This window comes from Brachionichthys hirsutus, unplaced genomic scaffold (assembly GCF_040956055.1).
Source record: "Brachionichthys hirsutus isolate HB-005 unplaced genomic scaffold, CSIRO-AGI_Bhir_v1 contig_388, whole genome shotgun sequence".
NCBI classification, from domain to species: Eukaryota; Metazoa; Chordata; class Actinopteri; order Lophiiformes; family Brachionichthyidae; genus Brachionichthys; species Brachionichthys hirsutus.
The window spans coordinates 64,499-132,415 of NW_027180385.1; the positions used below are offsets into that span (position 1 = coordinate 64,499).

Genomic DNA, 67,917 nt, shown 5'->3' on the forward strand with positions numbered 1-67,917 from the left:
TCATATTATCTGTACCTGAAGGGAAAAACAGTATCGCAAAAGAATCAGTTAATGTGTGCAACAAATGGAAGAGTTGTGGAGCCGACTGTCCCCATACAGATATCACAAGGGACTTAAAACTGCCTAACAAACAGCCGATACATGATAGCCCTGTATTTTTAGATACTCCTAATCATGAAGTTCCCCTGAAAGCCAGACAGAACATCAGCGAGGCTTCAGAACCAAACAGAGCCCTGCCACAGAATAAAAGCATTTAATGAGATGACTCTTTACCTTCAGCTGATTCAGTCATAGTCTCAACGTAGAATTCTAGTCCAAAACTAAATCCCTTGTGCAGATAATGTTACCATGAAAACAAATATATGTGGCAGATCCTCAATTCCTCTGTGTGATTTAATCCTTGTGTTCGATTCCGGTCCGGCAAAGTCTTGTAAATGTCTGGTTGCGAGGATGCAATGGAAACCTCCTGGTCAGTGCTGGTAACGCAGCACCGTCTCATCACCGAAATCTGGATTTCACTTTCTCATTCCGACGCGCAAAAATGATTATTGGGTCTAGAAGATTGCTCGGTGGTCCAGAGTTGAGTCCTGTCTCGGATGAGCCTGGGGAGACAGGCACAGACCAAACTAAGGTGGCCAGTGTCATGGACGGAATTAGATCGTCCACTGGGAATGACATGCAGTGAAAGGAAGGAGTGAAGACGGATTCAAAGTAACTTAATATGTCCAGCACATGTTGCTGCAGGAGTTGCATGATTACAACGTGAATCTTACGTCCACACTGAACATTTATTAGATCTGGAATAAAGTCAAAATATTCTAATTTTGAAAATGCACATAAAACTCTAAATCCAAATTGGTAACGCTGTAGTCAAGACATGTCTGAACCTCAGGCCCGAGTTATTCTTAGAGCAGCTTGATGCCACTGGTATTCTGCTTTGCCTTTTTAGGCGAGAGGTGTGACCAGGGCAACCCATCCATGTAGCCCGACCCCCCCGTGTTAACTGATCCCTCTGCTGCAAATGTCCATTGCTGTCATTGGCGGAGAGGGAAAGCGAAAGAGAGGTGATCAGGATGGAAAAAGTGAAATCAAATGTAATCTTCATGTAAACAGCAGGCCTGTACTCTAGAAGTAACGGTCATATCAGGATCCCACATGATCGGGGTCACAATCACAATCACTGTAGCCGAGGGTTAGAAGCACAGGATCAAAAGGACTGCACTTACATAGTGCTTTACACTAGGCCTCACATTCACACTCCAGTGGGCGATTGCTGCCATGCAGGGTGCTGCCAGACCAACTGTCTTGCCGAAGGACACTTTGACATGCGGACAGTCAGAGCTGGGATTTGAACCACTGACTTACTTATCACTAGACGACCCACTCTACCAACTGAGCCACAGCTGGCCCAAATGTGTCCAATGTCTACAACTGTTGAAATAGCCTTTGTAACAACTCTTGGAGAATCCGTCCTCCGTCCTTTTCCCTTCCGACACACCAGCTTCCAATGCTTGTCCAGATTGCCCCTCATGCATATGTCACAAATCACTGCTCTGGATAGGTCAACATGATAAAAGTGTACCCTTTATTGTCACTGCGGCTGACTAGTCCTGTCCAAATGTTTCTATTTTCAAGCATTGGATCTCTTGTCGCTGCAGATCTATTTCCGCCCATGCCATCAGCTCTTTTCCATCACCTGTTTCGCCGTGACCACCTGTCTTCCTTCTCCTTCACTAACCATCACCTCAAATATCCAGCTCTGACATCACAACGTTTTGCCAGATGTTTGTTGACTCTGTTCATCTATTAATACCGATGCTGTCTTTGTGTACGACCTTGCCCGTGACCAGGATTCTGCCCTCTTGCCTGTTCGTCTGGTTTTATCTGCCTGAGCAGCCGGTTACCAGATTTTGCCTGTTGTATTAAATTACATTTGAACGTTCTTTCTGTGTAGAGCTTTTGGGTTCTCACCTTCTGTGGATCGTAATAATTTATGGTACAGTTTCTGAATTAAAGGCTCAGGATGCTGAACAAATAAACCTTTATTTCTGCTGACAATCCCTCGTTCACTTTCCTCTTTCCTCTCAAACTCTGGAAAATGCCATCAATGGTTTCAATGGACTGACGTCCTTGGAATTGCTGTGATGATGATGATGATGATGATGATGATGAATATATTTATTAGATAGAATGTTAGAGTACAAGTACAGTCAAACAGTAGCATGTATTACAGTACAAGTACAGTCAAACATCCTGTCTAAGAGGAGCATTTCAAAAAAGCCCTTGCGGTCAAAGTCAGAGAAGCACCACTCAAACGCAGCCTTTAACCGGCTCAGTTTGGTGGCCAACTGAACACATGAAAAAGTCCCAGGAAATGAGGTTGGCATGCTCTGACAGACAGAAAAGTGGGCAAGATTGTCCTGTTTCACTTGGCCCATCCACAGGTCCAGTTTACGCAGGAAAGCTGTGATCGTGTCGGACATCTGTGTGATGAGTTGTTTGCGTCCCTGCAGCATCTGATTCAGTTGAGCGAGATGCTCGGTTATATCACACAGCACAGCAAAGTCACACAGCCACTTTGGATCTGACAGTTCAGACAAGGGTTTTCCTTTCCTCTGCATAAAAAGTGCTATCTCTTCCCTGAGCTCAAAAAATCATTGGAGGACTTTGCTCCTACTCAACCACCGCACTTCTTGTGGGTACGGCACATCCGCGTGCTCCAAATTCATCTCCTCCAAAAACAGCTGGAACTGACGGTGATTCAGCCCATTCGCCAGAAGGAAGTTCACCGTTTTCAAGACTGTGGTCACTATATCATTCATCCCCAGCACCTTCCCACACAAAGCTTCTTGGTGGATAATGCAATGGTATGTTATCAGAGGCGTGTGACAGTTCATTTTTTGCATTTCTCCTTCATTAGTCCAACCAAGCACACTTTTCCTCCACGAATTGCCAGTGCACCGTCTGTTGTTAATCCCACCAAGTTTTCCCTGGGCAATGCATTTTTAATTATGGACTTCTCCAACGCAAATGTCCCGTCCCATCGTGGTACCATGTATTGCAGGTACATCCAATTTCAATTCAATTCAATTGAGTTTTATTTATATAGCGCCAGATCACAACATAAAGTCATCTCAAGGCACTTTACAGGATTAGCAGGGAAAGACCTGCAGGGAAACACAGAACCCAACTTGACCCAAAAGAGCAACGGAGGCAAGGAAAAACTTCCCTTTAACAGGCAGAAACCTTGGACAGAACCTAGGCTCATGGTGGACAGTCATCTGTCTGACCGGCTGGGTTGAGAGAGAGAGAAAGAGAGAGAGAGAGAGAATGGCAGGTCGGAGACAAGTCAAAAACAAAGAGATGGATAGGGAAGTGATAGTGAGACAGAGCAGGAGCAGACAAAAACAAGATTAATAGGAATGGAAATGCTAATGCCGGCGACGTGGACATCAGCGGTGAGGGCCACGGGTTCAGGTTCTGCAGCACCACGGACAGAAGGACCTGAAAGAGAAAGAGGGACAAACAGAGGGAGAGAGAGATCATGACTACGGGGAAGAGAGAGAGATTACCGTATTGGCCCGGATATAACACGACCCCCTCTTTTTCAAGACTCAAGTTTGAGAAAATACTTTTTGAACACCAATTTAAATTTTTATACAGAAAATAATTACAGTACATCTGAAACAAATGATTATAACAATAAATTCGAGAGAAAAAGCATGTTATTTTGCCTTATTCAAATCATGCAAAAACTGTCTCACAGTATCTGAACATTTAAATATGTGAACTAAAGTGCAATCACATTTGTAAATGAATGGCTTCTGGTTTTTAAAATGTAAATAAACCAATCTACTGTGATAAAACAACAAAATTGCAATAACTGCATTAACCATCAAAGTGAAGTCTAACTGGGGGGATCGTTGTTCTCCAGCGCCTCCGGGGTTAACTTCCAGACCACGCTGGGGACGAAGGCTGAAGCGCAGCAACACAAGATGGACGCCGGCCAGACGTGCTGAATCACTGAAGCTGCTTTATTTTACTTGCACTGTTAAACAAAACTCAGTTTCCTCCTATTGCTCGCATATCTCTGTCTCCTAGTTGCGCTCTCTCTCTCTTTCTCTCTCACACACACACACACACATACACATCCACACAGACACATCTCACAACATATAAATAAGGAAAAACATTGCAATAAAATAATGATAGGATAGGCGTTTGCTTTAGCCTGGGGAGTTCAGTTCACCATTCGTTGTAACGATATCTGGCGCCATCTAGCGTTCAGAATGGGTATAATGTCTAGACCCCGAATATAACACGACCCGACTTTTTCAGCCTAATTTCAATGCAAAAAACATCGTGTTATATTCGGGCCAATACGGTACTGACATATATTTATAACATGAATAACCAGATAAAGAGGGAGGAGCTCAGTGTGTCATGATGTTAAGCCACCAGTGCTGGCCCATGACAGCATATTGATTATATCGATTACTGCATCATCCAACAGCTCCTCAGTGACAGAGAGATCCGATTTCACGCCTCTAATAAAAATGGATAACTGCGCTGTATCTGTATTAACTGTGCTTTCATCCACAGCTAATAAAAAAGCTGTATAGCTGCGTATCTCCTCGGCCAGCTGTGTTGCAAGGTTTTCTGCGAGTTCCATAATTCCGATAGTGTTTCTTGATAAACTGACATTTTTTAAAGTCTGTATCTGTTTGGGACATACCTGCACATAGACCATCAGCATGCACTGGTTCAAAAACACGCCCTCTGAAAAACACTTGGAAGCGTGGGGGATTTCTTCAGCCACAATAAAGCTAGCTTTCACTGCCACATTGTTTTTGGATGTGGATTTTGTGAACACACTCTGCTGTGACCGCAGTTTGCCTTTTAATTCTTGGGCAATTTGTTGCATTTCTTGAAAGCTAGCTTTGGCGTACTTGGCTCTGTGTTTTGTGTCAAAATGCTGGTGTAGATTGTACTCTTTGACAACCGACATCACCTCACAACACACAAGACATACCGGTGTAGGGAATTTCCGTATTTCGATGGGATTCCACAACGTAATTACATGCCGACACCACTAGGAAAGCGCCACATTTAGTTTGTTATTGTAATGACTGATTTCAATTGAACGCATCACAACAGTGACGTCACACAACACAGATAAACATGGGCTTAGATTGGCTGGGGTGGAACCCCCACCTTGAGGGGGACGGACTCATGGACATTGAAAGACACGGGCGCGGAGAGCGGCCCTTTGTTCGGACCTGAGACAGACACACGAAACAGGATCGAACCTCAGCGCTGATATCCGAACTAATTGTACTGATCTGTTAATTATATAAATGTCTTAATCTTAACCCACATTCTCCTCATTGAATACGCACCCACTACGGAGAACAAGAACCGGAAGAGGGTTTGTTCAAACCCTACACCGGTCTTTCTCCTTGAAGCACAAACAAGTATTGTTTTAGACTGCTCCTGCTCTGTCTTGCTGTCGCTTCCCTATCCATCACCTTGTTTTTGACTCTCCTCCGAGCTGCCATTCTCTCTCTCTCTCTCTCTCTCTCAACCCAGCCGGTCAGATAGATGGCTGTCCACCATGAGCCGAGGTTCTGTCCAAGGTTTCTGCCTGTCAAAGGGAAGTTTTTCCTTGCCTCAGTCTCCAAAGTGCTTGCTTTTGTGGGTCAAGTTGGGTTCTGTCTTTCACGGCAGGTCTTTCCCTGCTAATCCTGTAAAATGCCTTGAGATGACTTCCTGATCTGGCGCTATAGAAATAAAACTGAATTGAATTGAATTGAATTTGCCTTCCCATCTTCTCACCCATTGTTGCAGCCCTAGGCGTCGAAATAAGTGCAGGGAGTCACCAACGGGTGTAGTTGCTTTGCGTACTTTATTGAAGCACCTTCAAGCACCTTCAAACACCGTGAAACTAAATCATTAAACAAAAACCATAACCACTCGTCAGTGTATACTGCGTTTCAACATAACGAACAGATTGCAGGGTACAGCACATTGTCTTGGACGTACCTCGCTCTGCATAACAAAGGGAGCAAACTCGTAAGATCTTGTTTGGCGCTCTTCTCTGGCGTCGGGTTATTAGCGCAATATTTTCCTTTCTCGGCGTTTGCCGAGAACAGCTGTTCGTCATGCCCCCGCTGGCCGAACTCTTCCGGCTTTATATGCGGTGCCATACATGTTCCGGGGCATGCAGCGTCGCCCCAGTCACGTGACACGTCGCGCACCATTAAAGGTGGACAATGGATGAATGAATACCTTCCCATTTTTCTTGAAAACGTTTTTTTTTCCTGGACATTTTGGGATTGTTTTTTAATTATCAATTCCACCTGTTGGCATTGATGTGGAAACAACGCCGTGTAGAATCTGACTTGAGGCCTTTCTGTGAGAAGTTTGCATGTTCTCCCCATGTCTGCGTGGGTGCTCTCCGGGTTGTCCCGCTTCATCCCATCACCAAACACATGCAGCCTAGGCTGATTGGTGACACTAAATTGGCCGTAGGTGTGAGTGTGTGTGTGGCTGGTTGTATGTCTCTGTGTTGCCCTGCGATGAACTGGCGGCTTGTCCAGGGTGTCCCCTGCCTCTCGCCCATTGATTGCTGGGATTGGCTCCAGCTTGGCCCGCGAGCCGATAGCGGAATAAGCGGTTAGGAAATGATGATGAACAAATGGAAAAGGGCATTGTGTCTAATTTGCCGAGGATTGGTGTCGAGGTGGACAGCACGGTGGGGCAGTAATTTACGCTGTTGCCTCACAACAAGAAGGTAACAGGTTGGAATCTGACTTGAGGCCTTTCTGTGCGGAGTTTGCATGTTCTTCCCATGTCTGCGTGGTTGCTCTCCGAGTTGTCCCGCTTCATCCCGTCACCAAAAACATGCAAATTGGGTGAATTGGTTACACTAAATAGGCCATAGTTGTGAGTGTGCGTGACTGATTCTCTATGTGTGGCCCTGCGATGAACTGGCAGTTTGTCGATGGTGTACTCCGCCTCTTGCCCAGACTGCTGGGATAGGTCCAGCATGACATGGTTACAGATAAAGCGGTTCAGAAGATGAGTGACTGAATGGTCAAGAGGTATGATTCTTGCTTTGGGTGTGAGAGGTCAAGTGGAAGAGCCCTCTATCTTTTGTAATTGTTTCACAGTAACAAAATAGGTACCAAGACTAAAATAGCATTGCCCTGAAACTGTGCGAAAGTCCAATGTTTCTTCAGTTCAAGTCAAAATCTAAAAATTTCAAGGGCAAAAAAACAACTTTCAGCAAGAAACGCAGCATTTCTTTCATGGGTAAATAGACTTTTATCCTTTTCCTGTCGAAAAATACAAGGATCACATCGCAATGCAGCTAAGAACCAAGGAATTGAATTCCATCTTTGGCAAGGACATGAAAACAAAAAATACCATTAATTGACCCATAAACAAGATGGTTGGCAGCAGCAAGTTGTGGCTCGTTGGTCTAGGAGTATGATCCTCGCTTAGGGTGCGAGAGGTCCCGGGTTCAGTTCCCGGACGAGCCCTTACGTTACAACCAAGATGCCATTTGAGAGCAGCTTTTAGCACTCTTGTCTGCATGGGGCACAGTCACAAGTATTTTTAACACATACTTCATTCGTTCATTTTCTTAATTGCTTTGATCAGAAATCTGAGTTGCTGGATCTGCTGGCGCCTGTCCCAGCAGTCTATGGGTGAGAGGTGGGGTACAGCTTCCACAAGCCGCATGTTCACCGCAGGTTCACCTCAGGGCAACACATACAGACAATTTAGCATAACCAAATCACCCCAGTAGCATGTTTTCAGAGGTGCGAGGAAGCCGGGGAGAATCCTCATAAACAATGAGGGAATATGCAAAGCCCTTACACAAAGGGCCCAAGTTTCATTTGAACCTGTGATATTCTTGCTTGCATTCCTGCAAATTGTGGCTCGTTGGTCTAGAGGCATGATTCTCGCTTTGGGTGTGAGAGGTCCTGGGTTCAATTCCCGGACGAGCCCTTCAGTTTGCTTCTTAACTCCATCTGAATTGAAAGTTTAGCAAATGGAAAAGGGCATTGTGTCTAATTTGCCGAGGATTGGTCTCGAGGTGGACAGCATGGTGGGGCTGTTGCCTCACAGCAAGAAGGTCACAGGTTGGAATCTGACTTGAGGCCTTTCTGTGAGGACTTTGCATGTTCTCCCCATGTCTGCGTGGGTGCTCTCCGGGTTGTCCCGCTTCATCCCATCACCAAAAACATGCAAATTGGGTGAATTGGTTACACTAAATAGGCCATAGTTGTGAGTGTGCGTGACTGATTCTCTATGTGTGGCCCTGCGATGAACTGGCAGTTTGTCGATGGTGTACTCCGCCTCTTGCCCATAGACTGCTGGGATAGGTCCAGCATGACATGGTTACAGATAAAGCGGTTCAGAAGATGAGTGACTGAATGGTCAAGAGGTATGATTCTTGCTTTGGGTGTGAGAGGTCAAGTGGAAGAGCCCTCTATCTTTTGTAATTGTTTCACAGTAACAAAATAGGTACCAAGACTAAAATAGCATTGCCCTGAAACTGTGCGAAAGTCCAATGTTTCTTCAGTTCAAGTCAAAATCTAAAAATTTCAAGGGCAAAAAAACAACTTTCAGCAAGAAACGCAGCATTTCTTTCGTGGGTAAATAGACTTTTATCCTTTTCCTGTCGAAAAATACAAGGATCACATCGCAATGCAGCTAAGAACCAAGGAATTGAATTCCATCTTTGGCAAGGACATGAAAACAAAAAATACCATTAATTGACCCATAAACAAGCTGGTCGAGAGTGGCAAGTTGTGGCTCGTTGGTCTAGGAGTATGATTCTCGCTTAGGGTGCGGGAGGTCCCGGGTTCAATTCCCGGACGAGCCCTCACATTACAACCAAGACGCCGTTTGAGAGCGGCTTTTAGCACTCTTGTCTGCATGGGGCACAGTCACAAGTATTTTTAACACATACTTCATTCGTTCATTTTCTCAATTGCTTTGATCAGAAATCTGAGTTGCTGGATCTGCTGGTGCCTGTCCCAGCAGTCTATGGGCGAGAGGTGGGGTACAGCTTGCACAAGCCGCATGTTCACCGCAGGTTCACCTCAGGGCAACACATACAGACAATTTAGCATAACCAAATCACCCCAGTAGCATGTTTTCAGAGGTGGGAGGAAGCCGGGGAGAATCCACATAGACAATGAGGGAATATGCAAAGCCCTTACACAAAGGGCCCAAGTTTCATTTGAACCTGTGATATTCTTGCTTGCATTCCTGCAAATTGTGGCTCGTTGGTCTAGAGGCATGATTCTTGCTTTGGGTGTGAGAGGTCCTGGGTTCAATTCCCGGACGAGCCCTTCAGTTTGCTTCTTAACTCCATCTGAATTGAAAGTTTAGCAAATGGAAAAGGGCATTGTGTCTAATTTGCCGAGGATTGGTCTCGAGGTGGACAGCATGGTGGGGCTGTTGCCTCACAGCAAGAAGGTCACAGGTTGGAATCTGACTTGAGGACTTTCTGTGAGGACCTTGCATGTTCTCCCCATGTCTGCGTGGTTGCTTTCCGAGTTGTCCCGCTTCATCCCGTCACCAAAAACATGCAAATTGGGTGAATTGGTTACACTAAATAGGCCATAGTTGTGAGTGTGCGTGACTGATTCTCTATGTGTGGCCCTGCGATGAACTGGCAGTTTGTCGATGGTGTACTCCGCCTCTTGCCCAGACTGCTGGGATAGGTCCAGCATGACATGGTTACAGATAAAGCGGTTCAGAAGATGAGTGACTGAATGGTCAAGAGGTATGATTCTTGCTTTGGGTGTGAGAGGTCAAGTGGAAGAGCTCTCTATCTTTTGTAATTGTTTCACAGTAACAAAATAGGTACCAAGACTAAAATAGCATTGCCCTGAAACTGTGCGAAAGTCCAATGTTTCTTCAGTTCAAGTCAAAATCTAAAAATTTCAAGGGCAAAAAAACAACTTTCAGCAAGAAACGCAGCATTTCTTTCATGGGTAAATAGACTTTTATCCTTTTCCTGTCGAAAAATACAAGGATCACATCGCAATGCAGCTAAGAACCAAGGAATTGAATTCCATCTTTGGCAAGGACATGAAAACAAAAAATACCATTAATTGACCCATAAACAAGATGGTTGGCAGCGGCAAGTTGTGGCTCGTTGGTCTAGGAGTATGATTCTCGCTTTGGGCGTGGGAGGTCCTGGGTTCAATTCCCAGACGAGCCCTTCAGTTTGCTTCTTAACTCCATCTGAATTGAAAGTTTAGCAAATGGAAAAGGGCATTGTGTCTCATTTGCCGAGGATTGGTCTCGAGGTGGACAGCATGGTGGGGCTGTTGCCTCACAGCAAGAAGGTCACAGGTTGGAATCTGACTTGAGGCCTTTCTGTGAGGACTTTGCATGTTCTCCCCATGTCTGCGTGGGTGCTCTCCGGGTTGTCCCGCTTCATCCCATCACCAAAAACATGCAAATTGGGTGAATTGGTTACACTAAATAGGCCATAGTTGTGAGTGTGCGTGACTGATTCTCTATGTGTGGCCCTGCGATGAACTGGCAGTTTGTCGATGGTGTACTCCGCCTCTTGCCCATAGACTGCTGGGATAGGTCCAGCATGACATGGTTACAGATAAAGCGGTTCAGAAGATGAGTGACTGAATGGTCAAGAGGTATGATTCTTGCTTTGGGTGTGAGAGGTCAAGTGGAAGAGCCCTCTATCTTTTGTAATTGTTTCACAGTAACAAAATAGGTACCAAGACTAAAATAGCATTGCCCTGAAACTGTGCGAAAGTCCAATGTTTCTTCAGTTCAAGTCAAAATCTAAAAATTTCAAGGGCAAAAAAACAACTTTCAGCAAGAAACGCAGCATTTCTTTCGTGGGTAAATAGACTTTTATCCTTTTCCTGTCGAAAAATACAAGGATCACATCGCAATGCAGCTAAGAACCAAGGAATTGAATTCCATCTTTGGCAAGGACATGAAAACAAAAAATACCATTAATTGACCCATAAACAAGCTGGTCGAGAGTGGCAAGTTGTGGCTCGTTGGTCTAGGAGTATGATTCTCGCTTAGGGTGCGAGAGGTCCCGGGTTCAATTCCCGGACGAGCCCTCACATTGCAACCAAGACGCCGTTTGAGAGCAGCTTTTAGCACTCTTGTCTGCATGGGGCACAGTCACAAGTATTTTTAACACATACTTCATTCGTTCATTTTCTCAATTGCTTTGATCAGAAATCTGAGTTGCTGGATCTGCTGGTGCCTGTCCCAGCAGTCTATGGGCGAGAGGTGGGGTACAGCTTGCACAAGCCGCATGTTCACCGCAGGTTCACCTCAGGGCAACACATACAGACAATTTAGCATAACCAAATCACCCCAGTAGCATGTTTTCAGAGGTGGGAGGAAGCCGGGGAGAATCCACATAGACAATGAGGGAATATGCAAAGCCCTTACACAAAGGGCCCAAGTTTCATTTGAACCTGTGATATTCTTGCTTGCATTCCTGCAAATTGTGGCTTGTCGGTCTAGAGGCGTGATTCTCGCTTTGGGTGTGAGAGGTCCTGGGTTCAATTCCCGGACGAGCCCTTCAGTTTGCTTCTTAACTCCATCTGAATTGAAAGTTTAGCAAATGGAAAAGGGCATTGTGTCTAATTTGCCGAGGATTGTTCTCGAGGTGGACAGCATGGTGGGGCTGTTGCCTCACAGCAAGAAGGTCACAGGTTGGAATCTGACTTGAGGACTTTCTGTGAGGACCTTGCATGTTCTCCCCATGTCTGCGTGGTTGCTCTCCGAGTTGTCCCGCTTCATCCCGTCACCAAAAACATGCAAATTGGGTGAATTGGTTACACTAAATAGGCCATAGTTGTGAGTGTGCGTGACTGATTCTCTATGTGTGGCCCTGCGATGAACTGGCAGTTTGTCGATGGTGTACTCCGCCTCTTGCCCAGACTGCTGGGATAGGTCCAGCATGACATGGTTACAGATAAAGCGGTTCAGAAGATGAGTGACTGAATGGTCAAGAGGTATGATTCTTGCTTTGGGTGTGAGAGGTCAAGTGGAAGAGCCCTCTATCTTTTGTAATTGTTTCACAGTAACAAAATAGGTACCAAGACTAAAATAGCATTGCCCTGAAACTGTGCGAAAGTCCAATGTTTCTTCAGTTCAAGTCAAAATCTAAAAATTTCAAGGGCAAAAAAACAACTTTCAGCAAGAAACGCAGCATTTCTTTTGTGGGTAAATAGACTTTTATCCTTTTCCTGTCAAAAAATACAAGGATCACATCGCAATGCAGCTAAGAACCAAGGAATTGAATTCCATCTTTGGCAAGGACATGAAAACGAAAAATACCATTAATTGACCCATAAACAAGGTGGTCGAGAGTGGCAAGTTGTGGCTCATTGGTCTAGGAGTATGATTCTCGCTTAGGGTGCGAGAGGTCCCGGGTTCAATTCCCGGATGAGCCCTCACATTACAACCAAGGCGCCATTTGAGAGCAGCTTTTAGCACTCTTGTCTGCATGGGGCACAGTCACAAGTATTTTTAACACATACTTCATTCGTTCATTTTCTCAATTGCTTTGATCAGAAATCTGAGTTGCTGGATCTGCTGGCGCCTGTCCCAGCAGTCTATGGGCGAGAGGTGGGGTACAGCTTGCACAAGCCGCATGTTCACCGCAGGTTCACCTCAAGGCAACACATACAGACAATTTAGCATAACCAAATCACCCCAGTAGCATGTTTTCAGAGGTGCGAGGAAGCCGGGGAGAATCCTCATAGACAATGAGGGAATATGCAAAGCCCTTACACAAAGGGCCCAAGTTTCATTTGAACCTGTGATATTCTTGCTTGCATTCCTGCAAATTGTGGCTCGTTGGTCTAGAGGCATGATTCTCGCTTTGGGTGTGAGAGGTCCTGGGTTCAATTCCCGGACGAGCCCTTCAGTTTGCTTCTCAACTCCATCTGAATTGAAAGTTTAGCAAATGGAAAAGGGCATTGTGTCTAATTTGCCGAGGATTGGTCTCGAGGTGGACAGCATGGTGGGGCTGTTGCCTCACAGCAAGAAGGTCACAGGTTGGAATCTGACTTGAGGCCTTTCTGTGAGGACTTTGCATGTTCTCCCCATGTCTGCGTGGGTGCTCTCCGGGTTGTCCCGCTTCATCCCATCACCAAAAACATGCAAATTGGGTGAATTGGTTACACTAAATAGGCCATAGTTGTGAGTGTGCGTGACTGATTCTCTATGTGTGGCCCTGCGATGAACTGGCAGTTTGTCGATGGTGTACTCCGCCTCTTGCCCATAGACTGCTGGGATAGGTCCAGCATGACATGGTTACAGATAAAGCGGTTCAGAAGATGAGTGACTGAATGGTCAAGAGGTATGATTCTTGCTTTGGGTGTGAGAGGTCAAGTGGAAGAGCCCTCTATCTTTTGTAATTGTTTCACAGTAACAAAATAGGTACCAAGACTAAAATAGCATTGCCCTGAAACTGTGCGAAAGTCCAATGTTTCTTCAGTTCAAGTCAAAATCTAAAAATTTCAAGGGCAAAAAAACAACTTTCAGCAAGAAACGCAGCATTTCTTTCATGGGTAAATAGACTTTTATCCTTTTCCTGTCGAAAAATACAAGGATCACATCGCAATGCAGCTAAGAACCAAGGAATTGAATTCCATCTTTGGCAAGGACATGAAAACAAAAAATACCATTAATTGACCCATAAACAAGATGGTTGGCAGCGGCAAGTTGTGGCTCGTTGGTCTAGGAGTATGATTCTCGCTTTGGGCGTGGGAGGTCCTGGGTTCAATTCCCAGACGAGCCCTTCAGTTTGCTTCTTAACTCCATCTGAATTGAAAGTTTAGCAAATGGAAAAGGGCATTGTGTCTCATTTGCCGAGGATTGGTCTCGAGGTGGACAGCATGGTGGGGCTGTTGCCTCACAGCAAGAAGGTCACAGGTTGGAATCTGACTTGAGGCCTTTCTGTGAGGACTTTGCATGTTCTCCCCATGTCTGCGTGGGTGCTCTCCGGGTTGTCCCGCTTCATCCCATCACCAAAAACATGCAAATTGGGTGAATTGGTTACACTAAATAGGCCATAGTTGTGAGTGTGCGTGACTGATTCTCTATGTGTGGCCCTGCGATGAACTGGCAGTTTGTCGATGGTGTACTCCGCCTCTTGCCCATAGACTGCTGGGATAGGTCCAGCATGACATGGTTACAGATAAAGCGGTTCAGAAGATGAGTGACTGAATGGTCAAGAGGTATGATTCTTGCTTTGGGTGTGAGAGGTCAAGTGGAAGAGCCCTCTATCTTTTGTAATTGTTTCACAGTAACAAAATAGGTACCAAGACTAAAATAGCATTGCCCTGAAACTGTGCGAAAGTCCAATGTTTCTTTAGTTCAAGTCAAAATCTAAAAATTTCAAGGGCAAAAAAACAACTTTCAGCAAGAAACGCAGCATTTCTTTCGTGGGTAAATAGACTTTTATCCTTTTCCTGTCGAAAAATACAAGGATCACATCGCAATGCAGCTAAGAACCAAGGAATTGAATTCCATCTTTGGCAAGGACATGAAAACAAAAAATACCATTAATTGACCCATAAACAAGCTGGTCGAGAGTGGCAAGTTGTGGCTCGTTGGTCTAGGAGTATGATTCTCGCTTAGGGTGCGAGAGGTCCCGGGTTCAATTCCCGGACGAGCCCTCACATTGCAACCAAGACGCCGTTTGAGAGCAGCTTTTAGCACTCTTGTCTGCATGGGGCACAGTCACAAGTATTTTTAACACATACTTCATTCGTTCATTTTCTCAATTGCTTTGATCAGAAATCTGAGTTGCTGGATCTGCTGGTGCCTGTCCCAGCAGTCTATGGGCGAGAGGTGGGGTACAGCTTGCACAAGCCGCATGTTCACCGCAGGTTCACCTCAGGGCAACACATACAGACAATTTAGCATAACCAAATCACCCCAGTAGCATGTTTTCAGAGGTGGGAGGAAGCCGGGGAGAATCCACATAGACAATGAGGGAATATGCAAAGCCCTTACACAAAGGGCCCAAGTTTCATTTGAACCTGTGATATTCTTGCTTGCATTCCTGCAAATTGTGGCTTGTCGGTCTAGAGGCGTGATTCTCGCTTTGGGTGTGAGAGGTCCTGGGTTCAATTCCCGGACGAGCCCTTCAGTTTGCTTCTTAACTCCATCTGAATTGAAAGTTTAGCAAATGGAAAAGGGCATTGTGTCTAATTTGCCGAGGATTGTTCTCGAGGTGGACAGCATGGTGGGGCTGTTGCCTCACAGCAAGAAGGTCACAGGTTGGAATCTGACTTGAGGACTTTCTGTGAGGACCTTGCATGTTCTCCCCATGTCTGCGTGGTTGCTCTCCGAGTTGTCCCGCTTCATCCCGTCACCAAAAACATGCAAATTGGGTGAATTGGTTACACTAAATAGGCCATAGTTGTGAGTGTGCGTGACTGATTCTCTATGTGTGGCCCTGCGATGAACTGGCAGTTTGTCGATGGTGTACTCCGCCTCTTGCCCAGACTGCTGGGATAGGTCCAGCATGACATGGTTACAGATAAAGCGGTTCAGAAGATGAGTGACTGAATGGTCAAGAGGTATGATTCTTGCTTTGGGTGTGAGAGGTCAAGTGGAAGAGCCCTCTATCTTTTGTAATTGTTTCACAGTAACAAAATAGGTACCAAGACTAAAATAGCATTGCCCTGAAACTGTGCGAAAGTCCAATGTTTCTTCAGTTCAAGTCAAAATCTAAAAATTTCAAGGGCAAAAAAACAACTTTCAGCAAGAAACGCAGCATTTCTTTTGTGGGTAAATAGACTTTTATCCTTTTCCTGTCAAAAAATACAAGGATCACATCGCAATGCAGCTAAGAACCAAGGAATTGAATTCCATCTTTGGCAAGGACATGAAAACGAAAAATACCATTAATTGACCCATAAACAAGGTGGTCGAGAGTGGCAAGTTGTGGCTCATTGGTCTAGGAGTATGATTCTCGCTTAGGGTGCGAGAGGTCCCGGGTTCAATTCCCGGACGAGCCCTCACATTACAACCAAGGCGCCATTTGAGAGCAGCTTTTAGCACTCTTGTCTGCATGGGGCACAGTCACAAGTATTTTTAACACATACTTCATTCGTTCATTTTCTCAATTGCTTTGATCAGAAATCTGAGTTGCTGGATCTGCTGGCGCCTGTCCCAGCAGTCTATGGGCGAGAGGTGGGGTACAGCTTGCACAAGCCGCATGTTCACCGCAGGTTCACCTCAAGGCAACACATACAGACAATTTAGCATAACCAAATCACCCCAGTAGCATGTTTTCAGAGGTGCGAGGAAGCCGGGGAGAATCCTCATAGACAATGAGGGAATATGCAAAGCCCTTACACAAAGGGCCCAAGTTTCATTTGAACCTGTGATATTCTTGCTTGCATTCCTGCAAATTGTGGCTCGTTGGTCTAGAGGCATGATTCTCGCTTTGGGTGTGGGAGGTCCTGGGTTCAATTCCCGGACGAGCCCTTCAGTTTGCTTCTCAACTCCATCTGAATTGAAAGTTTAGCAAATGGAAAAGGGCATTGTGTCTAATTTGCCGAGGATTGGTCTCGAGGTGGACAGCATGGTGGGGCTGTTGCCTCACAGCAAGAAGGTCACAGGTTGGAATCTGACTTGAGGCCTTTCTGTGAGGACTTTGCATGTTCTCCCCATGTCTGCGTGGGTGCTCTCCGGGTTGTCCCGCTTCATCCCATCACCAAAAACATGCAAATTGGGTGAATTGGTTACACTAAATAGGCCATAGTTGTGAGTGTGCGTGACTGATTCTCTATGTGTGGCCCTGCGATGAACTGGCAGTTTGTCGATGGTGTACTCCGCCTCTTGCCCATAGACTGCTGGGATAGGTCCAGCATGACATGGTTACAGATAAAGCGGTTCAGAAGATGAGTGACTGAATGGTCAAGAGGTATGATTCTTGCTTTGGGTGTGAGAGGTCAAGTGGAAGAGCCCTCTTTCTTTTGTAATTGTTTCACAGTAACAAAATAGGTACCAAGACTAAAATAGCATTGCCCTGAAACTGTGCGAAAGTCCAATGTTTCTTCAGTTCAAGTCAAAATCTAAAAATTTCAAGGGCAAAAAAACAACTTTCAGCAAGAAACGCAGCATTTCTTTCGTGGGTAAATAGACTTTTATCCTTTTCCTGTCGAAAAATACAAGGATCACATCGCAATGCAGCTAAGAACCAAGGAATTGAATTCCATCTTTGGCAAGGACATGAAAACGAAAAATACCATTAATTGACCCATAAACAAGGTGGTCGAGAGTGGCAAGTTGTGGCTCGTTGGTCTAGGAGTATGATTCTCGCTTAGGGTGCGAGAGGTCCCGGGTTCAATTCCCGGACGAGCCCTCACATTACAACCAAGGCGCCATTTGAGAGCAGCTTTTAGCACTCTTGTCTGCATGGGGCACAGTCACAAGTATTTTTAACACATACTTCATTCGTTCATTTTCTCAATTGCTTTGATCAGAAATCTGAGTTGCTGGATCTGCTGGCGCCTGTCCCAGCAGTCTATGGGCGAGAGGTGGGGTACAGCTTGCACAAGCCGCATGTTCACCGCAGGTTCACCTCAAGGCAACACATACAGACAATTTAGCATAACCAAATCACCCCAGTAGCATGTTTTCAGAGGTGCGAGGAAGCCGGGGAGAATCCTCATAGACAATGAGGGAATATGCAAAGCCCTTACACAAAGGGCCCAAGTTTCATTTGAACCTGTGATATTCTTGCTTGCATTCCTGCAAATTGTGGCTCGTTGGTCTAGAGGCATGATTCTCGCTTTGGGTGTGAGAGGTCCTGGGTTCAATTCCCGGACGAGCCCTTCAGTTTGCTTCTTAACTCCATCTGAATTGAAAGTTTAGCAAATGGAAAAGGGCATTGTGTCTAATTTGCCGAGGATTGGTCTCGAGGTGGACAGCATGGTGGGGCTGTTGCCTCACAGCAAGAAGGTCACAGGTTGGAATCTGACTTGAGGCCTTTCTGTGAGGACTTTGCATGTTCTCCCCATGTCTGCGTGGGTGCTCTCCGGGTTGTCCCGCTTCATCCCATCGCCAAAAACATGCAAATTGGGTGAATTGGTTACACTAAATAGGCCATAGTTGTGAGTGTGCGTGACTGATTCTCTATGTGTGGCCCTGCGATGAACTGGCAGTTTGTCGATGGTGTACTCCGCCTCTTGCCCATAGACTGCTGGGATAGGTCCAGCATGACATGGTTACAGATAAAGCGGTTCAGAAGATGAGTGACTGAATGGTCAAGAGGTATGATTCTTGCTTTGGGTGTGAGAGGTCAAGTGGAAGAGCCCTCTTTCTTTTGTAATTGTTTCACAGTAACAAAATAGGTACCAAGACTAAAATAGCATTGCCCTGAAACTGTGCGAAAGTCCAATGTTTCTTCAGTTCAAGTCAAAATCTAAAAATTTCAAGGGCAAAAAAACAACTTTCAGCAAGAAACGCAGCATTTCTTTCGTGGGTAAATAGACTTTTATCCTTTTCCTGTCGAAAAATACAAGGATCACATCGCAATGCAGCTAAGAACCAAGGAATTGAATTCCATCTTTGGCAAGGACATGAAAACGAAAAATACCATTAATTGACCCATAAACAAGGTGGTCGAGAGTGGCAAGTTGTGGCTCGTTGGTCTAGGAGTATGATTCTCGCTTAGGGTGCGAGAGGTCCCGGGTTCAATTCCCGGACGAGCCCTCACATTACAACCAAGGCGCCATTTGAGAGCAGCTTTTAGCACTCTTGTCTGCATGGGGCACAGTCACAAGTATTTTTAACACATACTTCATTCGTTCATTTTCTCAATTGCTTTGATCAGAAATCTGAGTTGCTGGATCTGCTGGCGCCTGTCCCAGCAGTCTATGGGCGAGAGGTGGGGTACAGCTTGCACAACCCGCATGTTCACCGCAGGTTCACCTCAAGGCAACACATACAGACAATTTAGCATAACCAAATCACCCCAGTAGCATGTTTTCAGAGGTGGGAGGAAGCCGGGGAGAATCCACATAGACAATGAGGGAATATGCAAAGCCCTTACACAAAGGGCCCAAGTTTCATTTGAACCTGTGATATTCTTGCTTGCATTCCTGCAAATTGCGGCTCGTTGGTCTAGAGGCATGATTCTCGCTTTGGGTGTGGGAGGTCCTGGGTTCAATTCCCAGACGAGCCCTTCAGTTTGCTTCTTAACTCCATCTGAATTGAAAGTTTAGCAAATGGAAAAGGGCATTGTGTCTCATTTGCCGAGGATTGGTCTCGAGGTGGACAGCATGGTGGGGCTGTTGCCTCACAGCAAGAAGGTCACAGGTTGGAATCTGACTTGAGGCCTTTCTGTGAGGACTTTGCATGTTCTCCCCATGTCTGCGTGGGTGCTCTCCGGGTTGTCCCGCTTCATCCCATCACCAAAAACATGCAAATTGGGTGAATTGGTTACACTAAATAGGCCATAGTTGTGAGTGTGCGTGACTGATTCTCTATGTGTGGCCCTGCGATGAACTGGCAGTTTGTCGATGGTGTACTCCGCCTCTTGCCCATAGACTGCTGGGATAGGTCCAGCATGACATGGTTACAGATAAAGCGGTTCAGAAGATGAGTGACTGAATGGTCAAGAGGTATGATTCTTGCTTTGGGTGTGAGAGGTCAAGTGGAAGAGCCCTCTTTCTTTTGTAATTGTTTCACAGTAACAAAATAGGTACCAAGACTAAAATAGCATTGCCCTGAAACTGTGCGAAAGTCCAATGTTTCTTCAGTTCAAGTCAAAATCTAAAAATTTCAAGGGCAAAAAAACAACTTTCAGCAAGAAACGCAGCATTTCTTTCGTGGGTAAATAGACTTTTATCCTTTTCCTGTCGAAAAATACAAGGATCACATCGCAATGCAGCTAAGAACCAAGGAATTGAATTCCATCTTTGGCAAGGACATGAAAACGAAAAATACCATTAATTGACCCATAAACAAGGTGGTCGAGAGTGGCAAGTTGTGGCTCGTTGGTCTAGGAGTATGATTCTCGCTTAGGGTGCGAGAGGTCCCGGGTTCAATTCCCGGACGAGCCCTCACATTACAACCAAGGCGCCATTTGAGAGCAGCTTTTAGCACTCTTGTCTGCATGGGGCACAGTCACAAGTATTTTTAACACATACTTCATTCGTTCATTTTCTCAATTGCTTTGATCAGAAATCTGAGTTGCTGGATCTGCTGGCGCCTGTCCCAGCAGTCTATGGGCGAGAGGTGGGGTACAGCTTGCACAAGCCGCATGTTCACCGCAGGTTCACCTCAAGGCAACACATACAGACAATTTAGCATAACCAAATCACCCCAGTAGCATGTTTTCAGAGGTGGGAGGAAGCCGGGGAGAATCCACATAGACAATGAGGGAATATGCAAAGCCCTTACACAAAGGGCCCAAGTTTCATTTGAACCTGTGATATTCTTGCTTGCATTCCTGCAAATTGCGGCTCGTTGGTCTAGAGGCATGATTCTCGCTTTGGGTGTGGGAGGTCCTGGGTTCAATTCCCAGACGAGCCCTTCAGTTTGCTTCTTAACTCCATCTGAATTGAAAGTTTAGCAAATGGAAAAGGGCATTGTGTCTCATTTGCCGAGGATTGGTCTCGAGGTGGACAGCATGGTGGGGCTGTTGCCTCACAGCAAGAAGGTCACAGGTTGGAATCTGACTTGAGGCCTTTCTGTGAGGACTTTGCATGTTCTCCCCATGTCTGCGTGGGTGCTCTCCGGGTTGTCCCGCTTCATCCCATCACCAAAAACATGCAAATTGGGTGAATTGGTTACACTAAATAGGCCATAGTTGTGAGTGTGCGTGACTGATTCTCTATGTGTGGCCCTGCGATGAACTGGCAGTTTGTCGATGGTGTACTCCGCCTCTTGCCCATAGACTGCTGGGATAGGTCCAGCATGACATGGTTACAGATAAAGCGGTTCAGAAGATGAGTGACTGAATGGTCAAGAGGTATGATTCTTGCTTTGGGTGTGAGAGGTCAAGTGGAAGAGCCCTCTATCTTTTGTAATTGTTTCACAGTAACAAAATAGGTACCAAGACTAAAATAGCATTGCCCTGAAACTGTGCGAAAGTCCAATGTTTCTTCAGTTCAAGTCAAAATCTAAAAATTTCAAGGGCAAAAAAACAACTTTCAGCAAGAAACGCAGCATTTCTTTTGTGGGTAAATAGACTTTTATCCTTTTCCTGTCAAAAAATACAAGGATCACATCGCAATGCAGCTAAGAACCAAGGAATTGAATTCCATCTTTGGCAAGGACATGAAAACGAAAAATACCATTAATTGACCCATAAACAAGGGGGTCGAGAGTGGCAAGTTGTGGCTCGTTGGTCTAGGAGTATGATTCTCGCTTAGGGTGCGAGAGGTCCCGGGTTCAATTCCCGGACGAGCCCTCACATTACAACCAAGGCGCCATTTGAGAGCAGCTTTTAGCACTCTTGTCTGCATGGGGCACAGTCACAAGTATTTTTAACACATACTTCATTCGTTCATTTTCTCAATTGCTTTGATCAGAAATCTGAGTTGCTGGATCTGCTGGCGCCTGTCCCAGCAGTCTATGGGCGAGAGGTGGGGTACAGCTTGCACAAGCCGCATGTTCACCGCAGGTTCACCTCAAGGCAACACATACAGACAATTTAGCATAACCAAATCACCCCAGTAGCATGTTTTCAGAGGTGCGAGGAAGCCGGGGAGAATCCTCATAGACAATGAGGGAATATGCAAAGCCCTTACACAAAGGGCCCAAGTTTCATTTGAACCTGTGATATTCTTGCTTGCATTCCTGCAAATTGTGGCTCGTTGGTCTAGAGGCATGATTCTCGCTTTGGGTGTGAGAGGTCCTGGGTTCAATTCCCGGACGAGCCCTTCAGTTTGCTTCTTAACTCCATCTGAATTGAAAGTTTAGCAAATGGAAAAGGGCATTGTGTCTAATTTGCCGAGGATTGGTCTCGAGGTGGACAGCATGGTGGGGCTGTTGCCTCACAGCAAGAAGGTCACAGGTTGGAATCTGACTTGAGGCCTTTCTGTGAGGACTTTGCATGTTCTCCCCATGTCTGCGTGGGTGCTCTCCGGGTTGTCCCGCTTCATCCCATCGCCAAAAACATGCAAATTGGGTGAATTGGTTACACTAAATAGGCCATAGTTGTGAGTGTGCGTGACTGATTCTCTATGTGTGGCCCTGCGATGAACTGGCAGTTTGTCGATGGTGTACTCCGCCTCTTGCCCATAGACTGCTGGGATAGGTCCAGCATGACATGGTTACAGATAAAGCGGTTCAGAAGATGAGTGACTGAATGGTCAAGAGGTATGATTCTTGCTTTGGGTGTGAGAGGTCAAGTGGAAGAGCCCTCTATCTTTTGTAATTGTTTCACAGTAACAAAATAGGTACCAAGACTAAAATAGCATTGCCCTGAAACTGTGCGAAAGTCCAATGTTTCTTCAGTTCAAGTCAAAATCTAAAAATTTCAAGGGCAAAAAAACAACTTTCAGCAAGAAACGCAGCATTTCTTTCGTGGGTAAATAGACTTTTATCCTTTTCCTGTCGAAAAATACAAGGATCACATCGCAATGCAGCTAAGAACCAAGGAATTGAATTCCATCTTTGGCAAGGACATGAAAACGAAAAATACCATTAATTGACCCATAAACAAGGTGGTCGAGAGTGGCAAGTTGTGGCTCGTTGGTCTAGGAGTATGATTCTCGCTTAGGGTGCGAGAGGTCCCGGGTTCAATTCCCGGACGAGCCCTCACATTACAACCAAGGTGCCATTTGAGAGCAGCTTTTAGCACTCTTGTCTGCATGGGGCACAGTCACAAGTATTTTTAACACATACTTCATTCGTTCATTTTCTCAATTGCTTTGATCAGAAATCTGAGTTGCTGGATCTGCTGGCGCCTGTCCCAGCAGTCTATGGGCGAGAGGTGGGGTACAGCTTGCACAAGCCGCATGTTCACCGCAGGTTCACCTCAAGGCAACACATACAGACAATTTAGCATAACCAAATCACCCCAGTAGCATGTTTTCAGAGGTGGGAGGAAGCCGGGGAGAATCCACATAGACAATGAGGGAATATGCAAAGCCCTTACACAAAGGGCCCAAGTTTCATTTGAACCTGTGATATTCTTGCTTGCATTCCTGCAAATTGCAGCTCGTTGGTCTAGAGGCATGATTCTCGCTTTGGGTGTGGGAGGTCCTGGGTTCAATTCCCAGACGAGCCCTTCAGTTTGCTTCTTAACTCCATCTGAATTGAAAGTTTAGCAAATGGAAAAGGGCATTGTGTCTCATTTGCCGAGGATTGGTCTCGAGGTGGACAGCATGGTGGGGCTGTTGCCTCACAGCAAGAAGGTCACAGGTTGGAATCTGACTTGAGGCCTTTCTGTGAGGACTTTGCATGTTCTCCCCATGTCTGCGTGGGTGCTCTCCGGGTTGTCCCGCTTCATCCCATCACCAAAAACATGCAAATTGGGTGAATTGGTTACACTAAATAGGCCATAGTTGTGAGTGTGCGTGACTGATTCTCTATGTGTGGCCCTGCGATGAACTGGCAGTTTGTCGATGGTGTACTCCGCCTCTTGCCCATAGACTGCTGGGATAGGTCCAGCATGACATGGTTACAGATAAAGCGGTTCAGAAGATGAGTGACTGAATGGTCAAGAGGTATGATTCTTGCTTTGGGTGTGAGAGGTCAAGTGGAAGAGCCCTCTATCTTTTGTAATTGTTTCACAGTAACAAAATAGGTACCAAGACTAAAATAGCATTGCCCTGAAACTGTGCGAAAGTCCAATGTTTCTTCAGTTCAAGTCAAAATCTAAAAATTTCAAGGGCAAAAAAACAACTTTCAGCAAGAAACGCAGCATTTCTTTTGTGGGTAAATAGACTTTTATCCTTTTCCTGTCAAAAAATACAAGGATCACATCGCAATGCAGCTAAGAACCAAGGAATTGAATTCCATCTTTGGCAAGGACATGAAAACGAAAAATACCATTAATTGACCCATAAACAAGGGGGTCGAGAGTGGCAAGTTGTGGCTCGTTGGTCTAGGAGTATGATTCTCGCTTAGGGTGCGAGAGGTCCCGGGTTCAATTCCCGGACGAGCCCTCACATTACAACCAAGGCGCCATTTGAGAGCAGCTTTTAGCACTCTTGTCTGCATGGGGCACAGTCACAAGTATTTTTAACACATACTTCATTCGTTCATTTTCTCAATTGCTTTGATCAGAAATCTGAGTTGCTGGATCTGCTGGCGCCTGTCCCAGCAGTCTATGGGCGAGAGGTGGGGTACAGCTTGCACAAGCCGCATGTTCACCGCAGGTTCACCTCAAGGCAACACATACAGACAATTTAGCATAACCAAATCACCCCAGTAGCATGTTTTCAGAGGTGCGAGGAAGCCGGGGAGAATCCTCATAGACAATGAGGGAATATGCAAAGCCCTTACACAAAGGGCCCAAGTTTCATTTGAACCTGTGATATTCTTGCTTGCATTCCTGCAAATTGTGGCTCGTTGGTCTAGAGGCATGATTCTCGCTTTGGGTGTGAGAGGTCCTGGGTTCAATTCCCGGACGAGCCCTTCAGTTTGCTTCTTAACTCCATCTGAATTGAAAGTTTAGCAAATGGAAAAGGGCATTGTGTCTAATTTGCCGAGGATTGGTCTCGAGGTGGACAGCATGGTGGGGCTGTTGCCTCACAGCAAGAAGGTCACAGGTTGGAATCTGACTTGAGGCCTTTCTGTGAGGACTTTGCATGTTCTCCCCATGTCTGCGTGGGTGCTCTCCGGGTTGTCCCGCTTCATCCCATCACCAAAAACATGCAAATTGGGTGAATTGGTTACACTAAATAGGCCATAGTTGTGAGTGTGCGTGACTGATTCTCTATGTGTGGCCCTGCGATGAACTGGCAGTTTGTCGATGGTGTACTCCGCCTCTTGCCCATAGACTGCTGGGATAGGTCCAGCATGACATGGTTACAGATAAAGCGGTTCAGAAGATGAGTGACTGAATGGTCAAGAGGTATGATTCTTGCTTTGGGTGTGAGAGGTCAAGTGGAAGAGCCCTCTATCTTTTGTAATTGTTTCACAGTAACAAAATAGGTACCAAGACTAAAATAGCATTGCCCTGAAACTGTGCGAAAGTCCAATGTTTCTTCAGTTCAAGTCAAAATCTAAAAATTTCAAGGGCAAAAAAACAACTTTCAGCAAGAAACGCAGCATTTCTTTCGTGGGTAAATAGACTTTTATCCTTTTCCTGTCGAAAAATACAAGGATCACATCGCAATGCAGCTAAGAACCAAGGAATTGAATTCCATCTTTGGCAAGGACATGAAAACGAAAAATACCATTAATTGACCCATAAACAAGGTGGTCGAGAGTGGCAAGTTGTGGCTCGTTGGTCTAGGAGTATGATTCTCGCTTAGGGTGCGAGAGGTCCCGGGTTCAATTCCCGGACGAGCCCTCACATTACAACCAAGGCGCCATTTGAGAGCAGCTTTTAGCACTCTTGTCTGCATGGGGCACAGTCACAAGTATTTTTAACACATACTTCATTCGTTCATTTTCTCAATTGCTTTGATCAGAAATCTGAGTTGCTGGATCTGCTGGCGCCTGTCCCAGCAGTCTATGGGCGAGAGGTGGGGTACAGCTTGCACAAGCCGCATGTTCACCGCAGGTTCACCTCAAGGCAACACATACAGACAATTTAGCATAACCAAATCACCCCAGTAGCATGTTTTCAGAGGTGGGAGGAAGCCGGGGAGAATCCACATAGACAATGAGGGAATATGCAAAGCCCTTACACAAAGGGCCCAAGTTTCATTTGAACCTGTGATATTCTTGCTTGCATTCCTGCAAATTGCGGCTCGTTGGTCTAGAGGCATGATTCTCGCTTTGGGTGTGGGAGGTCCTGGGTTCAATTCCCAGACGAGCCCTTCAGTTTGCTTCTTAACTCCATCTGAATTGAAAGTTTAGCAAATGGAAAAGGGCATTGTGTCTCATTTGCCGAGGATTGGTCTCGAGGTGGACAGCATGGTGGGGCTGTTGCCTCACAGCAAGAAGGTCACAGGTTGGAATCTGACTTGAGGCCTTTCTGTGAGGACTTTGCATGTTCTCCCCATGTCTGCGTGGGTGCTCTCCGGGTTGTCCCGCTTCATCCCATCACCAAAAACATGCAAATTGGGTGAATTGGTTACACTAAATAGGCCATAGTTGTGAGTGTGCGTGACTGATTCTCTATGTGTGGCCCTGCGATGAACTGGCAGTTTGTCGATGGTGTACTCCGCCTCTTGCCCATAGACTGCTGGGATAGGTCCAGCATGACATGGTTACAGATAAAGCGGTTCAGAAGATGAGTGACTGAATGGTCAAGAGGTATGATTCTTGCTTTGGGTGTGAGAGGTCAAGTGGAAGAGCCCTCTTTCTTTTGTAATTGTTTCACAGTAACAAAATAGGTACCAAGACTAAAATAGCATTGCCCTGAAACTGTGCGAAAGTCCAATGTTTCTTCAGTTCAAGTCAAAATCTAAAAATTTCAAGGGCAAAAAAACAACTTTCAGCAAGAAACGCAGCATTTCTTTCGTGGGTAAATAGACTTTTATCCTTTTCCTGTCGAAAAATACAAGGATCACATCGCAATGCAGCTAAGAACCAAGGAATTGAATTCCATCTTTGGCAAGGACATGAAAACGAAAAATACCATTAATTGACCCATAAACAAGGTGGTCGAGAGTGGCAAGTTGTGGCTCGTTGGTCTAGGAGTATGATTCTCGCTTAGGGTGCGAGAGGTCCCGGGTTCAATTCCCGGACGAGCCCTCACATTACAACCAAGGCGCCATTTGAGAGCAGCTTTTAGCACTCTTGTCTGCATGGGGCACAGTCACAAGTATTTTTAACACATACTTCATTCGTTCATTTTCTCAATTGCTTTGATCAGAAATCTGAGTTGCTGGATCTGCTGGCGCCTGTCCCAGCAGTCTATGGGCGAGAGGTGGGGTACAGCTTGCACAACCCGCATGTTCACCGCAGGTTCACCTCAAGGCAACACATACAGACAATTTAGCATAACCAAATCACCCCAGTAGCATGTTTTCAGAGGTGGGAGGAAGCCGGGGAGAATCCACATAGACAATGAGGGAATATGCAAAGCCCTTACACAAAGGGCCCAAGTTTCATTTGAACCTGTGATATTCTTGCTTGCATTCCTGCAAATTGCGGCTCGTTGGTCTAGAGGCATGATTCTCGCTTTGGGTGTGGGAGGTCCTGGGTTCAATTCCCAGACGAGCCCTTCAGTTTGCTTCTTAACTCCATCTGAATTGAAAGTTTAGCAAATGGAAAAGGGCATTGTGTCTCATTTGCCGAGGATTGGTCTCGAGGTGGACAGCATGGTGGGGCTGTTGCCTCACAGCAAGAAGGTCACAGGTTGGAATCTGACTTGAGGCCTTTCTGTGAGGACTTTGCATGTTCTCCCCATGTCTGCGTGGGTGCTCTCCGGGTTGTCCCGCTTCATCCCATCACCAAAAACATGCAAATTGGGTGAATTGGTTACACTAAATAGGCCATAGTTGTGAGTGTGCGTGACTGATTCTCTATGTGTGGCCCTGCGATGAACTGGCAGTTTGTCGATGGTGTACTCCGCCTCTTGCCCATAGACTGCTGGGATAGGTCCAGCATGACATGGTTACAGATAAAGCGGTTCAGAAGATGAGTGACTGAATGGTCAAGAGGTATGATTCTTGCTTTGGGTGTGAGAGGTCAAGTGGAAGAGCCCTCTTTCTTTTGTAATTGTTTCACAGTAACAAAATAGGTACCAAGACTAAAATAGCATTGCCCTGAAACTGTGCGAAAGTCCAATGTTTCTTCAGTTCAAGTCAAAATCTAAAAATTTCAAGGGCAAAAAAACAACTTTCAGCAAGAAACGCAGCATTTCTTTCGTGGGTAAATAGACTTTTATCCTTTTCCTGTCGAAAAATACAAGGATCACATCGCAATGCAGCTAAGAACCAAGGAATTGAATTCCATCTTTGGCAAGGACATGAAAACGAAAAATACCATTAATTGACCCATAAACAAGGTGGTCGAGAGTGGCAAGTTGTGGCTCGTTGGTCTAGGAGTATGATTCTCGCTTAGGGCGCGAGAGGTCCCGGGTTCAATTCCCGGACGAGCCCTCACATTACAACCAAGGTGCCATTTGAGAGCAGCTTTTAGCACTCTTGTCTGCATGGGGCACAGTCACAAGTATTTTTAACACATACTTCATTCGTTCATTTTCTTAATTGCTTTGATCAGAAATCTGAGTTGCTGGATCTGCTGGCGCCTGTCCCAGCAGTCTATGGGTGAGAGGTGGGGTACAGCTTGCACAAGCCGCATGTTCACCGCAGGTTCACCTCAGGGCAACACATACAGACAATTTAGCATAACCAAATCACCCCAGTAGCATGTTTTCAGAGGTGGGAGGAAGCCGGGGAGAATCCACATAGACAATGAGGGAATATGCAAAGCCCTTACACAAAGGGCCCAAGTTTCATTTGAACCTGTGATATTCTTGCTTGCATTCCTGCAAATTGTGGCTCGTTGGTCTAGAGGCATAATTCTAGCTTTGGGTGTGGGAGGTCCTGGGTTCAATTCCCAGACGAGCCCTTCAGTTTGCTTCTTAACTCCATCTGAATTGAAAGTTTAGCAAATGGAAAAGGGCATTGTGTCTAATTTGCCGAGGATTGGTCTCGAGGTGGACAGCATGGTGGGGCTGTTGCCTCACAGCAAGAAGGTCACAGGTTGGAATCTGACTTGAGGCCTTTCTGTGAGGACTTTGCATGTTCTCCCCATGTCTGCGTGGGTGCTCTCCGGGTTGTCCCGCTTCATCCCATCACCAAAAACATGCAAATTGGGTGAATTGGTTACACTGAATAGGCCATAGTTGTGAGTGTGTGTGACTGACTCTCTATGTGTGGCCCTGCGATGAACTGGCAGTTTGTCGATGGTGTACTCCGCCTCTTGCCCATAGACTGCTGGGATAGGTCCAGCATGACATGGTTACAGATAAAGCGGTTCAGAAGATGAGTGACTGAATGGTCAAGAGGTATGATTCTTGCTTTGGGTGTGAGAGGTCAAGTGGAAGAGCCCTCTATCTTTTGTAATTGTTTCACAGTAACAAAATAGGTACCAAGACTAAAATAGCATGGCCCTGAAACTGTGCGAAAGTCCAATGTTTCTTCAGTTCAAGTCAAAATCTAAAAATTTCAAGGGCAAAAAAACAACTTTCAGCAAGAAACGCAGCATTTCTTTCGTGGGTAAATAGACTTTTATCCTTTTCCTGTCGAAAAATACAAGGATCACATCGCAATGCAGCTAAGAACCAAGGAATTGAATTCCATCTTTGGCAAGGACATGAAAACGAAAAATACCATTAATTGACCCATAAACAAGGTGGTCGAGGGCGGCAAGTTGTGGCTCGTTGGTCTAGGAGTATGATTCTTGCTTAGGGTGCGAGAGGTCCCGGGTTCAATTCCCGGACGAGCCCTCACATTACAACCAAGGCGCCATTTGAGAGCAGCTTTTAGCACTCTTGTCTGCATGGGGCACAGTCACAAGTATTTTTAACACATACTTCATTCGTTCATTTTCTCAATTGCTTTGATCAGAAATCTGAGTTGCTGGATCTGCTGGCGCCTGTCCCAGCAGTCTATGGGCGAGAGGTGGGGTACAGCTTGCACAAGCCGCATGTTCACCGCAGGTTCACCTCAAGGCAACACATACAGACAATTTAGCATAACCAAATCACCCCAGTAGCATGTTTTCAGAGGTGCGAGGAAGCCGGGGAGAATCCTCATAGACAATGAGGGAATATGCAAAGCCCTTACACAAAGGGCCCAAGTTTCATTTGAACCTGTGATATTCTTGCTTGCATTCCTGCAAATTGTGGCTCGTTGGTCTAGAGGCATGATTCTCGCTTTGGGTGTGAGAGGTCCTGGGTTCAATTCCCGGACGAGCCCTTCAGTTTGCTTCTTAACTCCATCTGAATTGAAAGTTTAGCAAATGGAAAAGGGCATTGTGTCTAATTTGCCGAGGATTGGTCTCGAGGTGGACAGCATGGTGGGGCTGTTGCCTCACAGCAAGAAGGTCACAGGTTGGAATCTGACTTGAGGCCTTTCTGTGAGGACTTTGCATGTTCTCCCCATGTCTGCGTGGGTGCTCTCCGGGTTGTCCCGCTTCATCCCATCACCAAAAACATGCAAATTGGGTGAATTGGTTACACTAAATAGGCCATAGTTGTGAGTGTGCGTGACTGATTCTCTATGTGTGGCCCTGCGATGAACTGGCAGTTTGTCGATGGTGTACTCCGCCTCTTGCCCATAGACTGCTGGGATAGGCCCAGCATGACATGGTTACAGATAAAGCGGTTCAGAAGATGAGTGACTGAATGGTCAAGAGGTATGATTCTTGCTTTGGGTGTGAGAGGTCAAGTGGAAGAGCCCTCTATCTTTTGTAATTGTTTCACAGTAACAAAATAGGTACCAAGACTAAAATAGCATTGCCCTGAAACTGTGCGAAAGTCCAATGTTTCTTCAGTTCAAGTCAAAATCTAAAAATTTCAAGGGCAAAAAAACAACTTTCAGCAAGAAACGCAGCATTTCTTTCGTGGGTAAATAGACTTTTATCCTTTTCCTGTCGAAAAATACAAGGATCACATCGCAATGCAGCTAAGAACCAAGGAATTGAATTCCATCTTTGGCAAGGACATGAAAACGAAAAATACCATTAATTGACCCATAAACAAGGTGGTCGAGAGTGGCAAGTTGTGGCTCGTTGGTCTAGGAGTATGATTCTCGCTTAGGGTGCGAGAGGTCCCGGGTTCAATTCCCGGACGAGCCCTCACATTACAACCAAGGCGCCATTTGAGAGCAGCTTTTAGCACTCTTGTCTGCATGGGGCACAGTCACAAGTATTTTTAACACATACTTCATTCGTTCATTTTCTCAATTGCTTTGATCAGAAATCTGAGTTGCTGGATCTGCTGGCGCCTGTCCCAGCAGTCTATGGGCGAGAGGTGGGGTACAGCTTGCACAAGCCGCATGTTCACCGCAGGTTCACCTCAAGGCAACACATACAGACAATTTAGCATAACCAAATCACCCCAGTAGCATGTTTTCAGAGGTGGGAGGAAGCCGGGGAGAATCCACATAGACAATGAGGGAATATGCAAAGCCCTTACACAAAGGGCCCAAGTTTCATTTGAACCTGTGATATTCTTGCTTGCATTCCTGCAAATTGCGGCTCGTTGGTCTAGAGGCATGATTCTCGCTTTGGGTGTGGGAGGTCCTGGGTTCAATTCCCAGACGAGCCCTTCAGTTTGCTTCTTAACTCCATCTGAATTGAAAGTTTAGCAAATGGAAAAGGGCATTGTGTCTCATTTGCCGAGGATTGGTCTCGAGGTGGACAGCATGGTGGGGCTGTTGCCTCACAGCAAGAAGGTCACAGGTTGGAATCTGACTTGAGGCCTTTCTGTGAGGACTTTGCATGTTCTCCCCATGTCTGCGTGGGTGCTCTCCGGGTTGTCCCGCTTCATCCCATCACCAAAAACATGCAAATTGGGTGAATTGGTTACACTAAATAGGCCATAGTTGTGAGTGTGCGTGACTGATTCTCTATGTGTGGCCCTGCGATGAACTGGCAGTTTGTCGATGGTGTACTCCGCCTCTTGCCCATAGACTGCTGGGATAGGTCCAGCATGACATGGTTACAGATAAAGCGGTTCAGAAGATGAGTGACTGAATGGTCAAGAGGTATGATTCTTGCTTTGGGTGTGAGAGGTCAAGTGGAAGAGCCCTCTTTCTTTTGTAATTGTTTCACAGTAACAAAATAGGTACCAAGACTAAAATAGCATTGCCCTGAAACTGTGCGAAAGTCCAATGTTTCTTCAGTTCAAGTCAAAATCTAAAAATTTCAAGGGCAAAAAAACAACTTTCAGCAAGAAACGCAGCATTTCTTTCGTGGGTAAATAGACTTTTATCCTTTTCCTGTCGAAAAATACAAGGATCACATCGCAATGCAGCTAAGAACCAAGGAATTGAATTCCATCTTTGGCAAGGACATGAAAACGAAAAATACCATTAATTGACCCATAAACAAGGTGGTCGAGAGTGGCAAGTTGTGGCTCGTTGGTCTAGGAGTATGATTCTCGCTTAGGGTGCGAGAGGTCCCGGGTTCAGTTCCCGGACGAGCCCTTACGTTACAACCAAGATGCCATTTGAGAGCAGCTTTTAGCACTCTTGTCTGCATGGGGCACAGTCACAAGTATTTTTAACACATACTTCATTCGTTCATTTTCTTAATTGCTTTGATCAGAAATCTGAGTTGCTGGATCTGCTGGCGCCTGTCCCAGCAGTCTATGGGTGAGAGGTGGGGTACAGCTTGCACAAGCCGCATGTTCACCGCAGGTTCACCTCAGGGCAACACATACAGACAATTTAGCATAACCAAATCACCCCAGTAGCATGTTTTCAGAGGTGCGAGGAAGCCGGGGAGAATCCTCATAGACAATGAGGGAATATGCAAAGCCCTTACACAAAGGGCCCAAGTTTCATTTGAACCTGTGATATTCTTGCTTGCATTCCTGCAAATTGTGGCTCGTTGGTCTAGAGGCATGATTCTCGCTTTGGGTGTGAGAGGTCCTGGGTTCAATTCCCAGACGGGCCCTTCAGTTTGCTTCTTAACTCCATCTGAATTGAAAGTTTAGCAAATGGAAAAGGGCATTGTGTCTAATTTGCCGAGGATTGGTCTCGAGGTGGACAGCATGGTGGGGCTGTTGCCTCACAGCAAGAAGGTCACAGGTTGGAATCTGACTTGAGGACTTTCTGTGAGGACCTTGCATGTTCTCCCCATGTCTGCGTGGTTGCTCTCCGAGTTGTCCCGCTTCATCCCGTCACCAAAAACATGCAAATTGGGTGAATTGGTTACACTAAATAGGCCATAGTTGTGAGTGTGCATGACTGATTCTCTATGTGTGGCCCTGCGATGAACTGGCAGTTTGTCGATGGTGTACTCCGCCTCTTGCCCAGACTGCTGGGATAGGTCCAGCATGACATGGTTACAGATAAAGCGGTTCAGAAGATGAGTGACTGAATGGTCAAGAGGTATGATTCTTGCTTTGGGTGTGAGAGGTCAAGTGGAAGAGCCCTCTATCTTTTGTAATTGTTTCACAGTAACAAAATAGGTACCAAGACTAAAATAGCATTGCCCTGAAACTGTGCGAAAGTCCAATGTTTCTTCAGTTCAAGTCAAAATCTAAAAATTTCAAGGGCAAAAAAACAACTTTCAGCAAGAAACGCAGCATTTCTTTCGTGGGTAAATAGACTTTTATCCTTTTCCTGTCGAAAAATACAAGGATCACATCGCAATGCAGCTAAGAACCAAGGAATTGAATTCCATCTTTGGCAAGGACATGAAAACAAAAAATACCATTAATTGACCCATAAACAAGCTGGTCGAGAGTGGCGAGTTGTGGCTCGTTGGTCTAGGAGTATGATTCTCGCTTAGGGTGCGAGAGGTCCCGGGTTCAATTCCCGGACAAGCCCTCACATTACAACCAAGACGCCGTTTGAGAGCAGCTTTTAGCACTCTTGTCTGCATGGGGCACAGTCACAAGTATTTTTAACACATACTTCATTCGTTCATTTTCTCAATTGCTTTGATCAGAAATCTGAGTTGCTGGATCTGCTGGTGCCTGTCCCAGCAGTCTATGGGCGAGAGGTGGGGTACAGCTTGCACAAGCCGCATGTTCACCGCAGGTTCACCTCAGGGCAACACATACAGACAATTTAGCATAACCAAATCACCCCAGTAGCATGTTTTCAGAGGTGGGAGGAAGCCGGGGAGAATCCACATAGACAATGAGGGAATATGCAAAGCACTTACACAAAGGGCCCAAGTTTCATTTGAACCTGTGATATTCTTGCTTGCATTCCTGCAAATTGTGGCTCGTTGGTCTAGAGGCATGATTCTAGCTTTGGGTGTGAGAGGTCCTGGGTTCAATTCCCGGACGAGCCCTTCAGTTTGCTTCTTAACTCCATCTGAATTGAAAGTTTAGCAAATGGAAAAGGGCATTGTGTCTAATTTGCCGAGGATTGGTCTCGAGGTGGACAGCATGGTGGGGCTGTTGCCTCGCAGCAAGAAGGTCACAGGTTGGAATCTGACTTGAGGACTTTCTGTGAGGACCTTGCATGTTCTCCCCATGTCTGCGTGGTTGCTCTCCGAGTTGTCCCGCTTCATCCCGTCACCAAAAACATGCAAATTGGGTGAATTGGTTACACTAAATAGGCCATAGTTGTGAGTGTGCGTGACTGATTCTCTATGTGTGGCCCTGCGATGAACTGGCAGTTTGTCGATGGTGTACTCCGCCTCTTGCCCAGACTGCTGGGATAGGTCCAGCATGACATGGTTACAGATAAAGCGGTTCAGAAGATGAGTGACTGAATGGTCAAGAGGTATGATTCTTGCTTTGGGTGTGAGAGGTCAAGTGGAAGAGCCCTCTATCTTTTGTAATTGTTTCACAGTAACAAAATAGGTACCAAGACTAAAATAGCATTGCCCTGAAACTGTGCGAAAGTCCAATGTTTCTTCAGTTCAAGTCAAAATCTAAACATTTCAAGGGCAAAAAAACAACTTTCAGCAAGAAACGCAGCATTTCTTTCATGGGTAAATAGACTTTTATCCTTTTCCTGTCGAAAAATACAAGGATCACATTGCAATGCAGCTAAGAACCAAGGAATTGAATTCCATCTTTGGCAAGGACATGAAAACAAAAAATACCATTAATTGACCCATAAACAAGATGGTTGGCAGCGGCAAGTTGTGGCTCGTCGGTCTAGGAGTATGATTCTCGCTTAGGGTGCGAGAGGTCCCGGGTTCAGTTCCCGGACGAGCCCTTACGTTACAACCAAGATGCCATTTGAGAGCAGCTTTTAGCACTCTTGTCTGCATGGGGCACAGTCACAAGTATTTTTAACACATACTTCATTCGTTCATTTTCTTAATTGCTTTGATCAGAAATCTGAGTTGCTGGATCTGCTGGCGCCTGTCCCAGCAGTCTATGGGTGAGAGGTGGGGTACAGCTTGCACAAGCCGCATGTTCACCGCAGGTTCACCTCAGGGCAACACATACAGACAATTTAGCATAACCAAATCACCCCAGTAGCATGTTTTCAGAGGTGCGAGGAAGCCGGGGAGAATCCTCATAGACAATGAGGGAATATGCAAAGCCCTTACACAAAGGGCCCAAGTTTCATTTGAACCTGTGATATTCTTGCTTGCATTCCTGCAAATTGTGGCTCGTTGGTCTAGAGGCATGATTCTCGCTTTGGGTGTGAGAGGTCCTGGGTTCAATTCCCGGACGAGCCCTTCAGTTTGCTTCTTAACTCCATCTGAATTGAAAGTTTAGCAAATGGAAAAGGGCATTGTGTCTAATTTGCCGAGGATTGGTCTCGAGGTGGACAGCATGGTGGGGCTGTTGCCTCACAGCAAGAAGGTCACAGGTTGGAATCTGACTTGAGGCCTTTCTGTGAGGACTTTGCATGTTCTCCCCATGTCTGCGTGGGTGCTCTCCGGGTTGTCCCGCTTCATCCCATCACCAAAAACATGCAAATTGGGTGAATTGGTTACACTAAATAGGCCATAGTTGTGAGTGTGCGTGACTGATTCTCTATGTGTGGCCCTGCGATGAACTGGCAGTTTGTCGATGGTGTACTCCGCCTCTTGCCCATAGACTGCTGGGATAGGTCCAGCATGACATGGTTACAGATAAAGCGGTTCAGAAGATGAGTGACTGAATGGTCAAGAGGTATGATTCTTGCTTTGGGTGTGAGAGGTCAAGTGGAAGAGCCCTCTATCTTTTGTAATTGTTTCACAGTAACAAAATAGGTACCAAGACTAAAATAGCATTGCCCTGAAACTGTGCGAAAGTCCAATGTTTCTTCAGTTCAAGTCAAAATCTAAAAATTTCAAGGGCAAAAAAACAACTTTCAGCAAGAAACGCAGCATTTCTTTCGTGGGTAAATAGACTTTTATCCTTTTCCTGTCGAAAAATACAAGGATCACATCGCAATGCAGCTAAGAACCAAGGAATTGAATTCCATCTTTGGCAAGGACATGAAAACGAAAAATACCATTAATTGACCCATAAACAAGGTGGTCGAGAGTGGCAAGTTGTGGCTCGTTGGTCTAGGAGTATGATTCTCGCTTAGGGTGAGAGAGGTCCCGGGTTCAATTCCCGGACGAGCCCTCACATTACAACCAAGGCGCCATTTGAGAGCAGCTTTTAGCACTCTTGTCTGCATGGGGCACAGTCACAAGTATTTTTAACACATACTTCATTCGTTCATTTTCTCAATTGCTTTGATCAGAAATCTGAGTTGCTGGATCTGCTGGCGCCTGTCCCAGCAGTCTATGGGCGAGAGGTGGGGTACAGCTTGCACAAGCCGCATGTTCACCGCAGGTTCACCGCAGGGCAACACATACAGACAATTTAGCATAACCAAATCACCTTAGTAGCATGTTTTCAGAGGTGGGAGGAAGCCAGAGAGAATCCACATAGACAATGAGGGAACATGCAAAGCCCTTACACAAAGGGCCCAAGTTTCATTTGAACCTGTGACATTCTTGCTTGCATTCTTGCAAATTGTGGCTCGTTGGTCTAGAGGCATGATTCTCGCTTTGGGTGTGAGAGGTCCTGGGTTCAATTCCCGGACGAGCCCTTCAGTTTGCTTCTTAACTCCATCTGAATTGAAAGTTTAGCAAATGGAAAAGGGCATTGTGTCTAATTTGCCGAGGATTGGTCTCGAGGTGGACAGCATGGTGGGGCTGTTGCCTCACAACAAGAAGGTCACAGGTTGGAATCTGACTTGAGGCCTTTCTGTGAGGACTTTGCATGTTCTCCCCATGTCTGCGTGGGTGCTCTCCGGGTTGTCCCGCTTCATCCCATCACCAAAAACATGCAAATTGGGTGAATTGGTTACACTAAATAGGCCATAGTCGTGAGTGTGTGTGACTGATTCTCTATGTGTGACCCTGCGATGAACTGGCAGTTTGTCAATGGTGTACTCCGCCTCTTGCCCATAGACTGCTGGAAAAGGTCCAGCATGACATGGTTACAGATAAAGCGGTTCAGAAGATTAGTGACTGAATGGTCAAGAGGTATGATTCTTGCTTTGGGTGTGAGAGGTCAAGTGGAAGAGCCCTCTATCTTTTGTAATTGTTTCACAGTAACAAAATAGGTACCAAGACTAAAATAGCATTGCCCTGAAACTGCGCGAAAGTCCAATGTTTCTTCAGTTCAAGTCAAAATCTAAAAATTTCAAGGGCAAAAAAACAACTTTCAGCAAGAAACGCAGCATTTCTTTCATGGGCAAATAGACTTTTATCCTTTTCCTGTCGAAAAATACAAGGATCACATCGCAATGCAGCTAAGAACCAAGGACTTGAATTCCATATTTGGCAAGGACATGAAAACAAAAAATACCATTAATTGACCCATAAACAGGACGGTTGGGAGTGGCAAGTTGTGGCTCGTTGGTCTAGGAGTGTGATTCTCGCTTCGGGTGCGAGAGGTCCCGGGTTCAATTCCCGGATGAGCCCTTGCATTACAAACAAGATGCCATTTGGGGGCAGCTTTTAGCACTCTTGTCTGCATGGGGCGCAGTCACAAGTGTTTTTAACACGTACGTCATTCGTTCATTTTCTTAATTGCTTTGATCAGAAATCTGAGTTGCTGGATCTGCTGGCGCTTGTCCCAGCAGTCTATGGGCGAGAGGTGGGGTACAGCTTGCACAAGCCGCATGTTCACCGCAGGTTCACCGCACGGCAACACATACAGACAATTTAGCATAACCAAATCACCTTAGTAGCATGTTTTCAGAGGTGGAAGGAAGCCGGGGAGAATCCACATAGACAATGAGGGAATATGCAAAGCCCTTACACAAAGGGCCCAAGTTTCATTTGAACCTGTGATATTCTTGCTTGCATTCTTGCAAATTGTGGCTCGTTGGTCTAGAGGCATGATTCTCACTTTGGGTGTGAGGGGTCCTGGGTTCAATTCCCGGACGAGCCCTTCAGTTTGCTTCTTAACTCCATCTGAATTGAAAGTTTAGCAAATGGAAAAGGGCATTGTGTCTAATTTGCCGAGGATTGGTCTCGAGGTGGACAGCATGGTGGGGCTGTTGCCTCACAGCAAGAAGGTCACAGGTTGGAATCTGACTTGAGGCCTTTCTGTGAGGACTTTGCATGTTCTCCCCATGTCTGCGTGGGTGCTCTCCGGGTTGTCCCGCTTCATCCCATCACCAAAAACATGCAAATTGGGTGAATTGGTTACACTAAATAGGCCATAGTTGTGAGTGTGTGTGACTGATTCTCTATGTGTGGCCCTGCGATGAACTGGTAGTTTGTCGATGGTGTACTCCGCCTCTTGCCCATAGACTGCTGGGATAGGTCCAGCATGACATGGTTACAGATAAAGCGGTTCAGAAGATTAGTGACTGAATGGTCAAGAGGTATGATTCTTGCTTTGGATGTGAGAGGTCAAGTGGAAGAGCCCTCTATCTTTTGTAATTGTTTCACAGTCACAAAATAGGTACCAAGACTAAAATAGCATTGCCCTGAAACTGCGCGAAAGTCCAATGTTTCTTCAGTTCAAGTCAAAATCTAAAAATTTCAAGGGCAAAAAAACAACTTTCAGCAAGAAACGCAGCATTTCTTTTATGGGCAAATAGACTTTTATCCTTTTCTTGTCGAAAAATACAAGGATCACATCGCAATGCAGCTAAGAACCAAGGACTTGAATTCCATAATAGGCAAGGACATGAAAATGAAAAATACCATTAATTGACCAATAAACAAGATGATTGAGAGTGGCAAGTTGCGGCTCGTTGGTCTGGGAGCGTGATTCTCGCTTAGGGTGCGAGGGGTCCCGGGTTCAATTCCCGGAAGAGCCCTTACATTACAAACAAGATGCCATTTGGGGGCAGCTTTTAGCACTCTTGTCTGCATGGGGCACAGTCACAAGTATTTTTAACACAGACTTCATTCGTTCATTTTCTTCATTGCTTTGATCAGAAATCTGAGTTGCTGGATCTGCTGGCACCTGTTCCAGCAGTCTATGGGCGAGAGGTGGGGTACAACTTGCACAAGCCGCATGTTCACCGCAGGTTCACCGCAGGGCAACACATACAGACAATTTAGCATAACCAAATCACCTCAGTAGCATGTTTTCAGAGGTGGGAGGAAGCCGGAGAGAATCCACACAGACAATGAGGGAACATGCAAAGCCCTTACACAAAGGCCCCAAGTTTCATTTGAACCTGTGACATTCTTGCTTGCATTCTTGCAAATCGTGGCTCGTTGGTCTAGAGGCATGATTCTCGCTTTGGGTGTGAGAGGTCCTGGGTTCAATTCCCAGACAAGCCCTCCAGTTTGCTTCTTAACTCAATCTGAATTGAAAGTTTAGCAAATGGAAAAGGGCATTGTGTCTAATTTGCCGAGGATTGGTGTTGAGGTGGACAGCACTGGGGGGCAGTAATTTACGCTGTTGCCTTACAGCAAGAAGGTCACAGGTTGGAATCTGACTTGAGGCCTTTCTGTGAGGACTTTGCATGTTCTCCCCATGTCTGCGTGGGTGCTCTCCGGGTTGTCCCGCTTCATCCCATCACCAAAAACATGCAAATTGGGTGAATTGGTTACACTAAATAGGCCATAGTTGTGAGTGTGTGTGACTGATTTTCTGTGTGTCCCTGCGATGAACTGGCAGTTTGTCGATGGTGTACTCCGCCTCTTGCCCATAGACTGCTGCAGAGCCATAGCCATTTTGGTGCCCTAGGCGAGATTATGATTTTGCCCCCCCCCCATACACGGAAAACATTATATATATAAACTAGAAAACGACAATCGGAGATTGCAGACCCCGCCTCCAATAGACTATTGGATCTTGTGAGACAGTAAACAGGGCTTCCGGATCAGAGGGGCCAAACCTGCTCTAGCTTGCTGCTCCAAAACGTACTACAAGACTCCTTCTGGACTCTTTTTCCCATCATGCCATTCGTGTCCCATCACAGTGGAGACCAGGACAAAAACATTTTCCCGTGATGATGATGAATGATGAATATATTTATTAGATAGAATGTTAGAGTACAAATACAGTCACACAGTAGCATGTATTACAGTACAAGTACAGTACAAGTACGTACAAGTACAAATATATTCATTAATTCATAGATACCGTATTTTTTGGATTATACGTCGCTCCGGATTGTAGGTCGCACCAGCCAAAAAATGCATAATTAAGAAGAAAAAAACATATATAGGTCGCACTGGAGGATAAGTCGCATTTTTGGGGAAAATTTATTTGATAAAATCCAACACCAAACAACATATAGCACAAAGAACATGCTAACACGTTTACCAAAATATCAGATTTTACTCCGAATCACGAAATCCAAGGAAATCTTCATCCTCGGTGTCACTTTTGAACAACTCCCCCAACTCGGCAGGTAGACAAGACGCCGCTTCCTCTTCTACGTCGCTTACATCAGACTCGTCGTCAGTTGCAGTTCCAATTATTCCAGCCTTTCTGAATCCCGACAGGATGGTTGCGGTTGTCACTGAAGCCCATGCTTTGTCGATCCATTCAATGACTTCCAGGAAAGTTGCATGGCGCATTCTCCCGGTTGCCGTGAAGCTGTGCTCTCCATCCGTCATCCACTGCTCCCACAGGTTACGCAAAACTGACTTAAAGCTCCTATTCACGGAGATATCAAGTGGCTGGAGTATTTTGGTTAAGCCTCCAGGGATGATGGCAGGTATGGAGTTGAAAACTTTTAATTTATTTTTTAACTGTGGTGTGATGTGCGCTCTCATGCTATCCATCACAAGCAGAGCTTTGCGTGCTCTAAAGAAGCCATCCGGTCGCTTATTGTAGCACTTTGTAAGCCACAAGTTCATCATTTCTTGATCAATCCACCCTTTCTCGTTCACGGCAACTTCAACTGAGGAGGATTGGATTTTTGGCATGGTTTTTCGTTTGAAAATGACCATCGGTGGCAGTTTTGATCCGTCTCCACAACATGCCAGCACCACTGTGAAGTGTGACCTCTCATGACCAGTTGTAATGATATTCACACTTTTTTGCCCTTTCTCTGCAACACTTCGGCCCATGGGGATGTCAAAAGTGAGGGGGACCTCGTCCATGTTAATAATATGATCCGGTGTCACGTTGTGATCACTTACATGCTTTTCAATGAACGTGCGGAAACTGTCAACCTTGGCTTGGAAGTCCGCTGGCAGTTTTTGGGACAGTGTCGTCCTAGCTCTGATAGAGAGGCGTTTGCGCTGCATGAAGCGGTAACACCAAGAAGGTCCTCCTGCAAAGCCGTTTATATTCACCTCCCTGGCAACCACTTGGGCGCGGAGACGCAACTGCACCGTTGACAAACCTCTTCCAGAAGCACGTTGTTCAAGCACCCATGCGTGAACTCGTTCCTCCAACTGTGGCCACCTAGCTTGTCGCCCGCGATTAGCTTTCTTTGTTTTCTTCATTTCAGTAAGCGTAACCTCTGCTTTTCGCCAGTCCCTTACAAGTTTTTTGCTCACTCCAAACTTTCTTTCTGCTGCTCGATTGCCGTTTTCGGCTCCATATTTCACTATCTGAAGCTTGTAAGCCGCGGAATATGACTTTCTTTTCGGCGCCATTTTCAATCAGCCCTTCTAATTTGTGTTTTTAGATAACAGGTGTGACAGATAACTCTAAACCTCCAGAAACCGCGACAGATTCTGACGGGTCACAGAGTTCCCCGTAACACCTGTTATAGAAATGTGTAGGCTACTGTCTCTGCGCTCACAGATTTTGTAAAAAAAAGCATATATAAGTCGCTCCGATTTATAAGTCGCACCCCGACCAAACTATGAAAAAAACCGCGACTTATAATCCGGAAAATACGGTATATTCATTAAGTCAAACATCCTGTCTAAGAGGAGCATTTCAAAAAAGCCCTTGCGGTCTTGTTTCCGTTGAAAGTCCTTAGTACATAAATCATCAACATTTAACAATACAAATAAAACTAATATTAAATTACTCAATTGATGTAAAATAACATTAGAAAAATAAAAATAATTTTACATTTTACACCACAGATGCAAACTAACAATAAATTTAAAATAAATCACTCCACAGATGCAAAACGACAATGAATGGCAATATATTACATAAATTACTATGGCAATTAATATGTGCAACGTAGGTGGACAAAAAAAAGGAGGGGGGGTTGATCCGGAGAGAGTCGTGATGACTATCTCCGTTTCTGTCCCCCTGAAAGGTGTATTTTTAGGGCCATTTTGAAGGAGGCCAAAGAGGTGCATGTTTTGAGGGCAGGAGTCAAACCGTTCCACCCTTGGGTGGCAGTATTATAAAAGGATTATTTACCCATGTTAGTCCTGTAGGAGGGGGTAATCAGGTTGTTGTTTGAGCTCCCTCTAGTGTTGTGGCTGTGGGTGTCACTAAATCTGTGGAGGTGTTTATTCAGGTATGCAGGGATTGAGGGGACTGAGGGCAGAGCTGCATTGACTATTTTAAATGCCAATCCCATTTAACCCTGTCTTCTACCCTGAGCCATTTTAGGCTAGAAAAATGTCCAGGAAGAAGGTGGGTCATGGGCCCCAGATTGAGGAGTAGCCGAATCAGTTTGTTTTGGGAGGTTTGGAGCCTGGTTTTCAGGGACACTTTGATGTTGGAATACCAGGAGGTGCTAGCATAGTCAAAGAGGGGCTGAACGAGGGCTCCAGCAAGCGTCCGGAGAGCACTTTTGTTGACAAAAGCAGACATTTTGCCCAAAAATCTTGTTCTCTGATTGACTTTTTTGATCACCTTAGTTGCCATACTATCACCAGACAGTTATTTGTCAAGAACACAGCCCAAATAGGTAATCTCTTCTTTGCTCGAGACCTTGTAGTTCTCCATCGCTGCATGAAGGGCCGATGGCAGAAGGAAGAAGGCATCAGGCAATAATAATGGGCTTAGCTCGTTACGTCCATCCAGTGCTCGGTCTCACCTGTGACTGCTCACGTTGCTTCTTCAATCTCGCGTTGTGTGCATTTCTCCGAGATGTTGTACACGGCGAGTCCCGAGTTGGTGACTACAAAACGCAGCATTTTAGTCTTGTTAATTTTCTGTCGTCATCATTCTGACGACATTTCTCTACGACTGTCAGCGATTTCCCGTCGGACTCACCGGATGCCGTTCCAACAGGAAGCTTTCTTCATCACCGCTGGTGGACGCCGACGAAGTTCCCACTACGTGAAAAGCGGTTTCGCCTGGAGGGGAGGACGGCAGCTCCGCTTCGGCCTGCTCGGTCCTCCCTTCGGAACCACACGTCAATAAAAACTGTCACGTTAATGTAGTGTGAGCTAGCCGCTAGCGAATGTAGCACAACATCACAAAGCTGTTTGTTTATTTACCTTAGCGATATGTCTGGAAGAAGACCTATCGACGTTGTTGATAAAAATACGTTTGGTACGACTTTGTTGTTTTGTGTCCGCCATTTTAGGTCGTGCAGTTGGTAAGTCCTTGATTTTATTAACTATTTTTCAAATATAAGGTTTTGAAACTAGTATAACTAGTTGTTTATTTATTGAGAATAGCCGCTCCGTTGAGTTGCAACTACTTCCTTGTTTCCGTTGCTATGGACTGGCTGCTCTGGCTTTCCATTGGCTGAAAAAAGTAAGAAGTTGCTATGGACTCTGGTTGCTGTGGCTCAGCCAATGGAAAGCCACAGCCACCAGAGTCCATAGCAACTACTTACTTTTTTCCGCCAATGGAAAGCCAGAGCAACCAGTCCATAGCAACTATCTACTTTTTTCCGTTGCTATGGACTCTGGTTGCTATGTGACATGTCCTCTGGACATGTCCAAACCGTCAAAGTCTGGTCTTTCTGACTTTATCTCCATAACATCTAACCTTCACTGTCCCTCTTATTGTCTCATTTCTAATCCTGTCCAACCTGGTCCCTCCCAAGGAGAACCTCAGCATCTTCATCTCCTCCCCTTCTAGCTCCGCCTCCTGTCTTTTCCTCAGAGCCACCGTCTCTAAGCCGTCCATCATGGCTGTCCTCACCACTGTCTCTGAGCCGTCCATCATGGCTGTCCTCACCACTGTCTCTAAGCCGTCCATCATGGCTGTCCTCAACACTGTCTCTAAGCCGTCCATCATGGCTGTCCTCACCACTGTCTCTGAGCCGTCCATCATGGCTGTCCTCACCACTGTCTCTAAGCCGTCCATCATGGCTGTCCTCACCACTGTCTCTGAGCCGTCCATCGTGGCTGTCCTCACCACTGTCTCTAAGCCGTCCATCATGGCTGTCCTCACCACTGTCTCTAAGCCGTCCATCGTGGCTGTCCTCACCACTGTCTCTAAGCCGTCCATCATGGCTGTCCTCACCACTGTCTCTGAGCCGTCCATCATGGCTGTCCTCACCACTGTCTCTGAGCCGTCCATCATGTCTGTTCTCACCACTGTCTTGTAGACCTGTCCCTTCGTCCTATCACAGAGCACACCTGATACTGTCCTCCCCCTGTTCCAGCCTGCTTGCACACGATTCTTCACCTCCTTTCCACATTCTCGCCATCATTTATCCGGGCTTGAGTCCGGCAAAAGGGAGAAACTGGCAAAACTATGTTAGCTCCTGCTAACCGCACTACAAAATCTGGAAACCTAAACCTCTAAAATAAAAAGTAGTTTGACAAAAAAAATGTAACTCATCTATCAGCCATGTCTCATGGCCGATGTCAGAAGATGGCATCGTCTTCAAACACACTTGACTGTATAGTGAATGTTTAATTGTTAAACCTGTGCTTCGCTCATGCTGCAGGTCTTCTCCGCTTCGGTGCAGTCAGGAGGCAGCAGTCAGATTTACTTCATGACTCTTGGACAGAACTCATTGTTCAACTGGTAACAACTGGACCTGCTACTCTGGGATCGGCTGGTGCTGTCTGCCTTCATTATTTGCCTTTGCCTGTAGATGCATCTTTGTTCATCTCCAAGGATAGTGGACACAAAGACTTGTTTTTTTTTTTGTCCTCTATGCGTTACCCTGCAGTGTCTGTTTTCCACGTAAAGGCGCGTGAACACAAAGCTGGGTCGATAATAACTCTCGCAATGATGAATGCAAAGAAGCTTGAACCCAAACGCCATCAGCCTCGGAGGCGGAGCAGTCTGGTGTATTATTGGCTCTCAGCCTCCTGTCCTTCTGATGAGCAGCACACGTTAATAGGAGAAGCGCTTCCTTCTCCTTCATCCTGTTCTCTGGACAACGTCAGCATTTGGAAGTCTGGGTCGGGGCCACTTAGAGGGACAACAACTATATGTTATTCCACATTTTGTCACTGTTTGCCCTTCTGTTCCTCACAAACTCAGTTTCCAGAGCCTTGAATCGTCGAATAATCTTATAATACCTCAGTGATATTATTTATGAAGGCCTGCAGTACTGTTTTCTTCTTCACTATACTTTTAGCAGATACGAATCAAGGACCCCAAAACATTTGTCACCTTTGTACGACTTCTGCTTTAATTATTTCCACATAGAAAACAAATGTTATGCTGATGGACCAGAATTGTTTTTGTTTGCTTTTGTTTTGTTTAGGGATGCTTTGGTTCCCAATTAATAAGCAAAAGTTCAATCTGAAATGATAAAATGAACCCCACCATTACTGACTTTTCGTCCCCACAGAAATGGACGATGCATTTTTAGTCTTAATGTTTCATTCCATATAGAACCTTAAGCGCACTGAAGGAAGTTCAGGTGTAATTTACCACATAAAAAACAGAACTTCTCTGCAGTGACAGACAAGGAACGCTCCTCAGCATCTGTTTTGTACAGCATAGGATGTAAATAGTCTCGTAGGAGGTGCTGTTTTCTAAATATTTTGTAATTGACAAGCTATTCTTGTCGCATTCCGACTGTCCATAATGAAAAGCTTCCGAATGTGAAATCCGTCCCCGGAGCAGAGGTCACACACGGTCCAACGGTCTGTGGACTTGGACGCTCCTGTTTGGTATGAGCTCTGCTTCTGGTTGACTTTCTGCTGGAACTGTTCAAGTCCGGCTCTTTGCACAATGGATTATTTTGTCATCAGTATTGGATATATATATATATATATTATTCTTTTCATGTCGCCCTATAGTGAAATTATGAATTCTTTAGTGTGAATCTGACTACAAGCAAAGAGCTGGGGCGAAAAAATATATAAATATACATAAAGAAAAGTATTTTTTGTCACATTGAGCATCAGAGATAGAACCCAAAGATAGAGATTGACATATAGAGAGTCCCTTCAATCTGACTGACATAATTCATAAATCACAACTGACTATTTCAGCTGTAAAAATAATATTTAAAAACTTGCTTTTCCTGTGTCTGGAGATCAGACACAGGAAAAATAATATATTGTGTTTAATAGCTAGTATTCACATTCAACAGGCAATTCAATTTCACCTTCAAGAGTGACTTTGAATTTGTCGCTGATCCGTTTTCCTCATTCTGTTAGGATTTAGGTTTTGTGTCAGAGATCAAGCATCTGTGCCAAATGTATTATACTCATTGATACTATGAGTGTTACTTTTTTATATTATTACGGACTGTATGGGAATACTGCAGCTGGTTCTGTGAGAACATTTTGAACTGGAAATGTAACTTTCTGATAATGGCTTCCTAATTCCTAACGTGTCAGCAAGTATCTCACAGTTGTTATAGACGTCTGATATTGTTTCACCGGAGACACCAACAGAACGGATTAGCGCATGCTGTGGCTAACATGGTTACGGTGCAGGGACATGCAGAGACTGTAGAACAGGACGCGTAGCCCTGCTGGAGAGACGGGCTCACGGTTTCTTATTCTCCACAGCATTGTTTTGCTGTGTATACTTTCCACTGTAGATCAAAAGATGTCATTGACATCTTTTGATCTACATACACATTGTGTGTGTGTGTGTGTGTTGATGTGCATACCTTCCAAAAATACATCTTAAGTTAGTGTCAAATGGATTCTGGTCATCAGAATCCAGATGTGTCCACAGCAGAGGTGAAGCCGATCAGGTTACATTCACATCGGCCTCTCAGACTTTTGCTTCCTGATGAAATGATCCAAAATCTGTCAGAATTCATCAGATGATCTATAATCGGACTCATTTATACATTTATCCGACCGACAGTGCTAAACACGTCATGCTTAAACCGAATCCTGCTTTAAGGAACGACGTGGATCCAGGTCTGCTTTACCAGAGCCACACCCCCTCTTGTGTTCCACATCTGGGTTCTTCTAGTCGTCGCCCACTGACTCCGCCTCCTCTCACCACTGCTTACGTTCCCCTGGTGATCGACAGCCATCCCGAGATCTCCGCTCTCTCCATCGCCTTTCATTGTCTGTGTTCTCCCCGTCCAGCCAGACCCCCGCTGAAGGACTCTTTGAAGTCAGTTCTAAACGTTATGCGTTTGTAGGTCAGTGGATTTCCTCTGGATGGGAAACTTTTTCTAAACATTTCTTTTGTTGCTGCTGTTTAGTTACATCCCGAGATATTAGAGATGCGTGTGGGAAAGCAGAACATGCTCGGCTGAACGCGAAAGATCAACGCAGAGCACAGCAGCTGGTGTTTTTCAGACTGCGTGGAGAAAGGTCTTGGGTCAAAGGTCAGGTAATAGGAAGAATGTTGTTTTACAGTTTTAAAGGGCTCTGATGTGTTTTATGAAGGTTACTAAACGGTCGTGTTCATCGCAGCGCACCAGCAGCTCGATGCTAGTCTTGTCTGTCGATATTTACCAAAGTCGATTTGATATTTAGAATTACTGTCATCTTATTGTGGAGTAAGTTAATGCTGTTTTTATACATTGTAAATTCTAAAGACAAACTGAGATGATGAGAAATGACCAACCACACAGATATCTTTAACATCGTACGTTCCCCTTTGCGTTTTCATTTCTGGCCGATGAAACGTTGCTCCTTTGCTCTGCTCTCTGCACCGGGCCTTGTCTGAGGCATCGCGTGCTGCAGCCATCCTGCTGTGAGATCAGTGTTTCCCTGTGGTGAGACAATAAACATGGAGGATTTGGGGATGTGTCTTTGTTTTCCGTTTTCAGCAAGCGCCCAGTAGAAACGTGTCCTTGTGATGACGGATCCTCTCGTCCGATCAAATGATGAATGTAGAATCCTTCAAACAATAATCTGGGCCTTCCTATCGGGAGTGTTGAGAAACTCTTCTTGGTACAAATACTCACCAACCTGGTACTCTTGGAGAACCAGAAGAAAAGACCAAGTTTACCCAAAGCTATTAACTATGTGATAATGCTATGTGAAAAGTGATAATTATTAACTATTATGAACATTCCAAAATGATGTGAGGAGGTGGCCAGCCAACTGAAGACACTCTGCTGTTGCGATGCCAATTTGCTTTGCTTATCAATCACAATCACTCACAGTGAACACAGGTAACCTGCCCCCCCACCTGTGCAGCTTCCACACACCACCTTGTGACATTTGACACAAGTGTCCTTTTTTCTTACAATGTATCCTGCTTTCAAAACAGGTTGGAGTCATCATTAGACCTTAACAATGATAATTATTAACTATTATAAACATTTAAAACAGGTTGAGTCATCATTAGACCTTAACAATGATACTTATTAACTATTATAAACATTTTAAACAGGTTGGAGTCATCATTAGACCTTAAAAATGATAATTATTAACTATTATAAACATTTAAAACAGGTTGGAGTCATCATTAGACCTTAACAATGATAATTATTAACTATTATAAACATTTAAAACAGGTTGAGTCATCATTAGACCTTAACAATGATAATTATTAACTATTATAAACATTTAAAACAGGTTGGAGTCATCATTAGACCTTAACAATGATAATTATTAACTATTATAAACATTTAAAACAGGTTGAGTCATCATTAGACCTTAACAATGATAATTATTAACTATTATAAACATTGACATTCCACTCCAACTCCAATTGCAGATTCAAAAATCTGTTAAAAGAAATGCACATGAACTCTAATTAACTTTTATTTTTCATGGTTGGTGTATAAAGATACCAAGAATAATCTGGAACCCTTTGATGATGATGATCCAGATCACCATGTGGACGGTGTAAAACTAATATTGAGGGGAATGAGCTGCTTGGCGGAGGTCTGCGCTCTCAGAGTGCTTTTCTAGTTATTGGTATTATTAGTTTTAGAGGAAGTTCTGATTGGATGGAGAACTTCACGCAAGCATTTAACACAGTTCTGGTCCTGAAATTTTATTTGAGCAAAGGTTTAATGTCTTGAGCGCTCACAGAGCACAAACACTGAGAATTATATGTGATAAAAGTACCACTGAAATGCATGCCTGTTGCATGCCTGTTGCATGCCTGGTGGTGTTAGAGCATTCATCCACGAGGGGAAACCGACAGACAGACATTTCATGGTTAACAGCAAACTTAGCAAGCAGCAAATGTACTAAAGCGTGGGCATTGTAAGAATTACAAGATATTTTAAAACTCATATTGTGTTCCTGGTTGAGGAATAAGTATGAAATCATGCAGGAGGAAGACTGAAGCTTCCTGTTTTATACGTAGTAATAAAACAGGACGTTAGGATTTCCTAATCCTGTTTGATGTTCAGTTCAAAGAGTATCAAAAGATGATTTTTCTTGCAAAAATAACGCAACATTTTATTGAGGTTTCTTTTGACAATTATACTGCTGTCTGTATAAGAAGCATGCAAAGTGAAATATTAGACACTTAGAAAAGAAAAGTAAAAAAACAGTAAAAACAAGCGGTGAATTTGTGTACATGGGGCTTTGAAAGGGTGGGGTTGAGAAACTTGCAACCCCCCTGCAGCCCTGAAGAGCTTCGGCGGAGCCAAACCTGGGCCAGCAGGTCAACCTGAGATTAAATTCTGAAAAATTCAAAGGTCAGGGCAGAGAATATGAGATCTGCCTTCCTCTTAGCTACAAGGCTGTTCACTGACTATAACTATTCAGCTATTTCAGAGGAATATAAAAAAGGTTTCCCTCAGTCCACCGCTAGGGGGAGCAGAGATAACCAAGGGCTCCATGTTGGAAAGAGCACCTGCAGCATCCATGAATCGCAGGATCAATCCTTTGTGAGAACGTCGCTGTGCTGAACAGGGAGTATTTACACCAACAGGCTATTGATTAGTGATCAGTTCAGCATGGAGACGATGCGATTGGTTTTTGCCATCTTTGCCTCTTCTAAGAGGTAGCATTTCTCCAGCTGGAGCCGGTTACAGTCATTGTCCGATGATTTGAGAGCAGCACGGAGGTTAGCGATCCCTTTGCTGTATCGCTCAAACTCTGCTTGCTTGGCCGCCTGCAGCCTTTCCACAGCCTCCTTATTCTGCTGCTCCCGTCTCATGTGCTCGTGCTTGAGCTTCTGGTGCGCCATATGCAGCGCCTGGACGTCAAGACTTTTCGCCTTCTCTAGCTCTTCTACGAGAGAGCATCTCTCCTGCTGGAGCCGGTTAAGATCATCGTCCGATGATTTGAGAGCAGCACGGAGTTTAGCCATCCCTTTGCGGTATCTCTGAAACTCTGCTTCCTTGGCCGCCTGCAGCCTTTCCACAGCCTCCGTATTGCGGTTCTCCTGTCTCCTGAAATCTTGCTGGAGCTCCGTCAGCGCTGCCTTGGCGACGGTCACCTCTTGAGACAGCTTCACCTGATGATGAATATATTTATGAGATAGAATGTTAAGTACAAGTACAGTCAAACAGTAGCATGTATCACAGTACACGTACAGTCAAACAGTAGCATGTATCACAGTACACGTACAGACAAACAGTAACATGTATTACAGTACAAGTACAGTCAAACAGTAGCATGTATTACAGTACAAGTACAGTCACACAGTAGCATGTATTACAGTACACGTACAGTCAAACAGTAGCATGTATCACAGTACACGTACAGACAAACAGTAGCATGTATTACAGTACACGTACAGTCAAACAGTAGCATGTATTACAGTACACGTACAGTCAAACAGTAGCATGTATTACTACAAGCACAGTCAAACAGTAGCATGTATTACAGTACAAGTACAGTCACACAGTAGTATGTATTACAGTACAAGTAAAGTCACACAGTAGCATGTATTACAGTACAAGTACAGTCAAACAGTAGCATGTATTACTACAAGTACAGTCAAACAGTAGCATGTATTACAGTACAAGTACAGTCAAACAGTAGAATGTATTACAGTACAAGTACAGTCACACAGTAGTATGTATTACAGTACAAGTACAGTCACACAGTAGCATGTATTACAGTACAAGTACAGTCAAAGAGTAGCATGTATCACAGTACAAGTACAGTCAAAGAGTAGCATGTATCACAGTACACGTACAGTCAGTCAAACAGTAGCATGTATTACAGCAGGGGTCCCCAACCACCGGGCCGCGGCCCGGTACCGGTCCGTGAGGCATTTGTTACCGGGCCGCAAAGAAAGAACAACTAATGTGTACAATTTCCGTTGTATCGATTATTAGCGTCTAAAAGGTGTTTTATTTTGAAAAACGACCGGATTTTCTCCAACGTAACAATCGCGTCTTGATACGTTGCTAAAAAAAACAGCCGTGAACTCGCGAAAATTAATAAAAAGAAACAAAAGTATTTGGAGAGCTTCTTTGCTAAGGAGAAAAGTCCTACTGAGGAGGAAGAAGAGGAGGAAGAAGAGGAGGTGATGACCTCCAAGAAGAGAAACCAGGACTAAGACTTAAAACTCGGGTTTTAACAGCTGATTCGCTCTGTTAACGAGCAATGAAGGGTTAAAACCTGCTTCGGCACATTGAGACCAGAACCCGGATTAAAAAACAAGAATGTGGAATTTATGAAACAAAAAACCATGAAGGACAGAAGTAATTATTGGGACCACAATTTATGGTGAGTAGACGGCATGAAACCCGTCTGTGGCAGGAAAAAGGTTGGGGACCGCTGTATTACAGTACAAGTACAGTCAAACAGTAGCATGTATTACAGTACAAGTACAGTCAAATATCCTGTCTAAGAGGAGCGTTTCTAAAAAGCCCTTGCGTTCTTGTTTCCATTGAAAGTCCTTAATCATCGACATTTAACAATACCATTAAAATACCAATAAATTACTCCACAGATGCGTTTTGAAGGAGGCCAAAGAGGTGCATGCTTTGAGGGCAGGAGTCAAACAGTTCCGCCCTTGGGGGGCAGTATTGCAATGCCTACCTTCTCATTTTCATGGTGAACTCTGGCATCCTCTGCCAGATCGTCGCCATGGTGATGATGCTGAGAGAATGGGCGCAGAAGAGTTTGACAGACTCGCTCCTTCTTGGAGCGATTCAGAGGCCCGGCCCACGGTGAAATTCAGGGCCCCCCCAGCAGGATCAGTCGCAGCCACGCCGACTCTGAGGCGGATCCTGAAGTCAGACGCGGCAGACAGACGTGAGAAGGCCGAAAGCGGCACACACACATGCGCGCACACACACTGCTGGGATAGGTCCAGCATGACATGGTTACAGATAAAGCGGTTCAGAAGATGAGTGACTGAATGGTCAAGAGGTATGATTCTTGCTTTGGGTGTGAGAGGTCAAGTGGAAGAGCCCTCTATCTTTTGTAATTGTTTCACAGTAACAAAATAGGTACCAAGACTAAAATAGCATTGCCCTGAAACTGCGCGAAAGTCCAATGTTTCTTCAGTTCAAGTCAAAATCTAAAAATTTCAAGGGCAAAAAAACAACTTTCAGCAAGAAACGCAGCATTTCTTTCGTGGGTAAATAGACTTTTATCCTTTTCCTGTCGAAAAATACAAGGATCACATCGCAATGCAGCTAAGAACCAAGGAATTGAATTCCATCTTTGGCAAGGACATGAAAACAAAAAATACCATTAATTGACCCATAAACAAGATGATTGAGAGCGGCAAGTTCAATTCCCGGACGAGCCCTTACGTAACAACCAAGATGCCATTTGAGAGCAGCTTTTAGCACTCTTGTCTGCATGGGGAGTGGCAAGTTGTGGCATAAGTACTGTATCTCATAATTATGACTTAGTGTCTCATAATTATGAGATACTAAGTTAGATATGAGATACTAATTTTGAGTTTGTATTTCATAATTATGTTGGCGGAAACGGGCTTCCATTGCTTTCTGCCCCAGGTGCACAGAAGAGAAGATTTTGGATAATATGGTGCCAGAAAATTCTGACAGAGTGTGACTTCATTGTTCACTTCCGCTCTTCGACTCTAGCGCGACCATCCAGAACACGGGCCGATTGTTCTTAGACTGCACACCGGTCCAAAGGAAAGTTCCGCCTGCGGCAATGTTATTCAGATTCGCCGTCATTCTCACTCCGGAGTCTTCGGACGTTGAGGTTTTTGTCGTGGGTTCGCGTGAGGAAATGGGCCAATGGGACACGAGCAAAGCCGTTCCGCTGAGAGCCACTCAGAAGCTCCTGTCACCCCGCGAGCCGTGCCTGTGGGTCGGCGAGGTGGAGCTGCCGGAGCCGCTCGGAGACGCCCTGTGGTTCAAGTTCGTCAAACGAATTCGAGGCTTCTATATCTGGGAAGGTATTCATGACGCTTCAGACATTGAACGTGTCGCGCTTTGAAAACACCTGCGCCATGTTTGTTTGTAGCGTGTAATGCATCGTCACCGCCACCAGATGGCGGTAAAGTGACGCTGATTAATAGACGCTCCATCGTGGAGTTCAATCCCCTCCACTTGAATACACGATTCAGATTGAGATTCACTTTATTATATACATACATGTGAAAAACCTATGCTCGGAAGCTCCAATACAATAAAACATGATAATAAAAACACAAAAAATCGACCTTAAAACACTGAATAATGAATAAACAGGGCAATTAACAGTCAAAAAGAATCAAAACTTGCATTACTGAGATGCACTTTTCAATGACAGAATAGGGCAACGTTATGGAGAAAGGTTTCGAGAAGAAAGTCGGCATTAAACGAGGATTAAGCACAAGTTGTAGTATTACAAGAATGTAATATTATGTAATATGTTACGAGTTCCCTGAGAGATGAATAAAGATCTATTTATCATCCAGCCGTCTTTGTGCTCTGGCTCGTCGATGGCCCTTTTACTGCTTCACCTTCCTCTTTTCAGTCATTCTCGTAATATTGTGACGCTTTACTCGTTACGATTTAGTTGTTGTAATAATACGACTTTCCTCAGAATAAAACAACTCCATTCTTATCGTATCTTGATTTTTTTTTGCATAAACCTTTATACTTGCAGTTTAATTTTTGAGCATCGAGACTGACGCATTTAAGATGTGCACGCCGAATCATTCTCTCTCTTAAACATTGCAAGATAGGGCCTTTTATTAAAATCATGCTAGTCTAGGTCGTATTTGCCTGCATTCGAGGCAAAATAATAATAATCTGAGTACAGTAAAACCTGGATATACGAGCCAGCCTGTGAGCAACATTTGAGATACGAACGCTTCCGATGCTGACGCTGGATGGCCGAGCGCTCCAAGCGCGCTTCTCTCATTCAGTGATTTTCACTGTATTTGCGAATATTCTTTATAGTAAGTAATGGCTCCAAAGAAAGCGAGTGGTGAGGATGGAAATAACGTATGATGACGATGGAGATGAATGGAATTATCGATAAACATGATGACCGTTAGTGACTTGTCGCGGCAGTACGAGCTGAGTACATCGACGTTATGTACAATCCTCAAACAGAAGGATGTCAAGAACACAAAGCCTTCCAGAGGCAGAACTACTGTCTAACTTTATGTAAGAGTATGTGTAAGGTACAATTACTGTGTGTCTACGTACCGTCCAACTGTCCGTCCCTCGTCCTCTGCACTGCACTCCGCTGTTTGCTGCTATCGACGGTCTCGAAGGTGAAACTCATAATAAAACAGCGTTTTGTATTACAGTAATACTGTATATAGCATTGTGTGTGTGTGTGTGTGTGTCTATATTGCAATTAAAAACGTTTTCCCCTTTGTTTTTAGCGTTGATTTGGGTGTTTTTAGACACCGGAAAGGACTAAATTATGTTCAGTTATTTTAGAAGGAAAAAATGTATTTGGCATACGAGTGATTTGAGTTACGAGTCCTGGAACGAATTATACTCGCATGCTAAGGTATTGCTAATAGGTTTCTCATCACTAACCTGTGAGGATATTCTTTTGGTTTTCGCCAGGCAGCGGTCCGAGTCATGACAGACGCTGTTCATATGACGAGGGGAACATGGTGGGCGGGGTGCACTGCCACCCGGTTGATCACTGGATGGAGGAAACGGGACACACCGATGAGATGAAACACACCAGCAGCTTTTACTTCGGCGTGGCCGCTCAGAGAGCCATGCATTTCTCCAGGTAACACGTTACAAACAGTCATTTGTGTTCATTAATGGAGTTAAACAGTATTCTGCACATGCATGTACATGCATGTACATGCATATGCAGAAAGGCAGTATTCTGCACATGCATGTACATGCATATGCAGAAAGGCAGTATTCTGCACATGCATGTACATGCATATGCAGAAAGGCAGTATTCTGCACATGCATGTACATGCATGTGCAGAAAGGCAGTTTAGATTTTCTGAAGTACCGCTTGGCACATGTTTGATTTATTCCCTCGTGGAAGGTTCCTCGCCACTCCAGCACACTTTAACCCCTTACTGTAATTATTGTGATACTCATTCAAAATACTCTGTGTGACCTGAAATCTGATTTGTGTAATATACACATTTATTAATACTTAATACATAATTAATGAGGTCCCCCGAGGCCAGTGATTTTCCATGCTGAAGAGTGATTGTGTCTAGCATGGCTGTATTAGCTCATCTTACCCTACATTATATTATTATATACTATCTGTTGTGTGTCGTTATGTTCTCATTGTAATGTGTTTGTAGCTGACGTTAGGGGTCCCCACGGTGCTTCGACCGTACTCTTGTGCAGGGTCAGATGAAAGCCCCTTCACGCCTGATCACGCTTCTGCTATTTAACCTTGCTCGCTCCAATATAAGTAAGAATTGGTTTTTGTCACTGAATACTATCTGGCAGGCCGTAAGAATCAGCCATCCATCTGGGCTGATTTTTACGGCTTCCTCCAACGACACTATTATATCATCAGGGCACTCACGTCTGACATGAAAGCCCTTTTCTGAACTCATTAAAACTGTAGTGATAAACAGGAATCAGGATCACACAATTTAATGATGCAGCGCTGCGACAAAGAAGCCAAATATTCTTAAATCTGATCGAATCAAACAATCAGCCAATGGGATTGGCTAGACTAGCATGAAGGTTTAGCCACTGAACAAGCTTAAACTATCCAAAAATATATTATATGCAATGAAATGAAAGATAGTCCTCATCTCTTTAGGGCTATCGCACTTTAATAATATATTACTGAATTTCAACACGCAGAAATGCCTTTGGGTCTCGGGTGCATTCCAATCCAGAACCTCCTTGATGTGAGAGGACCATGAAACCCGCTGCATGACCACGCCCTTGCCCACGTTACACGCCGCAATCGAAATCAGTGACATTTTTATTTTGGACATTCAGCATACATGTATCACTGAAATTAAGAACCTTGAGTGCATCATCCAGAACAAAAATGCTTTCTCATGTCCTCCGCATGGCAATAGTGTGAAGCAGCAGCTTTCATCAACATCGCATCAATAATAATACAAAGTGAATAAACATTTATTATGATTTGCGGGATGTTTTTTTCAGTTCGATGTGAAAATAATTCCACACACTAGCAATAACATGCACTTACACAAGCCCTACTTTCCATTTCTGCCTCAAACAGATGCTGCAGGACAGCGTCCCTCATTTCTGTCTCAAACAGATGCTGCAGGACAGCGTCCCTCATTCCTGTCTCAAACAGATGCTGCAGGACAGCGTCCCTCATTTCTGTCTCAGACAGATGCTGCAGGACAGCGTCCCTCATTCCTGTCTCAAACAGATGCTGCAGGACAGCGTCCCTCATTCCTGTCTCAAACAGATGCTGCAGGACAGCGTCCCTCATTTCTGTCTCAAACAGATGCTGCAGGACAGCGTCCCTCATTTCTGTCTCAAACAGATGCTGCAGGACAGCGTCCCTCATTTCTGTCTCAGACAGATGCTGCAGGACAGCGTCCCTCATTTCTGTCTCAAACAGATGCTGCAGGACAGCGTCCCTCATTTCTGTCTCAAACAGATGCTGCAGGACAGCGTCCCTCATTTCTGTCTCAAGCAGATGCTGCAGGACAGTGTCCCTCATTTCTGTCTCAAACAGCTGCTGCAGGACAGCGTCCCTCATTAATAGTGTAGAAACATGGGGAAAGTGAGTTTTTCATAATATGGGACCTAATTGTCTGCGAGAATAATCTTTTCTAATCTTCACCCAAAAAAAAAAGGAATATTGATTCACAGACATAATTATTGGTCTGTAACAAATACAATACAGGAATCACTTCCTGTATTTCTCTGTTGATTTCTTTCATTTCATGTTTTGTCTCTCAATAACTTCATCTGCTTGTGGGTGTTATCCTTAGGATGAATTTATCCTGAGTTTAACCAGACACCTCGCTTTCCCACCCGATACGGGCCACAAACCGAACCCCACCCACGACAGTATTGTCCAACTATTCACCTCTGACCCATTTCTTTCTCTGGTTCTGTGTCTCAGCACAGCGCTAAGCCATCGTCACTATTTGCTATTATGTAGTTGCACTTAACATCCTTCTTATGATTCTGATTCTGTCCGATCGGGTAACATTCACATGCACATGATCTTGCACATAGCTTTGTAACTTGTTAATAATTGCTGGCACACGCAGCATATAATGTTTTTGGATTTTTTTTTGTCACGCCTAGGGTGCTGCCTCGGGTTTGGCTGGGCAGCTGCCCTCGGCAGCTCGAACATGTGACAGTAAAGATGAAGCACGAATTGGGAATTACGGCAGTAATGAACTTCCAAACGGAGTCGGACGTAGTGAACAACTCCAGTGGCTGCAGGCGCAACAGTGAGGAAGACATGACACCAGAGACCATGAGGCATCTGTACAAAGACTGTGGCCTGGTGTATGTGTGGCTGCCAACACCCGACATGAGCACTGAGGGTAAGGGAATTCAATGAAACTGTATCCATCCATCTTCCACCACTTATCCGTGTCGAGGAGGCAACAGCCTCAGTCGGGATTTCCAGATTTCCTTGTCTGTTCGGTGTTCTAAAACCATTAAAGCTGCCATGGCAGTGGAGCTCTTCAAAGTTTTGCATTTTCAGGACCCCAAAATGCAATTTTTGTCGAAACAGCAGAAACAAAAAACAAGTTTAACATGTATGGGGGTAAAACCTAACCTTCAAGAAATGATTGCCGAATACCGTTGAAAGGTTCCATAAATTAGCCTGAATCAACAGATTCATTCAAATTTCATCATTCAGAGAATCAGCAAGATGAAAGTGTTAAATAGATTAATGCGAGTGATTGATGAACTGTAGGTAATTATCATTTTATTTCATTCAGAAGGGAATAAAATCCTCCTTTTTTTCCTGAGAGGTCTTAATGTTCCACGAAAATGACCAAAGCAACAGACCACTTTCTTGAACAAAAATAAACCCAGTGCCTCTGGTTTGTATCAGAAGGCTAATTCTAAAAATGCACAGGTGATTTAAGTTCATTTTCCAAAGGCAAAGTAGTACATTTGTAATAATAATAGTGGTATTTTAAAAAGAGATCAGATAGAGGAGGGAAATTACAAAGTTTTCATCGACTTTATGAGACGTGCATCTTTTATCGTACCGGCAGACTTAAAAGCATTGGGTGTTATTCTCTTCTTCTGTAGGTCGGATCCAGATGCTTCCCCAAGCCGTGTTCCTGCTTCATGGTCTCTTGGAGAACGGGCACACCGTCTATGTTCACTGTAATGCTGGAGTGGGCAGGTCGACGGCAGCTGTGTGTGGCCTGCTCATGTACGTTGTCGGCTGGAGTCTGAGGAAGTTGCAGTACTTTGTGACAGCCAGGAGGCCGGCGGTGTACATCGATGAGGAGGCTTTAGTCCAGGCCCAAGCAGACTTCATCCAGAAGTTTGGGCAGCTGCGATCATCCTTCTCTCTCGCAGAGAGTTGAGGGTCTATCCACTGAAGTCTTCAAGGTTGAATTAGTCATTCCTCAACCACAAATTGAATATAAAATCCTTATGCTCACTTTCAAAGCCCTCAACAGCCACGCCCCTCCTTACCTTTACAGGAGTGGAAAATTTAAATTGTTCCTGAAGTGTAAAAAAAAACATGTTGAGAAATAATCCTCCTGTGTGCCTGTGATCAAATAAAGCAAAGCCACAGTAAGTAAGGCTGGTGGAAAACATGTAAGTGAAACGGTTGTATGTTGGACACAAACCAAGATGAAAATATGAACATCTTTATGAATACGCTGTATTAAACTGCTACTATTACGTTCTGAAGGTCTGTGTGGGTTGGATGTCCTTCATCATATTCTTTAAGAATGAGACATCATAGGCAGACGCTGAGTTCAACGACCTTGCACTTTGCTAATAGAGATAAATCCCAAATCAATAGCTTCTGCCTTTACTTGGGGCTTTGCTCTCGGTCTGCACACAGACACACACAGTCCTGTCTCTGCCTCCCTCCCATTTATTTTTGGTTTGTCACGGTATGTTGCTGAGTTCTGTACTTCATCAAACTCCTTTTATTTTGTTACCAGTATTAGTTTGCCACAAAGAGATTTAAAGTAATTCCCCTCAGAAAAGCTGTTTTTTTTCTTGTTGCAAGGACAACAATGTGCAAAATGTCTTCTGGAGCTGATCCTGAATGGGTTAGGGTTTAGGGATTCAAAAATCAGCAGCAAATCCACATTGACTCTGATTCACTTTGACTTTTCATGTTGGTGTATAAAGATACCAAGAACAATCTAGAACCTTCTGGTGCTGATCCAGATCACCATGTGGACGGTGTAGCTCCAGCTAGGAGGGGAACGAGCTGCTTGGCGGAGGTCTGTGCTCTCCGAGTGATCTTCTTCTTGTCTTTTTTCTATTGGCATCTTTTTTGTTTCTTTATTCTGTTTCACTTTTTGTCTGTGATTTGCACTTCAGTGCCACCATACACGTGTCTGATCAAATTTGTGCTCATGCTTGAATAAAGGCTCTGTGAATTCTTTTTGTGTGTGGTAGGAGTTCTTAGAAGACAATTTAATTACGTAATTATGTATTCTGGTTTTCAGAGAGAGAAGGGAGGGATTCTGTGGCCATGCATGATAAGTGGCTCCTAGTTTCCTTTCCCCTGCCTGAATCAGTGATGCCTGATGCCAAGTCTGACTGCCGGTAATCATGAGATCAATGAGCACTAAATGATCCAATCAAAGACGTAGACATCTGCTGGGAAAGGTTTGCATTTACTTTCCAACATCTATATTCATGAACTATCTGCTGGCAGATGATGGAATCAGTGGTAAAGAATCCAACTTGACTTTGATGATTTGCCTGCTCAGAGACGAGTTCCGGTCTTTCGAGTTATCTATACTACTGGTTGTCTTTGCATCAAGAACTTGGTCAGGCTGCGTAACACTTTGCACCAGGATAAACCGTTACATTCCAGCTCCAGACCTGACGCCAGTTGACCAGAAGCAGCGCGTGACTCTAACCCGCTTCGTCATCTTCCTCATCCTCACACTGTCATGGACTCCCTGCAAAAGCAGATCAAATTAAATATGTAGAACACACACACACACATCACCACCACTGACCTCTTTTCACCACTGTGGATAGTCTTTTGTATTCTTCGGGAAAACATCTCCAATTTATTTGAGTCTTATTAGCGCAGACCCGCTAGCTATTGTTTCATGCGGTACTTCACATGGCTGGGCCTCCACTGAGCTGACAGCTGTTGATGTGCATCTGATCATTTAAATGGAATTATGGCACTAAGCAGATTATGAGGCACTCAAAACAGTGGAAACAAAATTTAGGTAATCCGTCATTTAATAGATTTTCTTTTAATCTAATTTGATTATCGTGCTTCGCTGTCTGATGGGTCGATGGGAATCGAGTCGTTCTCACTCGCGTCATGGAGATCTTTCTCTCCCGGATCGAAGTCTTTGTCTTATGTTTGTTAAGCAAAGCTAGGAGTTGAAAACAGGAAAGGCTGCGCCGCTTGTCAACACCATTAAAGTTCATTTGTTGTGTTTACTGTGTTTTTGGATGATGAATCACGCCATCATTAATAAGATGGTGCTGAGCGTGTGGGAATGAGCCAACATATGGCTGCCACTACTCCAACTGGCCAGACTCATAAATCAGCAGTGACAAAAAAACAATGAGCACAAGCTCATCAGAGAAGATTGGTTTACCCACCTCTGTGCGTAGAACTTATTTCATTAAAAACAGTGTCCAAGTAATAAGAGAAGAAAATGATTTCGCTACAGCCCAACATGTCTTACCAAATCAACTCGTTGGCAGGAGATCCCAAGGGTTTATTTGACTGAACAAATGTAGGAGGAAGTTATTTCAGTGATCCGGGTTTATTGTGACGCCCCCACCCCCCCGGAGACAAATCCAACTTTACAGAACAAGCCGACGTTCAACTTTGGAAATGTAAAATAAAGACTGTCAAGCTTCCTGTGCTCTACTTGGTAGTTGTTTAGAAACCTTTCTTGAACCTTTTTGAATAGTATTTGAGAAGTGCTCCAGAAACTAAACCATCAAGGAGTCCAACTCTATCCAATGACCGTCCGGTTTCGAGCAGCGGAACAACCCTGACTGCGTTAAAAGGGCGTGGCGCTGCGGCGATGAATGAGAAGGAAGTCGTGTCAGTTACGGTCTGTGATAAGTAGCTGCTTCTGAACCAAAGATGAAGGTATTCTAGCGCATATTTAGCCAATGAGATCGGTACATATTTCCCCACTTGAAGCTCAGCTTCCCCTGCAGAGCAACTTGGAGTGTGTGCTGTACTTCCTCTACCCAAGATGCATTGCATATAGCATGTATTTGGTCCTGTGTTTGGTCCGGTGAGCTTTCACACTGCTTATGAAATGAACCAGAGTTCTCTTGCAAGCGACCCACGTTTTCAGGTGGACCAGAGTTTGCTTGTTTGATCCTCTCCAGAGTTTCGGATGAGCTTTCACACCTGCCCAAATGGAGCGGACTATCCGAGGAAACTAACTCTGGTCCATTTAAAGGGGACCAAACAGCGACAGTGTGAAAATGACCTTCCGCTCGTCTTTGACTCTGCAAGTGAAGCAGCAACAGGAAAACGTTGCTGGATTGGTTGCAAGCAATCTGTCTTTATCTTCAGACAGAAAGTTCCATTCCATTCAAAGTCAGCCTCTCACCCTGCTATCTCTTCTGCATTCCATCTCTCTCTCTCTCTCACACACACACACACACACACACACACACAGGCTCTGCAGATATTCAAATACTTCAAATAGCACTGCAGTAGCAGAAACAAGTCACAATAGAACTAGTGGACCATGAAGGGAGGATTGGCTTCAGGCTGCTGGGGGAATGAACAGCCTCAGTCCCGTTTCCACCTGCAGCTAGTTCCCTTCAAAAACACGGTAATACAGAAGCACTTTGTCTTCCTGTACATATCATCTTCCATGTGTTTTTTTTATATGTCCTTTGTTTACTTGTGATTTGGCAATAATAAGAAAATAGAATGACATTGTTGCCATAGAATAAAATATAAATTGGGAAGGTAAAATGATTAGAGTTCATTTGTCATTTTTATTTGCTCTGATGTTTAACTATCACAAGCTTAATAATGCAGCTGCTTTGAGGTTTCAGCAAATGAATCCCTTCAGAGTGAGAGTTAAGAATTTAATTCGGTTTCAAATTACAGTCTTCATTTTCGACTGGAAGCTGGAAACTCGATTCAGAGCTGGACAGACCGGGGGAGCATCCAAAGGCGCTGCTCGATATTTCTGACTTAAATGGCTCAGGATGAAAAGAGAAATGCAGCTCAGGAATATGGTTGCACTCAATATAATATATATATATATATATTTATTTTAGCAGCAATATGTGGGCATGTTCACACACTCCCTTTCAGCACCGTGAATATAACTCTGTTTCACCAGCTGTTCCAGTGGCTGAGATGCATCACTGCTATTATGGTGACATGTTTAGAAATGGTTCTGAATCACGTGGCCTCAGTCAAATCCCAAAAATAGGCGCCTTCTGCTCTCGGACACACAGACACAGTAGCATGCAATAAGAACAGATGGGGGGGGGGATCTGTGCTGCATTTGTTACTGGAAGAAGAAGAAAGCAAGCAGCAGACCAATATTAAAACCTGATGCAATCGCACAGGCTCCGAAATCACACCCTTGGAGAGATGAAACCGGAATGACGCAGATGGGAAGGATAATAGTAGCCTGAAAAAGTAGAGCAAAGTAAAAGGTCTGCAGTTTGTTACTGATGAGGCTTGTTTACCACTTTCTTTTCTTTAAACAACAACAACAACAACATAAAGGCATCTGTTTCCGCCTGAAGGTGCAGTTCAAGGTCATTATCTAAAATATTTATTAAAAACAGGAACAGATTAATATCCCACCATAATGACTACTGCCAGACCGTTGCAGTTCACCATAAACCTAAACCACTGCCCACTGCCTGTTGTTTGACTTTAAGCACCCACTGGGAGTCATCAGAGCCCCACATCGCTGGGCCCAAAATGTCCCGATAAAGGGAGCGGGGAAAAGAAAAGGAGCACACGCATTGTAAGAAAGCCCTGAAGACGTGCAGCTGTGCCCGACTGGGCCTTCGTCAAAAGAACAGCGCAATATCCTACACAGGGAAAAGAAAGGACTCTCGTCCAGTGTGTGCCGGAGCGTCTGACAAACTGAGAAGGATTTTCCCCAAGAACAACATCCTGGTGTTCGTCACAGCCAGTAAGCCCCTTAGAAACAAATAAGGCTTCACCCTGAGGATAAACCACCCAAACACAGATGCTGCAGGACAGCGTCCCTCGTGTCTGTCTCAAACAGATGCTGCAGGACAGCGTCCCTCATTTCTGTCTCAAACAGATGCTGCAGGACAGCGTCCCTCGTTTCTGTCTCAAACAGATGCTGCAGGACAGCGTCCCTCATGTCTGTCTCACACAGATGCTGCAGGACAGCGTCCCTCGTTTCTGTCTCAAACAGATGCTGCAGGACAGCGTCCCTCGTTTCTGTCTCAAACAGATGCTGCAGGACAGCGTCCCTCATTCCTGTCTCAAACAGATGCTGCAGGACAGCGTCCCTCATTTCTGTCTCAAACAGATGCTGCAGGACAGCGTCCCTCATTTCTGTCTCAAACAGATGCTGCAGGACAGCGTCCCTCGTTTCTGTCTCAAACAGATGCTGCAGGACAGCGTCCCTCGTTTCTGTCTCAAACAGATGCTGCAGGACAGCGTCCCTCATTTCTGTCTCAAACAGATGCTGCAGGACAGCGTCCCTCGTTTCTGTCTCAAACAGATGCTGCAGGACAGCGTCCCTCATGTCTGTCTCAAACAGATGCTGCAGGACAGCGTCCCTCATTTCTGTCTCAGACAGATGCTGCAGGACAGCGTCCCTCATTTCTGTCTCAAACAGATGCTGCAGGACAGCGTCCCTCGTTTCTGTCTCAAACAGATGCTGCAGGACAGCGTCCCTCATGTCTGTCTCACACAGATGCTGCAGGACAGCGTCCCTCGTTTCTGTCTCAAACAGATGCTGCAGGACAGCGTCCCTCATTTCTGTCTCAAACAGATGCTGCAGGACAGCGTCCCTCGTTTCTGTCTCAAACAGATGCTGCAGGACAGCGTCCCTCGTTTCTGTCTCAAACAGATGCTGCAGGACAGCGTCCCTCGTTTCTGTCTCAAACAGATGCTGCAGGACAGCGTCCCTCATTTCTGTCTCAAACAGATGCTGCAGGACAGCGTCCCTCGTTTCTGTCTCAAACAGATGCTGCAGGACAGCGTCCCTCATTTCTGTCTCAAACAGCTGCTGCAGGACGGCGTCCCTCATTTCAGTCTCAAACAGATGCTGCAGGACAGCGTCCCTCGTTTCTGTATCAGACAGATGCTGCAGGACAGCGTCCCTCGTTTCTGTCTCAAACAGATGCTGCAGGACAGCGTCCCTCGTTTCTGTCTCAGACAGATGCTGCAGGACAGCGTCCCTCATTCCTGTCTCAAACAGATGCTGCAGGACAGCGTCCCTCATTCCTGTCTCAAACAGATGCTGCAGGACAGCGTCCCTCGTTTCTGTCTCAGACAGCTGGCAGCGTGATTTATTTGCAGCAGCCGATGCTCACTCGTCGACTCGTGTTTCATTGTTACACTGTTCTTGTGCTGTGATGACACTGGCAATGAAAGCTTTCCATTTCCAACCTGTGAAGCTCCGATGGAATCCATGCCCGAGAGGTTCTAGGCAGCACTGGAAAATAATAGTGGCCACCAAAAATAGAGACACTTTGGGCCCGATTTCTGCATTTTTACGTCAATTCAATTCAATTCAGTTTTATTTCTATAGCGCCAGATCACAACAGGAAGTCATCTCAAGGCTTTACAGGATCAGCAGGGAAAGACAGAACCCAACTTGACCCACAAGAGCAACGGAGGCAAGGAAAAACTTCCCTTTAACAGGCAGAAACCTTGGACAGAACCTAGGCTCATGGTGGACGGCCATCTGTCTGACCGGCTGGGTTGAGAGAGAGAGAGAGAGAGAGAGAGAGAGAATGGCAGGTCGGAGACGAGTCAAGGAGATGGATAGGGAAGTGATAGCGAGACAGAGCAGGAGCAGACAAAAACAAGATTAATATGAATGGAAATGCTAAAGCTAGCAACGTGGACATCAGTGGTGAGGGACACAGGTCCAGGTTCTGCAGCACCACGGACAGAAGGACCTGAAAGAGAAAGAGGGACAAACAGAGGGAGAGAGAGAACAAGACTACAGGGGAGAGAGAGAGATTACTGACATATATTTATAACATGAATAACCAGAGAAAGGGGGAGGAGCTTAGTGTGTCATGATGTTAAGCCACCAGTGCTGGCCTATGACAGCATATTGATTATACTGATTACTGCATCGATTAGTTATAAGCTTTGTTAAGAAGGAAAGTCTTTAATCTACTCTTGAACATAGAGATGGTGTCTGTCTCACGAACCAATCAGGGAGCCGATTCCACAATAAAGGAGCTTGATAACTGAAAGCTCCGCCCCCCTGTCTGCTCTTGGAAATTTTTGGAACCAAGAGCAGGCCAGCATTTTGGGACCGCAGGGTTCTAGTGGGGCAATACGGGATAATCATCTCTGTAAGGTAAGGAGGGGCCTGGCCAGTGAGGGCTTTAAAAGTAAGTAGAAGGATTTTATATTCAATCCGTTCTCTAACAGGAAGCCAATGCAGAGACGCCAGAACAGGGGAAATGTGTTCTCTCAGTCTGGTTCCCGTCAAAATACGAGCTGCTGCATTCTGGATTAGCTGGAGATGTTTAATAGACCTTTAGGGGCAACGGAACAGTAAGGAATTGCAGTGTCCAGTCTGGAAGTTACAAAAGCATGGACAATGTTTTCTGCATCTATTCGGGTTAGTAGGTGCCTGACCTTTGAGATATTCTGAAGGTGAAAGAACGCAGTCCTTGAAATATGCTTTATCTGGGACTGAAAGGACAGGTCCTGATCAAAGATTACCCCCAGATTCTTGGCAGTGGTGCTGGTGGACACTGAGACGCCATCGAGTTCAACTACAACACTTGAACAAACATTTCTGAGATGCTTTGGCCCAAGAACCAGAACCTCAGTTTTATTTAGATTTAATAACAGGAAGTTCTCGGTCATCCAGGAGCTAATGTCCTTAAGGCACGTCTGAAGTCTAACCAACTGATCGACTTTGTCTGGCTGAGCTGACAGGTATAATTGTGTATCGTCTGCATAGCAGTGGAAATTTATGCTATGTTTCTTAATAATGTTACCTAAGGGAAGCATATACAGCGTGAACAGAATAGGTCCAAGCACTGAACCCTGTGGAACTCCATATTTAACTTCAGTGTACGTAGAAGATTCATCATGAACACGTACAAACTGGAATCTATCAGATAAATATGATCTAAACCAGTTCAATGCAGATCCTCTAACACCAACAGATTGTTCCAGCCTCTGTAACAGAATCTGATGATCTATTGTGTCAAAGGCTGCACTGAGATCTAATAAAATAAGCACGGAGACAAGTCCATTATCAGACGCTATTAAAGGTCATTGGTGACTTTAACTAATGCTGTCTCTGTGCTATGATGAGCTCTGAAACCCGACTGGAAAACCTCAAATAACTTATTGTCTTGTAAGAATTCACACAGCTGACTGGAAACTGCTTTCTCTAAAAGCTTTGACAGTAATTGAAGGTTTGAAATTGGATCCAATGTTGGTTTTTTGAGAAGGGGTTTAATGACTGCTGTTTTAAAAGACTTGGGTACATAGCCTGTGAGTCGGGATAAATTAATTAATCGTCGGGGTGTATTCTCTTCTGTCACCAGCGGTCGAGACATTAATGGTTGTGTCTTGAATAATTTTGAGGGGACTGTAAATTTACACCGTTATACAAACTGCACATTGACTAAAAGTGTCACTTCTTCAGTGTTGTCCAATGAAAATATATAATAAAATATTTGCAGAAATGTGTGTGTGTGGGGGGGGGGGGTGTGTGTGCTCACTTTTGTGAAATACTGCATATGAGATGAGGGAAAATAAGGATGAGACAAAGTGAAGAGTCGTGATGGTAAGGGATGGATAGGGTGTCGGATGAGGGTGAAAACAAGCAAGGAAGATATTTTTATACAGACA

The 67,917-nt window shown here is 44.9% G+C and overlaps 2 protein-coding genes and 30 non-coding genes across 33 annotated transcripts in view; 31 read left to right on the plus strand and 1 right to left on the minus strand.

Annotated features, from left to right (window-relative positions):
* LOC137914359 (enolase-phosphatase E1-like) overlaps window positions 1-581 on the minus strand; it is a 30,562-nt gene extending 29,981 nt beyond the window's left edge. For both annotated transcript variants that reach the window (XM_068757964.1, XM_068757963.1), the window contains exon 1: window positions 274-581. In XM_068757964.1, coding sequence (XP_068614065.1) covers window positions 274-292 — 19 coding nt within the window. In that variant the 5' untranslated portion in view covers window positions 293-581. The remainder of the gene's footprint in view (window positions 1-273) is intronic.
* A 7,363-nt stretch (window positions 582-7,944) lies between these two features.
* trnap-ugg (transfer RNA proline (anticodon UGG)) lies at window positions 7,945-8,016 on the plus strand. The gene has a single exon. It is a non-coding gene; the product is annotated as a tRNA-Pro (tRNA).
* Window positions 8,017-8,824: 808 nt separating this feature from the next.
* Window positions 8,825-8,896, plus strand: trnap-agg (transfer RNA proline (anticodon AGG)). The gene has a single exon. It is a non-coding gene; the product is annotated as a tRNA-Pro (tRNA).
* Window positions 8,897-11,054: 2,158 nt separating this feature from the next.
* Window positions 11,055-11,126, plus strand: trnap-agg (transfer RNA proline (anticodon AGG)). The gene has a single exon. It is a non-coding gene; the product is annotated as a tRNA-Pro (tRNA).
* A 1,278-nt stretch (window positions 11,127-12,404) lies between these two features.
* On the plus strand, window positions 12,405-12,476 carry trnap-agg (transfer RNA proline (anticodon AGG)). Its single transcript has one exon. It is a non-coding gene; the product is annotated as a tRNA-Pro (tRNA).
* A 400-nt stretch (window positions 12,477-12,876) lies between these two features.
* Window positions 12,877-12,948, plus strand: trnap-ugg (transfer RNA proline (anticodon UGG)). Its single transcript has one exon. It is a non-coding gene; the product is annotated as a tRNA-Pro (tRNA).
* Window positions 12,949-14,636: 1,688 nt separating this feature from the next.
* trnap-agg (transfer RNA proline (anticodon AGG)) lies at window positions 14,637-14,708 on the plus strand. Its single transcript has one exon. It is a non-coding gene; the product is annotated as a tRNA-Pro (tRNA).
* Window positions 14,709-17,338: 2,630 nt separating this feature from the next.
* trnap-agg (transfer RNA proline (anticodon AGG)) lies at window positions 17,339-17,410 on the plus strand. Its single transcript has one exon. It is a non-coding gene; the product is annotated as a tRNA-Pro (tRNA).
* Window positions 17,411-17,810: 400 nt separating this feature from the next.
* On the plus strand, window positions 17,811-17,882 carry trnap-ugg (transfer RNA proline (anticodon UGG)). The gene has a single exon. It is a non-coding gene; the product is annotated as a tRNA-Pro (tRNA).
* An 808-nt stretch (window positions 17,883-18,690) lies between these two features.
* Window positions 18,691-18,762, plus strand: trnap-agg (transfer RNA proline (anticodon AGG)). The gene has a single exon. It is a non-coding gene; the product is annotated as a tRNA-Pro (tRNA).
* Window positions 18,763-19,162: 400 nt separating this feature from the next.
* On the plus strand, window positions 19,163-19,234 carry trnap-ugg (transfer RNA proline (anticodon UGG)). The gene has a single exon. It is a non-coding gene; the product is annotated as a tRNA-Pro (tRNA).
* Window positions 19,235-20,042: 808 nt separating this feature from the next.
* trnap-agg (transfer RNA proline (anticodon AGG)) lies at window positions 20,043-20,114 on the plus strand. The gene has a single exon. It is a non-coding gene; the product is annotated as a tRNA-Pro (tRNA).
* Window positions 20,115-20,514: 400 nt separating this feature from the next.
* trnap-ugg (transfer RNA proline (anticodon UGG)) lies at window positions 20,515-20,586 on the plus strand. The gene has a single exon. It is a non-coding gene; the product is annotated as a tRNA-Pro (tRNA).
* An 808-nt stretch (window positions 20,587-21,394) lies between these two features.
* trnap-agg (transfer RNA proline (anticodon AGG)) lies at window positions 21,395-21,466 on the plus strand. Its single transcript has one exon. It is a non-coding gene; the product is annotated as a tRNA-Pro (tRNA).
* A 400-nt stretch (window positions 21,467-21,866) lies between these two features.
* Window positions 21,867-21,938, plus strand: trnap-ugg (transfer RNA proline (anticodon UGG)). Its single transcript has one exon. It is a non-coding gene; the product is annotated as a tRNA-Pro (tRNA).
* An 808-nt stretch (window positions 21,939-22,746) lies between these two features.
* trnap-agg (transfer RNA proline (anticodon AGG)) lies at window positions 22,747-22,818 on the plus strand. Its single transcript has one exon. It is a non-coding gene; the product is annotated as a tRNA-Pro (tRNA).
* A 1,280-nt stretch (window positions 22,819-24,098) lies between these two features.
* On the plus strand, window positions 24,099-24,170 carry trnap-agg (transfer RNA proline (anticodon AGG)). Its single transcript has one exon. It is a non-coding gene; the product is annotated as a tRNA-Pro (tRNA).
* Window positions 24,171-24,570: 400 nt separating this feature from the next.
* On the plus strand, window positions 24,571-24,642 carry trnap-ugg (transfer RNA proline (anticodon UGG)). The gene has a single exon. It is a non-coding gene; the product is annotated as a tRNA-Pro (tRNA).
* Window positions 24,643-25,450: 808 nt separating this feature from the next.
* On the plus strand, window positions 25,451-25,522 carry trnap-agg (transfer RNA proline (anticodon AGG)). Its single transcript has one exon. It is a non-coding gene; the product is annotated as a tRNA-Pro (tRNA).
* Window positions 25,523-25,922: 400 nt separating this feature from the next.
* trnap-ugg (transfer RNA proline (anticodon UGG)) lies at window positions 25,923-25,994 on the plus strand. Its single transcript has one exon. It is a non-coding gene; the product is annotated as a tRNA-Pro (tRNA).
* Window positions 25,995-26,802: 808 nt separating this feature from the next.
* On the plus strand, window positions 26,803-26,874 carry trnap-agg (transfer RNA proline (anticodon AGG)). Its single transcript has one exon. It is a non-coding gene; the product is annotated as a tRNA-Pro (tRNA).
* A 400-nt stretch (window positions 26,875-27,274) lies between these two features.
* trnap-ugg (transfer RNA proline (anticodon UGG)) lies at window positions 27,275-27,346 on the plus strand. The gene has a single exon. It is a non-coding gene; the product is annotated as a tRNA-Pro (tRNA).
* An 808-nt stretch (window positions 27,347-28,154) lies between these two features.
* trnap-agg (transfer RNA proline (anticodon AGG)) lies at window positions 28,155-28,226 on the plus strand. Its single transcript has one exon. It is a non-coding gene; the product is annotated as a tRNA-Pro (tRNA).
* A 1,280-nt stretch (window positions 28,227-29,506) lies between these two features.
* Window positions 29,507-29,578, plus strand: trnap-agg (transfer RNA proline (anticodon AGG)). Its single transcript has one exon. It is a non-coding gene; the product is annotated as a tRNA-Pro (tRNA).
* A 400-nt stretch (window positions 29,579-29,978) lies between these two features.
* trnap-ugg (transfer RNA proline (anticodon UGG)) lies at window positions 29,979-30,050 on the plus strand. Its single transcript has one exon. It is a non-coding gene; the product is annotated as a tRNA-Pro (tRNA).
* An 808-nt stretch (window positions 30,051-30,858) lies between these two features.
* On the plus strand, window positions 30,859-30,930 carry trnap-agg (transfer RNA proline (anticodon AGG)). The gene has a single exon. It is a non-coding gene; the product is annotated as a tRNA-Pro (tRNA).
* Window positions 30,931-31,330: 400 nt separating this feature from the next.
* Window positions 31,331-31,402, plus strand: trnap-ugg (transfer RNA proline (anticodon UGG)). The gene has a single exon. It is a non-coding gene; the product is annotated as a tRNA-Pro (tRNA).
* A 1,280-nt stretch (window positions 31,403-32,682) lies between these two features.
* On the plus strand, window positions 32,683-32,754 carry trnap-ugg (transfer RNA proline (anticodon UGG)). The gene has a single exon. It is a non-coding gene; the product is annotated as a tRNA-Pro (tRNA).
* Window positions 32,755-33,560: 806 nt separating this feature from the next.
* trnap-agg (transfer RNA proline (anticodon AGG)) lies at window positions 33,561-33,632 on the plus strand. Its single transcript has one exon. It is a non-coding gene; the product is annotated as a tRNA-Pro (tRNA).
* A 1,750-nt stretch (window positions 33,633-35,382) lies between these two features.
* trnap-ugg (transfer RNA proline (anticodon UGG)) lies at window positions 35,383-35,454 on the plus strand. Its single transcript has one exon. It is a non-coding gene; the product is annotated as a tRNA-Pro (tRNA).
* A 1,280-nt stretch (window positions 35,455-36,734) lies between these two features.
* Window positions 36,735-36,806, plus strand: trnap-ugg (transfer RNA proline (anticodon UGG)). Its single transcript has one exon. It is a non-coding gene; the product is annotated as a tRNA-Pro (tRNA).
* Window positions 36,807-53,445: 16,639 nt separating this feature from the next.
* On the plus strand, window positions 53,446-59,236 carry LOC137914361 (laforin-like). The gene is made up of 4 exons (XM_068757966.1): window positions 53,446-53,692; window positions 55,308-55,482; window positions 57,984-58,228; window positions 58,953-59,236. Exons 1-4 carry the CDS (start codon window positions 53,446-53,448, stop codon window positions 59,234-59,236), a joined length of 951 nt encoding a protein of 316 aa, XP_068614067.1.
* Window positions 59,237-67,917: the final 8,681 nt, after the last annotated feature.

What these genes read in the sequence shown, in the direction of transcription:
- LOC137914361 (XM_068757966.1), top strand. Translation starts at nt 53,446, where the DNA reads ATGTTATTCAGATTCGCCGTCATTCTCACTCCGGAGTCTTCGGACGTT. An exon ending in AGGCTTCTATATCTGGGAAG is followed by an intron (nt 53,693 to 55,307) that starts GTATTCATGACG and finishes GGTTTTCGCCAG; the next exon opens with GCAGCGGTCCGAGTCATGAC. An exon ending in AGAGCCATGCATTTCTCCAG is followed by an intron (nt 55,483 to 57,983) that starts GTAACACGTTAC and finishes TGTCACGCCTAG; the next exon opens with GGTGCTGCCTCGGGTTTGGC.